Source organism: Psittacula echo (assembly GCF_963264785.1).
Source record: "Psittacula echo genome assembly, chromosome: 26".
Classification (NCBI taxonomy): domain Eukaryota; kingdom Metazoa; phylum Chordata; class Aves; order Psittaciformes; family Psittacidae; genus Psittacula; species Psittacula echo.
In genome coordinates, this window is record NC_137761.1 from 3,176,646 (window position 1) to 3,247,246 (window position 70,601).

The 70,601-nt window shown below is 56.2% G+C and overlaps 1 protein-coding gene across 3 annotated transcripts; it reads right to left on the bottom strand.

Annotated features, from left to right (window-relative positions):
* Positions 1-17,542: 17,542 nt before the first annotated feature.
* On the bottom strand, positions 17,543-43,957 carry MEF2D (myocyte enhancer factor 2D; the record flags this gene model as incomplete). 3 transcript variants are annotated; one of them, XM_080634929.1, is made up of 10 exons in its annotated part: positions 43,688-43,957; positions 39,109-39,312; positions 34,199-34,336; positions 30,584-30,794; positions 28,190-28,246; positions 24,977-25,167; positions 24,250-24,270; positions 21,036-21,162; positions 18,573-18,822; positions 17,543-17,873 (listed from the first exon to the last, which is right to left on the bottom strand). In XM_080634929.1, exons 1-10 carry the CDS (start codon positions 43,739-43,741, stop codon positions 17,543-17,545), a joined length of 1,584 nt encoding a protein of 527 aa, XP_080491055.1. In that variant the 5' UTR covers positions 43,742-43,957. The 3 variants fall into 3 exon arrangements, with proteins under 3 accessions (XP_080491055.1, XP_080491054.1, XP_080491056.1); XM_080634928.1 differs by having other exon boundaries at positions 21,036-21,165; XM_080634930.1 differs by lacking the exon at positions 24,250-24,270 and having other exon boundaries at positions 21,036-21,165.
* Between the last annotated feature and the right edge of the window lie 26,644 nt (positions 43,958-70,601).

The window sequence follows — 70,601 nt, forward strand, 5'->3', positions numbered from 1 at the left end:
GGATAGGGATGCGGATTTTATAGTAAAAAAAATAAAATAAAATTGGGGAAACTTAAAATTTGAGATTAAAAAATCGGGGAAATTTAAAATTAAAAATTCAATAAAATTAGAATTTAAATTCAAAGGTTCCTGCGCAGGAAAAAGCCGCGCGGGATTTTCACCGTCACCAGCCCCGAGCGTCGCATCTGCCCCGAATAACGGCTTCAATTATAATAACCTCCCCCCCCCCCAATTACTTCTTTTTGGGGGCCTTCTCGGCCTGCTGAGGGTTCTCCCATCGGGCTTTAACTGAACGGAGCGGCTCGGCCCTGGTTGGGAATTGCGGGGGGGAATTACAGGAAGGCCACGCAGGGAGAAGTTTGGAAGTGGGGGGAATCTTCCCATTGCCCCTCAGCTCCACACCCGGCCGCGCTCAGCCGCGGAGGGAGGAGGAAGAGGAGCGTAACCTCCGCTGTTGTAACGAGGGGTGAATTTCATCCCATTTCAGCTCCATCCAACGGGATTTGGTCGTTCGGTAGCGAGTCCCCAGCTCTGCGTACCCCCAAATCCTCCTGCCAGAGCGCGGCCGGGGGGGTGCGGGGAACGTGGGTCGCCCGAGCTCGTTCCCCACAGCACCCCCGGTAGCTCGCAGGAGGGAGATTTGGGGTCCCCTCCCAAACCCTATCGGGATGGGGGGTCTCTTGGCGTGGAGGGCAACAATGAGCAACGGACACGCTGGGGGACAACGACCGGGAAAGGCAGCATCCCTCCAAGGACCCGCACCCCAAACCTAGGTCCTCGGCTGCATCCCACCCGGGGTGGGTCTGGATCCCCCCTGGGACCGGGGGAAAGTCACCGTGGATGGGTGAAACGAGAGGGGTAAAGCCTGGGGGGGGTCCCCAAACTTTCTAAGCTCAGATGCCCGGAGGGGGGGGGGGATATCCCACCTGCCGACCCCGCAGCCTCCCTGGGAACACCCCCCAAAGGTTCCGCTCCCGGAGCTTCCCCTTCCCGACCCAGCAGCCCCTATAAAGACGTTTTAAAGGGATGGAGCCCCCCAGACCCCCCTTTTTCGCCGCTCCCCCCCCCCCCCTATTTTTTGTTTTTGTTATGATTTTCTCACCGAGTCCAATAAATCGCGCTGCTCGTCTGGCCTCAGACGTGTTCAGCAACCCAAGCCCCGCCGCTTTTGTTCCGCCAAGTCTCACATTGTTTGTCCGGCTGCGGGGCCGGCCCAGCGCGGCCCGCGGGGGCTCCGCGGGGCTCTGCGGAGGCTCCGAGCCCCGGCCCGGCTGCCGACAGCAGCCGCAGAGCTATGGGGGGGGAAGCGGTTGGCGAAGGGGGACTGGTCCGGCCCGGGGTTGCCCCCGGGTTCTTCAGCCCACCTCGAGGGGAACGCGCCTATAAGGCCAGTGGGTCCTGCCTGCGCTGCCTGCTCTGCTCACCTGCCTGCACTGCTATCCCTCCCTTCCTCCCTGCCCTCTTATCCTGCCTGCGCCCCAGTGCCCTGCCTGCACGGCTCTGTCGCCCTTCCCTATCTTGCCTGCACACCTGCATCGCTCTGCTTCCCTTCCCTACCCTGCCTGCACCTCCAGCGCTCTGCCTGCACGGCTCTACCTCCCTTCCCTAGCGTGCCTGCACCCCAGTGCCCTGCCTGCATCTCTTTGCCTCCTTGCCCTCCTATCCTGCCTGCACCCCAATGCCCTGTCTGCATCTCTCTGCCTTCCATGCCTACCCTGCTCGCCTCTCCCCGTAGCCCGCTGGTCTCCTCGGTGGCCCCGGGACCGGAGCCGCCGGCGGAGGAGAAGGGGCCGTGCCCGGCGTAAGGATATATAGGAGCGTCCGCGGAGCCTCCACGTAGCCTATACGTAAAGTATACGTGTTGGAGTTAACAAAAGTTGGGCTGCAAACGCGGGGCGGGGGGGCCGGGGAAGGAGGGGGGTGGGAGCCGTATTTCCAAGCTTAACCTGCTTATTGCTCGCAATCGATCAGCAAGGATGGCAATTAAGAGCTCATTACCATATATGCAAATCTAGCAACCGCGCTCCGCAGGCGCGCAGGGAGGGGGTGAGCGCCTCGGGGGAAGTGCAGCGGGTTTCGGGTCGGGAACCGTGGGGTTGAAGGGATAGGAGAGGGGGAAATAAAGGGGTTTTGGGGGTGCTGGGGTGGGTTTAAAGGCAAACGGCGTGGCCGCGGGTGCACAAAGAACTCGGGGCGCGTCCGCGTCCCTGCTCCGAATGTGGCTCAAACCCCATCATTTAAAATAAAAAATAACAATAAAATTCCCTCTTTTTGGAAATAAACTCCCCGAGGAGCTCCCCACAATCCCGGGCCGGTGCCCTGCAGGGAAAACCCCCTTGGGGGGGGCTCGGACCGCTCCCAGCCCCGTCCCTGGCACCGAGAGGAGGATTTTAAGGGGAATTAGGGACTTTTTACATTTGACTTATAGAAACCCCCACTTTAAGAGGGTGATTTTCCAGCGCACTCGCTCGACCGCGCATTCCCCCGTTGCAATAAGGAATTAACATGGCATCGTCGGGTTTTGGGGTCTATTTTTTGCTTAATAAGCTCAGGTTAGGAGCGAAGCCCCCCCGATATTTAGTAACCAAAGCTGGGGGTGGCACCACAGGGAGCGGGTGTCCCCCCTCCCCCCAGCAGCGTCTCCCACCAGGGTATTTCATGAAGTTCCAGCCGGGTCTGTGCTTTCGTCTTTCTATTTGGGGAATGACTTTGTTTTCCTCTTTCCCCAAGCCCGAATCACGGTTTATGAAAGGTAAATAACGCTCGCTTCAAGTTGGACTCCAATTTCCTTCCCTACTTGGGATTGACGGTTTTTAATTCCCCATAAATAACGTTTTCTCCCCACGTTAGTATAACGATAATGAAATGAAATCCAGGAATCGATTCCTTTCCCTCAACACGGGTTTTGGGTTGAATAAGAGCTATAAAAACACCCAAAGCGAACAAACCCATTCCGAGGGCTCCGGGGGGGCCCCGCGCGTTACCGGCCGTAGCAGCTCCACAAGCCGGATCAGTAGCGCTCCGAGTCGGGCCAGCGCAACAGCCCTGGACAGAGGTAACCGCAGCGGGCTCTGTCTTTATTCCTTCCCTTTTCCCCTCCGTTTTTCCCCGTTTTTAATGGGGAAAAGCCCCTTTTCAGCGGCCGCATATGCAGCTCGGAAGCTGAACCGCTTGTCCCGGCTCCATCCAGGTCGCTGCTCCCCGCATTCCTCTGCCTCATCCCTCATTAATTCCTCAGCTCCCAGGATTGATTATTTTACACATACATATTTTCCCCCCATCCCCTTCATTTATTTACTGTGAATGGCCCAAAATGGAAACCAGCGCCAGGCTGAGGGATTCTCCCTCATCCCGGGCATCTCCCTTCCATCGCATCCCAGATTTTGATTCGATTCTTATTTATATTTAGGGAATGAAGCCGCCAATTTCTACAAATCTCCTGCGAGTTTCGAAATGGACCGAGCACTGTTTGGAAAAGGGGGAAAAATCGATCCAAATCCCTTTCGGTTCCTCCTCTCTTGGCAAATCCACAGCTCCCGATGAGACGAAGCTTTTTCTCCGTAAGCCCTCACCCCAGCCCCGGCGGCTCTGGCATCACTTCACCACCCGCGGGCGAGGACGGCGGCTTCGCCCCTCACATCATGCTCCAAAAAATGGGATTAATTTCATATTCCCCCTTCTCATCCCAAAGCAGCAATTCCCAAAGTGCCGGGAGCCGGAGGGGATGTGCCTAGCCCCGCCACACCGCGAGTTTTGGGGCGCAAAGCTCCGCTTTATTTTCTCTTCTATTGAACTTTAAAGTGGAGGGAAAAGAGAGGGAGATTCACGCCGGCTTTCGCGGAATTCCCTCTGGAATGCCTGCGGAAGTGCTGGCTCCTCCGTCGGAGGGCACCCAGCCCTTCCGCACAGCCGGAGTTGTTTTGCCGTCCCAGCTCCCATTCCTTTTGCACAGCACCAGGGATCCCACACGGGCGTTATTTAGGGAGAACAGGCGGCTTCCACGGATGCTTTGCTTTAAGCTGATGACGGGAGGCAGACCCCGGGCTGCGGCGAGGCGCGGGGGATGATCCAGGAGGAATTTTCACCCGGGAAAACCGGGATTTTCGGTGCTCGCTGTCCCAGGGGAGGGGATCCGCGGCGCCCCGCGGTCCTTGCGCGCACCAGAGCCGCGTAGCCCTTGCCTTGATGCAAAAAAAGCCCCCATCAAACCCAAAGCAGCCCCTTAATTCTGCCCAGAAGCGCGCCCATCGCTGCGCACAAGCTATAGGAGGTGCTGGGGATGTCCTCATCTCCCAGGGCAGGGGTGCAGCTCCCTTGGGTTTAATGTCAAAGTCTTTGGCCGATTTTGCACAGCTCACCCCCCCCCCCCGAGCCCCGGCCCCTTCCCCGCAGCCCCATGAGGCCACGCACATCGGGGAGCTGCAAAGGGGGGGGGGGTGTGTGTGCCCGTTGTGAAGGGGGTGGTGAATACACCAGCAGCACCCCCAAAACGGCTCAGAAAGCCTTGGGATGCACCCATCCCTTCCCCACATGTACCTCACTTGCGTGTGCCCCATGCATGTAGCCGTTGTGAGCATGCAGGGTGCACTTACCACGCGTGCAGGACACGCAGGCTGCGATGCGCATATGGGGTGCATACATGGGTCGGTGTACACACGTGAACACGTGTGCACACACCAGCTCCATCCACCCAAGCACTCCCACAGTGAGATGCTCCCCGTGCCCCTCTGCATGTGGAGGGGCAAAATAGCCACCACACCATGCTCTGCCCATAAGAATGGATGAGCCTTTTGCTGACTGGTGCTGGGCACCAGGGAGCATCTCCGAGGCTGTGATGCCTTTGCAGGGTGCTGAGAGCCTGCAGGCCCCTGGCATGGACCAGCCCTGGTGGGATTTTGAAGGGAAATCTCTTCCTTTTTGCCTATCAGCTCCATGTGGGAGGCCTCTTAGAAGTGCATCTTGCTGATATGCAGTGATGGTCAGATACAGGGTTTGGGTCGAAATTCTCCTCGTGGAGAATTCCTTCAAAATCTGGGGTGTCTGAACTCTAATCTTACAGATGTGGGGGGAAGGAGAGGGGTTTGGAGCTGATGTTTGCCAAGGAAAGGTCTTTGTCTCACCCACTTGTGCCTTCACTGGGCATTTTTGCAGTGCCACCGCTGCAGCATCCCCCCAGACAAAGACAAGTGCAACAAAAGATGCGTTTCGCTTGCGTGCTGAAGGACAGGAGCAGAGGAGCTCCAGAGCTGGCCCCAGAGCTGTGCCAACCATGGACACCCTCACCCTTTGCTCCCTCCTCAGCCACCAGCACCCAGAGGGAAAGAAACCCCTTCTCCCGGAGCCAGCCCCAGGAAAGCCTCATGTCTTCCTCCTGCTTCTCCCCACCGAGTGTTTCCTACCTCAGGTGGAGACTGGAATAGCTCACCTAAAAGGCCAAACTGCCGCTGGATGCCTTCGGAAGCACCCCTATAACCTGGGAGCATCCGAGGGAAAGGGGGCTGGAGCCTGGAAAGAAGCAAATTCATTTCTATGGGATTGTTTGGGCCTTTTGGGATGTTTTCCCAAGCCGACAGCAATAAAACCCCACAGCAGAACCCCCCCCCGACCCCATCAAACCCAACCCGAATGCAAATATTCCCTCTTCCCATAGAGGAGGGGAGCTCTGTTTTGTCTGGATGGAATTGGGGGAAGTGTCCCCCTGGCACCTACCCCGGCTCCCACAGCTGCCCGATGCACTCAGTCCAGCAGGTGCCTTTTCTTCTCCTTCAAAGGGCTTTGATCTGGACAGCTCTTTTGGAGAATGGGTTTGTGAGTAAGAGATGCCTGGCACGAACGCGGCCTGATTACAGCCCTGCTCGTTAAAAACAGCTTCCCTAGGTATTGAAGGGGATAACAAGGATATTTCAACATTCCCAGCGTGCACCTTTAAGAGGCAGAAAATAAGGGAAATTGCTGGCGTTTAATTCACTATTGCTCCTTTTGAACTCCCACTGGCTTTCCCCTGCAATTGTTCCCTTCGCCGGAGCTCGAAGCCGAGTCTCGATGACAGCAGCATCACAGGGCCGGAGGGATGGGAGGCACAGCGGGACCGGCTTCCCCCCGCCGAAAAAGGGCCGATGAGGCCGGTTTCCACTTGGATGTTGGACGATTTCCCACGTCAGGGCCCATGGCCCCACTCTACAATTCCTCTTGGATTTGGGAGCAGCCTTCCTTTTTTGTCTCTATCTCGGAGGAAGCTTTTTTCCCCCAAAGCGCGAGCAGAAAAGCCCACAGCTGGTGTTGGGGGATGAGCCGCTCACCCATGTTCTGCAAAGAGAGGGGGGAAAAACCCACCCCAACCCTCTAATTTTAGATGTTCTGCCATGCTTACAACATGCATCCCTCCAACGGCCTGGCACGGGGGCTGATTTCCACCCCAGCACAAGGAGAGGAAAGGAGAACTCGGCTCCACTGCAACCTTTTCCATGCTCTCACCAGGGATATCTCCTCCTTTCGGGGGTCTTTTGGCCCTGGGAAGGACCTTTGGTTCATAGTTACAGATCGCAGCTCCTGGGCAGAGGATGAGGCCTATCTGGGGCAGTTTGCCCGCATTTTGGCTTCATCCACTCCTTTCAGAATCTCCGTCCCCAAAAAGCAGCTTTTTGTGGAGTGTTGGGAGCCCTGCAGATGAGCCCCCAAGTTAGAGCTGTTATTTAACAAGAAGTCCATTATTTCCCTGCTTTTTTGCCCTCAAGCCCTGGATCTTTCCCTCTATGGGGCTGTACTTCCAACATCCTGCATGTGGATGGAGCCTCCAGCTCCATCCATCCCACCCTGTGAGCCTTCTTCTTCGAGATTTTAGACCCAGGCCCAACCAATTCCTCCTTTTCCCATTTAACCCCCAAAAAGCAGCTCCAAAACACCACCTAAGCAGGGTGGGAGGGGAAGCGAAGCTGCAGCATCCCCATCCTGAAAGGGGGAAATCGTGCGCAGAGGCAGGACAATGGGGCTCAAAGGGCTCGGCGGGCTGCAGCCCCCCGCTAAAGCCGAGCCTTAGGGGAGGGCGAGGGTCTCGGCTTACCCGGCCTCGCATAAAAGTCTCCTCCATTGGAGCAAATAACCTTTATGTCCAGGGCCTAGCAAAGTTTGCTTTCTCCCTCCAGGGTTAGGCACAGCAGGAGCCAAAGAGAAAGCAAGGGCTTGTAGGAGGTTCCTTGCGCATAATAACCTCAGAGGAGTTTAGGTCTAAAGACTAAAAGGCTCTATTTACTTTCAGTGACAAGGAACAATCTAAGCAGATGTCCTTTGATGGGATTAGTTATTAATCCTTGAATCATGGGTAAATGGGAAAATGATCCATTATTTGCCGCAAAATCCTTTACTCGTCGAGGTTTCAAGGCTGGGCTGCAGGGTTGTTAGCAGAAAGGGCTCGACCTGTCCTGGAGGGGCTTTTGGGGCCGGGTTGGATTTGCAGTGTATTTTTTACAGTTTGTGCCCTGGAGCGTGGAGCCGAAATGAAGGGAAAAGTGGAGAAATCAACCCAAACCCGCACCCCCCCCCCCGCCCCGAGGAAAAGGGGGTTGCTTCCAGTAACGGCTGAGAACAATGCGACGTGTCAGACAGTTCTCAGTGTAGAGGCCCAGATTCCTCAGGTAATAATGGTAATAATAATAATAATAATAGTAATAATAATAATAGTAATAATAATAATAATATCATCATCAACAATAATAACAAAACCCCTATAATAATAAAACCTATAATAATATCACCTATAACACACCTATAATATCACATCTAATAATGATATCACCTATAAGAATATAATCACGTATAAGAATACCAATAAGTACTATTAATAATAGTTATTAATAATAATCACCTATAACATCACTTATAACACCACCTATAATTATATCACCTAGAATAATGATATCACCGATAAGAATATAATCACATGTAAGAATATCAATATCACAATTATCATTAGTATCAATAATAATATAATCATCACCTATAATGTATAATAATAATCAGCCCCATGTATAATAATAATATCACCTAAGATAATGATATCACCTATAAGAATATAATCACACATAAGAATATAATCACATATAAGACATCAATATCAATAATATCAATAACATAATAACTATCTATAATAATATCAGCTATAACAACACCACGTATAATAATTAGAACACTTATAATAACGCTATCACCTACAAGAATATCATCACATACAAGAATATAATCACATATAGGAATATCATCACAAATATGAATATCATGGCATATACGAATAGCAATAATATAATTAATATCATTATAATAAATAATATTAATAGGAATTATAATGCTAATAATAATAAGAAGAATGTAATTTCACCTATAATAATGATATCACCTATAAGAATATAATCAGATATAAGAATATAACCACATGCCATGTGCTTGGGAGAGGGAAGTGTGGGAAGAGCCCGTGAGATGCTCCGGGGTGTCTCAGGGGACCGATTCCTAGCGGATATAAATCCATGCAGATGCTTCTGGTGCTGTAGTGACATGAACCTCTTCCCAATCCTGGGAGGGTGATGCACATCCCAGCCACGGCTCATCCCAGCCCCAGATGAGAGCAAAAGCCAAAGTTATGGGAATTGCCCCATCTCTCAGAGCTCAGCTTCTCTGAGCGAACATGAACCGCCCCGAACTCCAAGTTGGGAAATGGATAATTCCCAATGGATAATTTCCTCTGCTTGCTTTTGGTTTGTGTTCTGATTGTACAGAGCAGTGCTGGCTCGGAGGGGGGATAAACCATGTTCTGATTAAAGCACCACACAGTGCTGACCTGCAGGTCCCTCTCCAGGGTTACGACCACAACTTCGACATCAAGGAATAACAGATAAACTGTGCTTGATTCTGTTACAATTCCTTTATTGATCTTTTACTATTGTTTTACTGACCTTTTACTATTCTTTTGCTGGTTTTTGACTATTCTTTTAGTATTCTTTGACCACACAAAGAGTAGTTTCTGGCTGCAGGGAGTGAGCATCATATGTGGGGAAACTGAGACCTGGATAATGCTTTAACCAAGACCACAAGCATCCAGCCTCCTCCCTTACAGACACTTGGAATGGCGTTTTCCAGCACGTAAAACAGTTGGATAATCTACAGCCAGCTGCTTGCATTCGGGCAAAGGCCTGCAAGGAGCAGCCTTTTGGAGGTAAATGGCTTTGGACTTCAAGCATCTTCATGGGATGGGGAAACTAAATGCTGGGATCACTGGGCACCACTGGGCAGCTCCAAATCCAGCCCTGCAGGCGATGGGATGTGTCCTTGCCTCCCTGCGGATCGTGCTGGCTGCCTATTGCTCTCTATTAGCACTGGTGGGGTCCGCATCGGGGCAGCTCAAGGAATTCCCACCAGGATTGGGATCATCCCTGGCGCCGTCCATCAGCCATCACCGCCGCGGCTCCCTGCGCTCTGCCGCCACCTGGCGGCCAAACGCGACCGTGCAGGGTCCCGGTCCCTGTCCCCCCCCACCTCCCCTCTGCTTGGACCAGTTCCCCCCAGTGTCCCCCCAGCAGCAGCCCCACCAGCTCCCCTGGTCCCAAAGACACCCCACAGAGAGCCAAGGGAGGCAATGGGGACCCCAGACCATCCTCAGGCGCTCCCACTTACCTGGTGTCCTCGCTGGCAGCCCAACAGAAGTCCCACCTCCGGGCAGAGGGAGGCCTTCCGTGTTTGAAACCCAGGCTCATGAGGATCAGGGGATGGTCCGACACCCGCCGGGAGAGGCTTTGGTTGGGAAATGTGGGCCTGACCCATACGGAGCCGTAGCAAGGGCTGTCTCGGAGTGTCCATCGCAGCCAAGCAAGCCAGCAGGGATGGGAGACATCAGAACTTCATCTCCCCATAGCATCCCAGGGGAGCCATCACCTTGCCTTAGGGCTGCTGGTGGGGTACACACCGAGCCCGGGGTGTCCCACGTCCTCAGACTGCCTGGATCCCAGGGACAGGGATGGGAGGCCTGTGGATACCTGAGGAAGAAAGCAGGGTCCCGGTGGCTGCCCCAGATGTTTCCCACTGCCCTGGGTGCTGGGACAGCCCAAGGCCCATCCCCACCTCAGCAGGAGCTTGAACCCAGGAAAGAAAGAGCCAGAAGCAGCAGAAATTATCAGAAACGTGTATTTTCTTTTCTTTTTTAATAGTAAACCTCTTTACAACAAATATAGTGAAAGAGTTTCCAAACAAAACTCATAAGAATTTTTCATGGTAATTATCATCATCATCATCATCTTTTTTTTTTTTAATATATTTTTCTTTTTTTTTTCCCTTTTCTTTTTGTTGTTTTTTTTTTTTTTTTTTCCTTTGTTTTATCTTAGTGTGGAATATACAATAACGCATCACCATACAGCACAAAAAAAAAAGGGATATTGGAAAACCAAACCGGACGCCTCAACCACGGGCTGCAGTCCCTGGGAAGGAGCCATTGATTGTCAAGGGTGCAGGTCGGGAGCAGGGATGGGAAGGGACAGGGGTGGGGGTGATGGCATCCCCAGGACTCGGGAGGTTCTCAGCCCGAGAAAGATGGAATTAGGCAAAGATCCCAGTTCCAAACTCCATAAATCCTCCCTTGCAACGCTGCTGCTTGGCAGCATCCCCCCAAAGCATGGAGCAGGGGACACCCTGGTCCCCTTCTCCATACACACAGCAGGGTGTCTCCCGCTCCGTACTGCATGGAGTGTGCCCATCCCGTGAGCATCCCATGAGCATCCCATGAGCGTCCCAATCTGCCACCCGCGGGCGCAGAGCCCCTCGCCTCGCACGCACACGGACACACACACACACACACACGTGGAGGAGCATCAGGAAAACCAAAGAGGTTCAAAAATATAGAGATATATATTATAGATACACGGTTCACCCTTCGTTTTGTCCTTTTTCCCTTTTCAATTGCTTCTCAAAACAATAAATAAACTCCGCAGGGGAAGTGCACGTCCTGGTTCGTCCCTACCTGTGCAGCATCCTTAGGGGGAAAGAAAGAGGAGAGCTGCCTGTGCTGATGCAGACTGAGCTGTGCAGGGGATCCCATTAACCCCGTCCAGAGGAGCTGAGGAGAGGGGGATTTCTGCTTTATTCCCTTTAATGCATCCTTTAAAGGGTCTGTTCTATCTTACCAAGACAGTTGCAGATGCCCCAGAGTAGGCTAACACCTACCTGCCTTACTTGAGCTATGGGGAGCTTGGGGATGGGAGAAGACTGAGGACCTGACCCAGAGGCCATCATAGGGCCCGTTTGCCAATGGGATTAACAGCACAGCCGCAATGGTCCCCCTTGGTTCAGCATCCCATTCACCTGCAAACTGCTTGGGAAGAGCCGTGGGGAGAAGGGGAATCGTGGCCTGAGCTTGGTGATGGGGCTGCTTCATCCGTTAGCCTTGAAGGCAGATGCTGGGAGCCCTCAGGGACATCCCAGCATCCATCCCATGATGGGGAAAGGATGCTCTGTACTGCTCTGCGCTGTGGTTAAATGCAAGGAGGCAGCAGCTCTTGCCCTTCTCTGCCTCTCCCCATGGCATCGGGATGAGGATGCTATAAAATCCCCATCGCTGCCTGCTTGGAAGATGCGGCGAGGTCTGAGCCACACCACCCTCTTCTGGCTTAAAGAAAGCATATTCCAAAGAGGACTTCACTCACGGAACAGAGCTCCAGAGGAATAAATTGAACATAAATGGGTTTTCCAGCTGCTGGGGAATGGAGGAGAGCTGGAACGACCACATCCATTCCTCTGAGGTCCCCTATTCCTGCTGGGTGCAGGAGAGCCAGAGCATCCCTGTGCACCCCATTTCCAAGGCTCCCACAAAAGCTGTGTCTGGGTGGTGCTGCCCTCCAGGATCCATAGGTGATAACCCAGCAACCTGGGAGTCCTCTATGGAAAAGCATCCGTGGGGCTTAAACCATCACCGGGCTGGGACATGGAAAAGTGGGGAGCAGAGAGGGATGGGGAGGGGGCTACGTGGGAAGAGCCAAGAGGGTTGAACAAGAAATCGCTGTACAAGGCGGCCATGGCCAAAGTCAGTATTATTACAATATACTCTGACAAAAATAGAATCTCATTTCATATCAATACAACAAAAAGAAGCCCCAAACTCAAAAGCCAGTTTTCTGTCCTGTTACCATCGCTGACAGAGTGAAACTCGCTATTTACATGTACAGTAGCCAGGTAAAATACCCCAAGTGAAAGAGCAGAGGGAGAAGAGGAGGAAGGGGAGAGGAGGACAGGAGAAGGGAGAGGCTTCGGGCAGGGAAGGGTGATGGAGGTAGTGAAATGTAACACTTGGTTGAGCTTTTTTGTGTTAAAAATATAAGAAAAGTGGGGAAATAAAAGGGGGAGGAGAAGTGAAGTGGGATGGGAAGAGGAAAAGGCAAGGGAAAACGATGTGGGAATGGGAAAGGGAAACAAGAGCTGAAGCCCACGGTTATGGGCTCACCCATGGTCCCATGGGAGGCGGATGGGGATGAAGTTTTGCCACTCTGAGTGTCCTGAATGCCCCAAACAGCTCCAAATTGTGCCTCATCCAGAGGGGAAGGCGGGATGTGGCACCAGGGGGGGCACAGACAAGGTATGGCTGGGAAGATGCAAACTCCTTCCCCATGCCAAGGGGTTGTTTGACCTCGGCCACTTCCAGCATTTCCCCAGAGCCGGTGACAAACTTCCCAATTCCCAGCAAAAACATGGGGGGGGGGGGGGGAAGTGCAGTAGATGGAATTTTCCATGGAAAATGGAGGGGGGGGGGAAGTAGATTTGTTTTTTCCCTGCTTTGCTGAGGTTTGGGGGGGGAAGGAAGAGGAAAATGAAGGGGGGAAGGAAGAGGAAAATGAAGGAGGGAAGAAAAGGAAACCTTCTTTCTCCTCACCCCGCTTTCCCCCATGGCACCATGCACAGCCCCTTGCGACCAGTTCTGGATTGAACACGTCCAGCAACCCTTAGACCCCCAACCCCAGCAGCAGCCCCATATACACGGCAACAAACCCCTTCCCAAAGGATCTCCATCCACCCTCATCCAAGCCTCCAACACAGCCGGGCTCTTCGCCTGCCCCCAAACCCACCCCATCCAATAGCACCCGACCCGGTGTGCTCACTCCACACTGCAGCGAGACCATCCCCATCCATCCATCCCCATCCTCAACACCTTCCTGATGCACCCCATGCTGATATCTGAGGCTCAAGGCATCACTTAGGGTCCTGCTCCATCCCCATGTCTCCTCATGGAGATGATCTCCTGCCCCATCCTGCTGCTCCAGCTGCCAAACCAGCCCCAGTGACCTCCTTCCATCCTCCTCCTCCTGCACCACACCAGGGTAAAGCCCCGGTTATCCCAGTGCACACCGGCACCAGAGCCCCCATCTGCTCCTTGCGCCCCCCCAGCACACGGCCATACCCCACAACGCTGCTGTCCCCAGCATCACCCCACCAAAGCAACACCATAGACCCAACCAGCCCCATCCCCAGCACCACCAGCACGAACACCCCCCAAATGAGCCAGCCTTGGCTCTTCCAAACCCTGGGAAAGACCAGCCTTCCCGGGATGGGGTGATCACAGCCATCCCCCCCAATGCCAGCATCCCGGCTGCATCCACCAGCACCAAACCCACCCTGGCGCTAGGGTCCCCCCATCACCCCATAGGGAGCAGTGGGGTCCTATGGGGTGACGAGGGGTCCCCACGGGGTACCAAAGGGGTGATGCTGGTGGAGGGGGGGGGGTGCCTATGAACCACCCCAGCTTACCTCTGCCTACGGCACGCGGCGTCGAGCCCCGGTCGCGTGCGTTGGGGAGGGATCCACAAGAGATGTCAAGAAGGTAAAAGATCAGAAACAAAGACTTTGGTTAAGTAACCACACTTTTAGAAAGGAATATATCATTTTGGAAACATTATCAGTGCATACTTCTTAATATGAAAATATACACAATTGTATTTCATTCTCCAAAAAAAGGAACAATTAAAAACAAAAGCAAACTAGCCCAAACACAATATATTAGCTTTTTTTTTTGTCTTTTTGTCTTTTTTTCCCATGTTTTCTCGTCATCCTTCCCAAATTTGACCGCTACACTTTGTTCAGGTTACACTTTTTTTGCTTTTTTTGGCTTTTTTTTTTTTTTTTTTGTAAAGGTTTTTTTGTTGTTGTTGTTGTTTCTTCATGCATTTTACACCTTTTATAGCCTTTGAGAATAAATAAGCTCCATTTTTGCTTCCACATCTCTAAAAACTGCAGCATTTTAACTATTGTCATTGAAATCGTGCAATGGTTTTTGGGGGTTTTTTTTTTTCTTTTTTTTTTTTTTTTCTGCAACACCCCTTGTTAAAAAATGGAAAATATTTTTTTTTTTTTTTCCAAACTAAAAGGAAAAGAAAAGAAATCCAAGAATCCCAACTTAAAAAAAATTACCCACGATTGTAACCGTCAACAGTACAATGAGCACGAGAACAGAAAGGGAGACCCGAAACGGGCTTCGAGAAGCACAAAGGAGGGTGTTGGTGTCTTAAGATTGTCGTTTTTCTTGTTGTCTTTTGAAAATTAGGAGGAGTTTTCTGGGTTTTACAGTCTGGGGGGGGGGGGGGGGGGGGAAGAATGACCCGGACACAAAAATAAGAATATAACCCTAAAATAACCCCCCAAAATCAAGCCCCCCCCCCCACCCTTCAACAAACCGAGCCCTGAAACGGCATCACCGCGGTGGTGAAGCTGATGCTGGCTGCGACCCCGGGTACCCCTGCTCTTCCCACGAGCTGTACTTGCCCGTGGCATCAACCCAAGGGGATGATGGAGTCCTGCTGCCGGGGATGCTGTGGATCTGCTCCGGGTGGATCTAAACCCGCATCTCAATGGAACCCAGAGCGTTTTTAGTCCTGGGGGTTGTGGTCTTTTCCATCCAGGCTCTCAGCTTCAGAAGAGTGAACTCGGGAGTCAGGGCATGAAGTTCATGAGCAAAAATGGGGGGGGGGGTGTGTGTTTGGTGGTGGTTTTTGTGTCCCCCGCCTCGGGGTTGCTCCGCACCGATGCTCCGGCGGCGTGGATGGCGTCGAGTGCCAGGAGGGTTTTCCATGCCTCCTTCCCGCCGGGATCTCCGGAGCAAGCTGCTCCCCAGCGGGGCAGAAACCCTTTCGGTTGGGTCTTATTTCCTCTTTCTCTTGGTGAAGGAAACCAAAATCAAACCTATAAAATGAGACCAATGAGACGTCGATAATCCCACCTAATTTCCAAAGCAAGGCCGTGCAAAGAGCTCAGGTGCGTGTCCGGCATCGCCGGCTCGGGGGGGGGGGTCAGCGTAGGCGAAGGAGGAGGATCACGGTCCGCAGCGTCTCTCCCGCTTCCCGAATGGAAAAGCGGAGGTGGAGGGAGGGAGATCCGCTTCTGCCGCCGATGCCGAGCTGGCATTTTGGAGGTGAGAGCTGAGCATCTCCCTGGGATACAGCTTGGGGAGGGAGGGAGGGATGGGGGGGGTTTAACCACATAGAACCTGCCCGGAGCCGTCCCGAGGCTCAGCGGAGCATGGGAATGGGAGAGGGAATTAAACATTTACCATTCAAAAGGAAGAAAATCATCAACTGGACAAACTTTGTGGCAGCAATTGGCTATTTCCAAGGTTTCCATGGGGAAATTTGAGCTGGTCCATGGCTTGGAGACTCCCCAGGGCAGGGATTTCGGGGCAGGATGCTTGCCCCAGGCTTTGGGGAGATGCTGGTACCTGGGCAAGGTTTGGTGTGAGCTGGCACCGGTCATGGGCTGAGCATAGGCTCCCTTGATCCCAGTGCTGAGTCTCACCCCAAACCAATTCCATCACCAGGGAGAAAAGGAAAAGTCAGGGTAGGTGTCGGCTCTGAAGGGATGTGCTCCATTTTCCCTCTTTGGCTCTTAATTTTCACCCGATGTCGGGAGGATTTCCTCCAACCACTCACTTTCAGGTTATCCCTATTCATAATAAGCAACGTTTTGGGTTTTGTTTTTCCAATTGGAAACTTTGGGAAAACCGGTTGGGAAAAGTGGATAAAACTCCATAAATCTGCTTCTGTTTCGCCATCATCCTGGGATGCACCATGAACCATTCCGATGCACAGAGCTGGCCAATGGATGCTCGGGGAGGGGGACAAATCCTACCATGACTTTTTGCTCCTCTCTCCTTGCACTGCCTTGGGGGGAAGCCCAGCACCGCTCCCGGCTTCCAGAACCCATCCAAAGGAGCTGTTTGGCAAAGGTGGCATCTGGGCAGGTTTTGTGCCGGTGGTGCCGGTGCGGTGACAAGGCGGCAGGATGGGGATGGGGACCAGCATCCTGGAGAAGAGCGCCTGCAGGGAGAAAGCCCGTTTCCAAGCCCTCAATCCCTAAGCTGGTGGCTGCATTTTGGGGTCAGGGAGAGCTGATGCCTGGCCCTGGGCAACATGAGGAAATTCCTTGAGTTTTCCTCCTTTTTCCCTCCACTAAATCACTCCATTGAGACTTTCCTTTCCACCCAGTTCACCCTTGTCTTTTGAGGCCTAGAAGCCTTCAGGCCAAACCCCAAAGGATAACAATGCATCTTTCAATGAGAATCACGTATTCCTATTTTTCCGATTTAAAGCTTTGTCCCATGTGGAATGGGAATGCATTTTTACAACGCATTTACGATTTTGCTTGGTAAAACCTGCAATTTTCTGTAAAAGCAGCATAATAATCATAGAATCCTGGAATGGGATGGGCTGGAAGGGACCTGAAAGCTCATCCAGGTCCAATCCCTGCCATGGGCAGGGATACCTTCCACTACAGGAGCTTGCTCCAAGCCGTGTCCAATGGGATGGAAGTGTTTAAGGAATCCTTCCTCTCCAAACACACTGCACCCAGGCAGAGGCCAGACTTTGGGAAAGGATAACTGGAGTTTGAATATGGTCGTGGCCAGGAATAGTGGAGTTCCCTTGGGTGCTGCCTGCATTGACCTCATGCCAACAGGTTTAAGTCTTCAAAATCTGCCTCTTATTCCTTCTTATTCCTTTGGATTTAGGAAAATCAGTGCCTGACAAAACCCTTCAACTTTCCAGAGAGCTGGATCATGTCCGAGCCGCCCTTCCCTGCACATCGGGCTTGGGAGAGCCCCAGCACTAAGGCTCTGTGCCCCATCTCCCCCCGAGTCCATCCTTGCTGCAGGCGCTCTTCCCCAGGGATACAGTCCCACCTCCCGAGGGGGACCAACATCCCCGGGCTCTTGCATTCAATGGGCACCCACCGTCACTACGGGGATGCGCATCCCCAGCTCGTTTGGGCCACGACTCAGCCATTTGATTTCCATCCCTCCCTTCCCAAAGCACCCCTTGGCTATTCCCAAGCCGAGGAGCGCCGTAGGTACTGCGTGCGTCGCCTGCTGCGCTAGGATGAATGCCTACAGAATCCTAAAGCTATTTTTCAGGCAGTTTATGATCATTTCCCTCCCACCCCAGCCCATCCCATCCCCATAACCTGTTTCCCTCCCACCCCTCCCGCCCTTTCCCTGCGGCGCCGGCAGCGCTCCCAAGGGATGGCGAGGACCCCGTTATGTGACCCAGGTATCCAACCGCATGCGCTTGACGGAGGGGCTCTCGCCCTCGGGCTCGCTGCTGGGTCGCAGGAGGCCCAGGGATGAGCCGAAATCGGAGCGGGCGGGATCCTCCCGCTCGCTGCTGCCTTCGTAGGAGCTGGTGTTGCTGCTGAGGCTGTCGACGGGCGAGCGGCCGGTGGGCTCGTGCCGGGGCTGATGGGGAAAGGTGCTGAGCGGGGTGGCAGTGTTCCTCTCCCGGTTGGGTGAGACGGGCTCCGACTTGATGCTGATGTTGGGGTTGGTGTTGACAGTCAAAGTGGTGGTGTGGGATAAGTGACTCCCTTGTCTGGGCGGCCGGAAGGCAGGGGGATGAGGTTGGGAAAGGAGGAGGAGGAGAGTGGGAAGAGAGGAAAGGGGGAGAAACGGAGGAGGAGATAATGGGAAGTTGCTCATTATTATCTCTGCGGTGGCCTTTTAGGTGCCTGAGCACAGAACTCATAACCCGCATCCGAATGAATCCAGAATCGCCAATCTGGCTGAGGTTATGAATCTGATTCCACTATAAATCTGGACTCACAGTCAGAACTAGGAATTATGATAACCCCAGGAATCACAATCCATGCGCTCACCATGACACAGTCACTGCCGCGCCAGGGTTAGAGCCTGCACAACCCTAATGGGCAGCATCAGTTGAGTGACCACTGGTACCCACTATCAGAATCCTTGAGCCACAGCATGGTTTGGGTTGAAGGCACCTTAAAGCTCGTCCAGCTCCAACCCCTGCCACGGGCAGGGACACCTTTCATTAGAGCAGGATGCTCCAAGCCCCTGTGTCCAACCTGGCCTTGAACACTGCCAGGGATGGGGCAGCCACAGCTTCTCTGGGCACCCTGTGCCAGCGCCTCAGCACCCTCACAGGGAAGAGCTTCTGCCTAAGAGCTCATCTCAGTCTCCCCTCTGGCAGGTTCAAGCCATTCCCCTTGGCCTGTCCCTGCATCCCTTGCCCAAAGCCCCTCTCCAGGCTTCCTGTCCCCCTTTCACTTACATTAAATTCCCTAGTGATACAGGAACCAGATGCTGCTGCGGCTGCTGCTGCGGCTGCTGCTGCTGCGGCTGCTGTTGCTGCTGCTGCTGTTGCTGCTGCTGCTGCTGTTGCTGCTGTTGTTGCTGCTGTTGCTGCTGTTGCTGTTGCTGTTGCTGCTGCTGCTGCCAGGCAGAGATGTTGCCAAGGGACAGCCCACTGGGTGAGCTGAATGCCGGCAAGGAAGACAACTCAGCACTCGGCAGCTGATAATCTGGAAAGGAAGGAGCCCTTCGGTCACTTCAATGTCAAAGCTTCTCCAGCACAGCCCTGAGCACTGCGAGGAGATGGAGACCAGAGACACAAAGCAGCCACGACTTAAGAGAGTGTCAGCTACTGCAGGAAGTCATACAGGGAGGCTGGGCACCGGACATGCCTCTTAGAATCCCAGACTGGGTTGCGTTGGAAGGGACCTTAAAGCTCATCCATCTCCAACCCCTGCCACGGGCAGGGACCCTTTCCACTAGAGCAGGATGCTCCAAGCCCCATCCAACCTGGCCTTGAACACTGCCAGGGATGGGGCAGCCACAGCTTCTCTGGGCACCCTGTGCCAGCGCCTCAGCACCCTCACAGGGAAGGATTTCATCCTTATATCCAGCCTTCTCCCATGTTCAGGACATGGGTTAGGCTCTGGGATAGGGTTCAGCCTAACACCCCCCCTGCCCCACGTCCCCGCGGGCAGCAGAGGGCGCTCTCCGCCCACCGCCGATTCCCACCACCCTCTGGTCCATTCCCCGCCGCTTTGCACGGTTGGGGGGGGATGAAGGATGGGGGTGATGCTCTTCCCACACATGGAGCATCCTGCTCCAGGGGAAGGGGTCCCTGCCCGTGGCAGGGGTTGGAGCTGGACGAGCTTTAAGGTCCCTTCAACCCCAACCATTCCCTGATGTGCTCCCCCAGTGCCTCCTCCCAGCGGGGCCCCGCTTGCTCGCCAGCAGCAGCCGAGCACAAAGAGGTGGCTGCAAAGGTGCTGAACCGCTGCCAATGCCGCGGGCTGAACTGAGCACACCCTGAGAGAGGCCCAGGGCCCGGCTCTTCGCCCTGCGCAGCCCTTTCACCCCCAGCACCAGCTCTTCTGGTTTAGGAGCTCCTGACACCCACTGGTTATGACAGCCGCCACCACAGCCAATGGCAAGAGCTAGAGCTGAAACCATCCCATAGACTCGGCTGGGTTGGAAGGGACCTTAAAGCTCATCCAGTTCCAACCCCATGCCATGGGCAGGGACACCTTCCACTAGAGCAGCTTGCTCCAAGCCCCATCCAACCTTGAACACTGTTAGGGATGGGGCAGCAACAGCTTCTCTGGGCACCCTGCGCCAGCGCCTCAGCACCCTCACAGGGAACATGCTCCAGTACCTCTTTTGTCACGTTTTACATGAGTTTTCTATCTCAAAGCCGAGAACAGTCGGGTTTGATGCAACCAGGCTGCAGAGCAGCCATGGCAAAGGGCAAGCCTGGCCAGTGAGAAGCTCAACACAACCTCACCGGCCAGCTCCCACCCAATGAACAGGATAACCCTGGAAAAAACAAGCCCCAGCGCCCCAGGCTTGGAGTTTGCTCAGGGCATCTGCCCCCTCCAGCAGGGTTTTCACCCAGGCGATGGTAACCTCTGATAACATCCCAGCCACAGGCACGGAAGGCGCCCGCGTGGGATCGCTTCCGTGCCTGTGGTCATCTGCAGGAGGAAAACCACCCCGGAAAGCTGGAATTCAGCTCCTCTCCCCACCCTGAGCGGGAGCAGCACAGGGCACAATTAAAACCTATTTTGGGCCCTTGGGCTGCTGGACCACAGGGCTGGTGCTGACTTCCACGGAGGCAGAGGAGCCTCCTCGTCACGCACAGGCAGGCATCTTGCGGGCTACACCTACTAATTAGGAGAGGGAGTTCCCAACGTGCCTATTCCGGGCTCTTCCAGACAAGCAGCTTTTGACATCTTTGCTGCTCTGAGCCCGAGTGAGCTATGGAGGAAACGCAGCGAGTCCTTAAGGCCCTGGTTGATGGGTTGCAGATGATCCCCCCCCATTCTCATGGCCCACAAGCAGGCTGGGTTGCATTCTTCCCTAACTCTTAGGGGCCCCGATGCTCATTTCCATTAAGCCCCTATTACAACATCACCCCCAGCTCTCAAGATGGGTGGAGCTGTAATTAGCATCCACTTTAAAGCACCTTCACGCTGCCAGCACAGCGCAATGGGCGGCAGTGTGACAGAATCCTGCCCTCACAGCCCATCTGGATGTGATAGGGAGCATTTAGAGGTTAGATAATGATTCTCCCCTTGATTTTAATGCTGTGAAACCCTTGGACTCCACCACGTCTTGTGGCAGCGCGTCCCAGGGGTGATGATGGAGCTGAGGAGGGAGAGCCAGGCGCGTGCTTGCAGCAGCACAGATTCCCCCTTGCCCATCAGAAAGAGCTGCGGGCTCTTACCTGTGTTGTAGGCTGTGGGCATGGCAGAGAAAGGCAGCCCCTGCGTCAGCAAACTCGGAGTAGCCACAGAAACAACCGGTGTGGTTAAAGAGTGAGTTGCTTGCGAGACGCCCAACCGCTGCGTGTTCTGCTGGGGAAGCAAAGGGAGAAGGGGTCAGAACCTTGGTGCGTTGCTGTTATCCCCCCCCAAAACCTCAGTCTGCAGCTGGCCCCCCCACCCCCCCGCCATGCACCAAGCTTTGAAGCATCTGAGGCTGTGGGACGGAGCAGGGCTGAGCTCTGGGCATTCCTCACTGTGCAAACCACACCAGCTACAGGCATGGAGGGGCCTTGAGATGTTCATTTGCAGGTCACTTGGCATTGGCCTTAGGTCACCTGTGTACCCTGGGCTGGGCTTCACCTGCAAGGACCAGCAATGCCCCCGCATGCTTGGAGGGGATGCCTTGGTCTGCATCCGCTCTGGGGTAAAAAAGGGTTCAAACTGAACCAGGGGAAGTTCAGGGTGGAGATAAGGAAGCTCTTCCCTGTGAGGGTGCTGAGGCGCTGGCACAGGGTGCCCAGAGAAGCTGTGGCTGCCCCATCCCTGGCAGTGTTCAAGGCCAGGTTGGACACAGGGGCTTGGAGCATCCTGCTCCAGTGGAAGGGGTCCCTGGGGTTTGGGACTGGATGAGCTTTAAGACCCCTTCAACCCAGCCCATCCTGTGGCACTCTGGTACCCTTAACGAAGCCCAGTGCTCAGCACCCTGCCAGCTCAGTGCCCTCGTGAGGTTCGGGTGACTCGGGTCCGCTATGGAAAACTTCTGCCCTTGGACCTGTGCACGGCAGCCTCCCCCCCGGTGCCTTTCCAGGCAGTGACGTGGGCAGATCTGCAGGGCAGATCCAGCCCTGTTTACAAGGCAGATAATCTGGGCTGTCTCTGCTGAGCTGATTTAAATCGGCCTCAAGAGGCTTGCCTCTAAGCCGAAGCACCCCGGCACACGTCACCTTGTGAAGACTGGGGCAGCGCCCAGCTTAAATCAGTGCCTGGCACAAGGCTGGCTGCGTCCCCAGGGCCTTGTAGGGCTGGGTATGGGTTCATGGCCATGCAGGACCCTCCCGGGATAAGGCTGGAGGCTAAAACCCCTGCCCTTGCCGCCTCCGGAGGTGACAGTGGATTCGCAGCCCCCTGCACCCACACGCTGCCTCCCCAGCGCCCAGCGAAGGCGATTACCAGCGCTCTAATTGCTCAAGCCCTGGGGCTGTAGGAGCAGGTTTTCCTGGCCCCTATCCCGCTGGCAACCACCCTGGCCCATGCCCACAGCCCGCGGGTTAAGGAGGCTGCAGGGAAATGGCTTCCTGGTGGGCAGAATTCAGCCCCATCCCGCTCCTGCCTGCACCAGAGCCTGAGTTAGACCAGCAGGATGCGATCCCACAGCCCTTTTGCCCCCGGTAGCCGGTTTTCCAGGGAGAGCACAGGAAGGAGGATGAGTGCGACCACAACCGAGGGCTAGGATAGGGGATGCTGCTGAGCAGGGGGGTACCAGCCCTGGGAACAGGGCAGCAACCACCCACCCCTATTTGCACCATGAGCATGGGGATGTCAGACCCGGAAGCACCCGGATCCGCATCCTGATTCATGCAGGCAGGATGCTGAGGGTGCGCAAGCTGCCCCCAGCCCCACGCCACACACTGTGCCCCTTGCAAAATGCTCCTGGTTGCAAAGTGCCGCGTTATAAACCCATGCAGGAATGCCCCCCGGGGAGCCTGTGCATCACCGTGGGCTTGGTGATGGGATCCTGCTCACCCTTGGCATCAGGGACATAGGGGGGACACCTCCGAACCCCCTAAAAGAGCAGATTGTGCTCAGAGCCTCAAACTGCAGCCCCAAAGCAGGCAGGGCAAAGGGTTAAGGGCAGCGTGAGGGGCAGCTGACTCATCCCTGTGTGTGTGAAGAGGTGGGAGTTGCCATGTGGAGAGATCTGGTGTGTAGGTTGAGCAATATGGAAGGAGCAAATCCAGGGAGAAGGTTAACGGAGCAAGGGGGGGGGTCCTGCACTGTGAGGGGTGAATCCAGAGAGGCAATGCTGGGTTCTGCTCTTCCCAACCCAGCTGTGCCGAGGTCCCTGTCCCCCCTGCCTGGGTTTCATCCCCCCGCTGCCATCTCCTTGTGCTTCACTCCAGGCAGAGCCCAACCCGGTGAGCTCAGACTAACAATGAACACAGCTCATGGCAACCGGGCTCATTTCTTGCCTGGAGCAAGCTGCTCCTCCAGCTCGGAGACAGGCAATGCCCTCTGGCAGCGGGAATGGTGACATGGGAGCAGATGGGGAGGCGGGAGCTGACTGTTTCCACGCTGCACATGGGGAAACTGAGGCACGAGGCGGCTTGGGAGGGGGTTTGAGGCAGGGAAACCAGCACAATTCAAGGCTGCCAAAGCTTTCGCCTTGGCCAAGTGGCTCCTTGCAGGCTGTGAGAGGTATTGGCTTACTCCTGGCATTCGGGAGAGCTTTTCCCTGGCTGCTTTAGCTGCATCCTAGAGCAGCGCCCGCCCTTTCCGCGCTGCGCTGACCTGTCGCCCATCTGCCTTGCACCAGAATAGCAACAGAACAGAGTGAATCATTGCCACAAACAAGGTGGCATTCGCTTTGCTGGCAAGGGAGGGCAGAAAAAGCCCCAAAAGCCATAAAAATAACGTGGAACGCTGCCCCTGTGCACAAAGGAGGTTTAGGGAGGGCAGTAGCCAGCCTGGCTTTACACAGGGTTTAAATAATATCCTTAATATGGGAAGAGCCTGATTTACTCCCTATCTCTCATGTGGTGGCAATGGGCCAGGTATTCCCGTGCTGGAAGTTGCGGTGGCTCAGTGAAGCCCATGGGGCAGATCCCGGTGCCCAAAGGGCTCCAGGCTCTGCCCTGGGGGAACCAGCCCAGCCTGTTCGGCCTTGGTGCAGAACCAGGCACGTTCCAGCTTGTGCCAGCTCCTCCTTTTCCACAGGGAACCCGGTTTTCCTGAAAGCGCTGTTTTCCTCGGGATCGCCTCCAGCACCAGGGCTGGATGTGACATTTGCACCGGTGCCCGCATCCCGCCGCACTCCCAACGGAGGGCAAAGGGAACAGTGTCCACCCCCGGCGATGGCCCCACACCAGGGCAGGGTGTGGGGACCAAAGGCACAAGGAGCCCATGTCCGTGTCCCCCCGTCCCCAGCCATGATGCTCATCTCAACAGGGAACTCACCAGAGCCAAGTGGTCCTCGGTCTGTGCGCCGGAGAACAGGGAGAAAACCAAGAGGTACCATTAACACCAACCAGCACCATCACGTTCACCAGCACCGCGCCCTCGCCTACCACAGGGCACGTCCTGATCCTCCTGGTGGCCAGCACAGGGCTGTTGGCATCCAGCATGGGGCAAATGAGCTTTGAGGTTCAACAAGGCAAAGAGCCGGGTGCCTGCCTTTGGGCCACAACAACCCCCTGCAATGCTCCAGGCTTGGGGAAGAGCATCTGGAAACTGCTCATGGAGCTAGGGGTGCTGATTGATGGAGCTGAACATGAGCAGCTTGTGCCCAGGCAGCCAAGAGGCCGCCAGCATCCTGGCCTGGGTCAGCACCAGTGTGGCTGCAGGGCTGGGGCAGTGATTGTGCCCCTGCACTGGGCACTGGTGAGGCCACAACGTCTCTGCAAGTCACAAGGGGCACGTCACAAGGCCCTCAGTGCCATGGGTTAGTGGTGGCCTCGGCAGTGCTGGGGAATGGGTTGGACTGGATGAGCTTAAAGGGCTTTCCCACCCCGGCTGATTCCCTGATTCCATAAACAGAAACCCAAGCCCCATCCAGCTCCCACTGTTAGGGCAGGGAATAGGTGCCCGCACTGCATCTACTCCAGCACAAAGTCCCCCCTGCAAGGTGCCTGCTGGCAGGGGACACGCTCCCACCACGGTGGCCATGCTCTGCTTGGGCACTCACCAAATGGTGCATCAAGCCCTTGCCGCTCTGCGAGGTGATCACGCGCAGATCCGGCTTGCGGCTGTTGCTGGCGAGCTGGGTGCTGTGCGACGGCGGCGGCGGGGACTTGGCCGGGATGATCTTGCCCAAGCTGCTGCCGTTGGACACAGGAAGGAGCCCCGGGGAGGCTCTGGCACTCACGTAGCCGTTTCCTGCGGGATAACGGGTGCCAGAGAGGATGGAGGTGAATGCAGGGCACTGGTTAAAGGGATGCAGGGTGAGCATCACCTGCCCCAGGCTAACCAAAACCCTTCTGCACAGCAGGCAGGCTCAACCACGGCCCCTGGGCAGGTACCCGCAGCCTCTGCAGCACTCAGATGCCTGCAGCGGGGTCATCCTCCCCAGCACGAGCAAACCAACCTGCCCCAAGCTGCCTGCAAGGGGCAGCTCCTCGACCTGCAGGAACCCACCGTTGTTACTGCAATAACAACCAGTAAATAAGAGAGGCCTGATTTGCAGCGAGGGCTCTTTATGCTGCTCTGGCAGGGTACGGGGGCCCTAGCAAAGGGGGATAATTACTGTTCCGTTCACTTTTAAGGTCTCTTTATGGTACCAGAGCAGCAAAAGAAGGGGTTCTGGCAGAGCGGACTCAGTTCATTGCTCCCACTGCCCCTTTGAAGATCTGAGGTTCCCTCCTCCTCCTGCTGCCCCACTTAAGGATTTTATGTGCAAAGAGGGATGGGGGGGGGGGGAAGAAAAAGAAAGGAAAGGAAGACAAAAATGTAGAAAGGAAAAGATTTGATGAACATCAGGAAAGGCATAAATTGGATCAGATTACTGTTCTGATGAGGGCTGGGCTGTTCTTATGAATAGGCCCCAAAGATAGCAAAGCGTTTAGCAATCACCAGGATTCAGCCCTCATATTCATGGCACGTTAGACCGGGAAAAATAGGTCGCTGATTGCATTATTAATCCCATCTACCATTGCGCTGCATCTGCATTTCAGCAGGCGGCTGGTGGCAGCGCCGCCGCAGCCTTGGCGCCTGCTCAGCAGGGACCAAGCACCAGCCACCGCCTCTGCCGGAGCGGTCCCAGGATGGCCGCGTCGCTCCTGGCCTCAAGCAGGCCACAGACCCGGGGCTGGTCCCATCGATGCTGCCAGGGATCAGAGATGCTGCCCGGGAGGGATGCTCGCGGTGGCAGCCGCGTCTTGCGACTCCGTGTCCCTGCCCCAGCGAGGTGCCCTCCCAATCCCAAATCACTGTGAGCAGCCGTGGATCAGGTCCTGGCTACCCCAATGCACCATGAACCAGATCCATTTTGCTTGCAAAGCCACCGGCTTTGATATCTGTGACAACAAAGATGCATAAAACGTCCCGGGTGACTTTCTCTACCTGCAGTGCCGGTGGCCACGCAGAAGCCAGTGGAGGCAAAGCCAAAAGACACGCTAAACCCCTCCATATTCCCCTTCCCAAGCTGGCACCGACACGGATGCACACGCGTGTCCCACAGTAACTGCCCCTTTGAGGAGCACCACGTTGCTGTGAGTGTCAGAGCACTTGGGGCTGCCTTTGCACCACCCTGGTGTGAATTAGAGCCTAGCAGCACCAGCTGGGGACACCCAGGGCACAGCATCCTGGTGATGGGGCAGCGTGATTCCCACCCCCGGGGGGGCACTGAGGACGGAGGGGGCATGCCACAGTGCGCAGGATGCAGGGATGCAGCCCGCATCGCAGCGCATCATCGCATCACGGCAGGATGAGGCCAGAGGCACCCGGTGGCTGATGATTCAGAGGCAGCAGGTGATCACACTGCAAGGAGGAGGAGGAGGAGGAGGAGAAAGAGAAGGAAGAGATGTCCCAGGTACCCAAAACCCACAGGAGCGGTGCTGGAGCCAGAGCCATGCGCTCATCCCACAGCCGGCACAGGGAGCCCCAGGGACATGGGAAGTCTGGGGACAGCGGGGGTCCGGGGCTGGCCACGGCCGGGCTGTCCCTGCTCCTTGCGCCTGTTTCCTGGAGCAGCAGCAGGAACGCAGGGAATGCTCCGGTGACGTCAATGCTGACATTCACGGGCCCTGCCAAGCTCCACGCTGCCGCGGCTGCTCCCAGCAGCTGACGTTGGGGTGGCCTGGGGGGGAAAAAGGGCCACGAAGGTGGTTGGGGGCTGCAGCAAAGCCCTGCATTGGGAGATGCCAACCCCATGGATTGCCCTGGCAGGGTTTGCTGCAAGAAACCCCCCCGGCGCTCACACAGCTGCTGCCCTGCACAGGGAAAAGGTCAGGCCGTGGTGCCAGGGAAGGGGATGGGCAGCCACGGTGCTGCGGAACTGCGCCTGGACCAGCCCCATGCACACAACCCATGGGACTTGGGCTCCGGCGTGGTTTGAACTGGGGCAAAGCTGAACTTCACCCTCCTCCTCTCCGCTGGAGCCCCACCGCAGAGAGCCCCCGAGGGGGTGCTGAGCCAGGCCAATGGTGCAGAGCCGCCTTCCCCCTCCACCTCAGCGGGATGGCCGGCATCCATCCTGCTAAGCCTTGGACCACAGCCCACAGCAGCGGTGCTGGGAGCAGCAGCTGCTTCCCAGCAGGATCCAGGGGCTGGTGCTGGCGTTCGGGAGGTACCGACGCAAGCGCTGGCCCCAAAGAGCTCGCCCTGCAGCCGGCGGAGGCAGAGCACGGGGCAGGAGGTATTATTAGAGCACTTTATAGCTGGGGAGCTAAGCCACAAAGTCTGAGCCTTGTTAGCACCGAGGCTCTCGCAGTGGAAAGGACCTTAATGAGCTTCTTTCCTTGCAGTAAAATACCTTTATAGGGCCCAAGAGCAAGGAGCAATCAGGTGCTAAGTGACTCACCCGAGGTCAAGGGGAGGAGCGGGGAGCTAAACCCAGAGCTGCCCAAATCATGGTCCTCGGTGGCCACCTCCATCAGCCCCTTGGCTTGCAGCTCTCCCAAAGAGCCAGGGGAGATGCTGGCCCCAGGCCATGCACCCCGCTCCCGGAGTCCCTACTGAAACCAGCAGCCCCAGCAAAGGTGCTGATGGCTTTGGTACATGAAGGAGGTCCAAGTACCAGAATCTTCCCTTAGCACTTCTCCAGCGACCGATGGTGCTGAATGGCAAAGCAAAATCCTGTCACTCATGGGGAAACTGAGGCAAGGAGCAGCAAACTGAGCCAAGGGTGCAGGGCCCGGTGCCCACAGCCCTTGCCCAAAGGTGATGATGGCTCTTCACTTACCCACAGGGCTCGGGCAGGCTCCGTTCGTGTTGTTCAGGTCTCCCCCGAGCATCGCCCCTGCAAAGCAATAGGAAACATGGGATCACCATCCGCTCAGGAACAGGGGGAGCATCCTTCCTTTTGGGAGGGAGGAAGAGCAGGAAGGAGGAACGCAGGGGAAAATGAGCAGTGTCGCCTTCTCAGGGAGAAAGTCCTGGGCAAAATGAGCAGCATTCCTGGTGATCAGGTTGGGAAACATTACCCAGGCATATCCATTTCCTTTGGGAAGGAGCCAGGCAGCACAGGAGCCTGCTCCAAAGGAGGCAGCTTGGAAAACACTGCGCCTCTTCTCTTCCAAGCCCCGCTTTGGGGGGACACGGGGCTCGTGCTGCTGGAGAAGAGAGCCCCAGCAGCAAGCCATGAAACACAACCTCCCCTGTAATGTTCACACTGAATGGAAACCATCCCCGTGCTGCCAGGACGCGGCTGTAATTCGGCCTCCCGTGGTCCCAGCGCTTGGAAAGCGCCGCTGCTCCCTGCTGTGCTGGGAAGAACCATACCAGAGCCCTTCTCATCCCAAGAAACTGAACGCTTTGCCTCTCCTGCAAGGAGATTTTCCTGCTTTCCAGCCTTGTTGGTGAGTTATTTCTCAAAGCCACCTATTGACGGCCCACGGGCGCCTTGGCCATGCTGCAGGCAGTGATTTTCCAGCACCGGAGCTGCAACCGCAGTCATCCCGGAGCCCGGGGCAAGGGAATGAAGAGCCTCGGATCTCAAACCCCTCCATTAACCACGGCCCAACCCTCCTCACCCCGGATGGGGAAAACTGAGCCACAAACCCTTCTTCCAGTCCCCTGCTCTTGGTTTGAGCTCGCAAAGCCCTGAAAGCAGGAGTGCAGGAGGGCTGAGCCGCTTCCATGCAGGGAATGTGCTTGCTCCCCACATGGGAGCAGGATTGGGGATGCTGTGGGTCCCTAAAGCATTTTACAGCTTCAAATAGGGGAAGGCTCCAAAACAAGGCACCCTCTTTTGTGGGGTCATTCCCTTGGGTGAGTGATGCCAGCCCCATTCCCAGCCCTGCAGACCCCCTCGGGTCCCCGAGCTGGCACTGAGCACTGACCCAGGGCTGTGCCGCGCGTTGGCTTTGGGACCACGGCTCCGCTCGAGCCCATTGCTGTAAAGAAAAGAATGAAGGGAAAAAGAGTCCTAACATGCAAGGCCCTGGCTCCTATAAACGGGATTCGGCCGTGTCCCAGGCAGGGAATGAATGAGATGCAGATGGTTGGACTTGGAACACCTCTGTGCTCGCAACCACGACATGATCCCCCTTCAGCTGAGCGGCAGGATGGAAACACGAGGAGCCTCCAGCGCATTCTGCACTGCAACGAAGCCTCTTTCTTTTCAGCAGAGGGGCCTGCGAGAGGGCAGGGACCCAGAGCTACGGCTTTCCATACCCAAGGAAGGCTTTGCTGCTCAGGCTGCTCTTTTCAGAGCAGGAAGACCCCTCTCCATGAGGTCTGAGGGCTCATCGTGGTACCTGAGCACTTCAAGCCATCACGAGACCATGTGGAGAGAGCAGCAAGTGAACAAGCCAGCTCCAACCACTGCTCCTATTGCATCCCAGCCCTGGCAACTCTTCCTGCTCGCTCTGATCCCACTCAACCTGCTGCTGGAGGCACCCCCCAACCCTTCTCCTACCTCTCCAGCCCCTGTGCAAGCCCCTTTTGAGCTCTCAGCACCCAGAGGTCACAGTCACCGGCTCTGCCATTTGCAGCCTGTTGTGATTTCTCCAAGCCATCTGTGACAACCGAAATAGCAGGCAGGGGCTTTCTGCACGCTATTCTTACTTCTGATCACACTGCAGGGCTGTGGTCACACGTCGTGTGTCCCCCCCCGGCTGCTGCTGCAGGGTGCAATGGGTGACGAGCTGCTCCTCTCCCCATCCTGCCCTCCGCCACCCATGGCCGGTCCCCGCTGGAAATGACAGCTCCCTGCGATCTGCCACCGGATCCGCATGAGGAATCGCTCGGCGACCAACTGCAACCAGCACAGCCCGACTTAAAAAAGCCCTTTTTAGGCAGCAGTCCCATGTCACCGGACTGCCACCGGCGATGGGATGCCGGCAGCCACCCCCAAGCCTGGGAACGGCGCCGGGTGACTCATCCCCTTGTGCTTCCCAACCTCAAGACAGATCCCTGCAGGGATCCAGCTCTCAACAGGACCCCGGGGTAGGCAGAGGCGGGGGGGTCACCTCTCAGTGAGAGGTGATGCTCACACTGAGACCCTTGGCCTGGACCCCCGGCCGCGGGGGTCTCCTGCATCCCGGGATGCTCCACGCTCGCTGCTGCACACCCAGCAAGGCTCCCCCGGTGAGGATGAGGAGGAAGGGGTGCGAAGGGGCACGGCATCGCTCACCTGCACTGGCCGGCCTCTGCGGCAGCCCCGGGGACACGGTGTTCCTCTGCAGCGCTGGCTGCTGTGGCGAGAGGAGCCGCGGGTCTGTCAGTGAGGATGTCACCAGGGACTGTGTCACCAGCGAGCTGCCGGGGTTGCTGAACTGCAGCGTGTTCTGGTTGGTCACCGGCACCGTCACGGGCATGGCGAAGTTGGGAGCCGGCACTGCGGACTGAGAGCAGAGAGCAGCGGTGAAGGGGAGCAGGGGTGAAGGTCCTCGCTTCGCAAGCTCTGAGCAAGAGGGGGCCTGATCCTGCATCACAGCAGCGGGAAAAGGGGGGGCAGCCCCTCAAAGCCCCACTTCACTGCTGACCTGCACCACTGTGCTTGCACCCTGCCCGTGCTGGCAGCTCGCAGGGATGCACCGGAGCATCCCTCCAGGGAAGGGGCAGCCACAGCTTCCCTGGGCGCCCTGTGCCAGCGCCTCAGCACCCTCACAGGGAAGAGCTTCCCAATATCCAACCTAAATCTCCCCTCTGTGATGGGAAGAGCCCTCCCAAAGAGCCAGCAGTGGATCATCACCGCGGGCTGGCACTGCTGCCAGCAGACAAGCAGCTTGGAAAGGCTCATTTTGCCTCGCGTGGCCCCCGGGTGACACTGGGATTCATCCTGGCACCTCTGGGAGCTGCTGGGAAGGAGGAGCTGACCCTGGGAAGCAGGAGCATCGCTCAAGCCCTAGCCTTGGCTGCGGGTTGAGGACCAGCTTCACCTACCGGTGCCCTGCTGAAGCCAGACTCCTGCGATTATCCCAGGGTCTGTCTTATGCCACTGATTTGCTCTTCGTTAACAGGAGCAGGCACCTGCTTAGAGGCTTTAGCAGGAGCTTTGCTAAAGTCCCACTTTAATTTGCTCAGGGATGGAGGGGCAGAGCAGCCCAGGGCTGGATGGGACCAGGATGGGGCTGGAGCTGGGACCGGTGATGGCAGAGGGACTCGAGCATCTCCCCATTGCACAACGATAGGGGCCCGCTGCCCCTTCAGAAACCTGCTTCTAGATGGGTGATTGTCCTCTGGGAACTGAAAGGAGGCCGGGAGGAAGGAGTGGGAAGGTGCTTACCCACGCCTGGCTGCTGGAAACCCTCCCCACCAGCCTCTCAAGGGCATCCCGTCCTTCAGAGAGATCCTGTGGCTGCAGCCAAGCTCCGGGAACGCCGGCTCTGAGCCTGCGCTGCGGCACCGCGGTCACAGGGACCCGGCCCGGCCTTTCCCAGCCCTTAACCCACTGCTGGGGAAAGCTGGAATCGCTCTGCTCCCGCCGGGAGCTGCAAAGCCAGGAGGAGGAAGGTGGCTTGGGCATTGCAGGAACAGCGGGAGCGGCATCGGGGGATACACCACGGAATCACACACAGAGTCACAGCATGGTTTGCGTTGGAGCGGACCTTAAGATCATCCAGCTCCAATCCCCTGTCATGGGCAGGGACACCTTCCAGGCACGGGTTTCCATCACTGCAAACCCACCAATGTACGTGCACAAGGGAAAGGAAGGGAAAAGCTACCCCTTGTGCATCGCATCTTAAACGACGCCTTGCTAACACCAAGAGGCTGAGACCCCAGCTGCAGAGAGCAGGTTTGCTTTCCATCGGTCTCTTATGTCATTGCACAACCCAGGACACCAGCTACATGGCCCCAGGTCCCCCCGACCCCCGGAGAGGGCACAGCTAAGGAAGGCAGCTTGCACATCAATCCAAAACGTGGGGCACAAGATGCACGCAGCAGCCAAACCTCAAGGATTCCTGTTCCCACTCAAAGCAATCCCAAACACCAAACGCAGAAGCCACGCCGAGGCCTCTCTTGAGCAAACCAGGCTGTTGTTAAGCTTCCCCGGGTGCTGAGCCTGGTTAGTTCTTGTCACACACAAAACCAACCCAGCTGGTTAAAAAGGAAGCAGCGTCTTCTTCAACTGCATCACTCGGTCCCTTCGCTGCACAGGGAGGGTTTAGTGGGGAGCCAGATGCTACGCCCTGACTACGACACCTGAATGCCACCAGCCAAATGACTTTAGGGCATGGAGTGTTCCCTTGTGGCCTGCCTGGAGCTCTCCCTTTGCAGCAGGAACACACAGATGCTGAGCAGGCCCTGCTTTCTGAGGTTATTCTACACCCAGCTTAAACCTCTGATGACTTTTTGACCTATTCTGCACCAGTGACAGGGCTTGTGTCAGGTACTGGGGGGGTGCCAGGGCTAAAACCTGCTCCCCAGTAGTGAAACCAGGGAGGCCAAGGCAGAGCCAAGCCTTCAGGAGCTCATCCTGCACTAAACCCAGCCTGGAGGGCACAGCTGTGAGCATCCATCACTGCCTGCATCCCACTTGGCTTCCCCTCCGCAGCTCTCCCAGGGCTCAGGGCAGCCACCCCGCATCACCCCTGAGATGCAGGGGATGGAGATGCAGATGCTGGGGACCTTGGGAGGCTCCTGGAGCTCACCTGCTGAGTCAGCAAAAGGAAGAGCTGTGCACGTCACAAGGGCTAATGCTCAAGAGAAGATGGAGTTTGAACTTGTGGGGGTCGCAAAGCACCAAAAGGCAGGTTATTTTCGGGGGGGAAGGGGGTCTGTGTGTGTGTAATTATGACACTGCTTCATCCAGCCCTTAGGAATGAGCCTCCGCTCTGCTCCGGGCAGCATCAATTCCGGCTGCAGCAACTCAGGGCTAATCCCTCTGAAGAAGCCTCCCCTGCATCAACAGTCTCTGCTCCCTTGAACTAACAACTAATTTGAAGCATGTCCCCCTCCTCCTCCTCCTGTCTCCTGACACAAATCCCTTTCAGCACTGTCCTGATGCCACCCCGGTGCCGGCTCCGGGATCACAGGCTAAAACCTGCCTGGATTCCTGTCACGGTCACCAGCTGCCCCGAGGGCTCGGTGGATTTGGGGGGAATTAATGTGGAATAGCCCAAAGTCTCACAGGGATGTGAGGGGCTGGCACGGCGTGAACCTGGAGTCTTAATCCAGGCAAAAAAAACCTGGTTTTGGGGGAAAAAAGGGTGGAAAAGGAGGCCTTAATCCAATATTTGCAGCAAAGATGGGGAGAACATCCTCCTTCACTGCCAAGCTGGAGCCCCAGAGGCTCAGGAATGCTGGAGCTAACGGGAATGGCTTTCCCAAAGGATGTTCCTGCTCCTCCAGGTGGGAAACAGGAGGGACCCCCAAGGCCCCTCGTGCCTCTCACCCATAGGGTGCATTCGGGGCTCTGGTGGGCTGCACGCATCGGCTCCCAAGGCACAGCACGGCTCCGAAGCAAAGCCATGCACGAGGCAGCCCCTCCATCACTTGGAAGGGGAAGGGGGGGGGCTGCAGACCACCAGCTACTCACTGCGAGCCGGTAACTCTGCATCATTTTATCAAACTCCTCATCAATCTTTTTATACTTCTCTTCGGTCTGCGGGGTCAGAGCAAACACTTCATCCCCTTCCGGGCTCTCGCACTCCCTGTGCTTCTTGTTCAGCGCCTGTTACGTTCGGGGAGGGGGGGACAGGACACAGAAGGGGGGGTGTCGGGGAGGGGAAACGGAACAGAAGGAGGACAAAACAAAAGAAGAACACATAATGAAGGTTTTCCAGCCAAGGGGCACAGTACTTACACCATAGCGCTTGAACAGGATATCCAGATCCTCGCTGCCTTTACGGTATTTATCCTCCATCAAGGGGCTCTGGTCTATCGAGTCATCGCCGTCGGGCTCCGGGCTGTCACAGCCGTTAAAACCTTTCTTTCTTAACGTCTGCAAACACAACCGGGACAGGTTTGAGATCTGGCAGTGGGGAGGGGGAACATGGGAAGATGCCCGAGACGAGCAGGTCCCCCCCAAAACAGCCGCTGGACCACAAAGATGATGACTTGCCCTTGCGCCAATTCACCCCAAGACAACACTGACCTCCATGGAGTTAAAGAGCCAGGATATGCAGCCCTCAGGTTTTGACAGCAGGCTGTCCCTAATTCAGGAACTACAACATGGGGATGGATGGATTCATGGATGGATGGATGGATGGATGGATGGATGGATAGAAACTTCTTTGCTTTCAAAGGATCTGTTTATGCCAGAGCTGAATTTGGACCCGTACCAGCTCAGGCGCATCCATCACCTACAATTACTACAATGACACGGAGGGGAAATAAACTTTAATGATATCTGCTCTCCTGCTAAAACCAGGGAAAAACCTTCTTTCAAATAGGAAAATAAGGACCAAAACAACAAGCAAAGAGCAGCCTGTCCTGGCAAAATCCAGCTGGGTTCTAATGGGTGGCATTTTCCAAGTGCAACTGTACCGCATCGAGAGCATCGCATCAAGAGCATGGCACGGGTGATACAGGAGGGTGACGGTGCCAACACCCGGGGCAGCAAACGCCACAGCAAGCCCAGGCTGCACGAGCAGCAAAGGGACAGCGAGCTACTGATGTGACATCTCCTCCTTCGTTAACAGGAGCCTGGTAATCACACGCACGGTGGAAGCCCCAAAAGTTCCTCTTGCGAGCGCAGTAGCCAATCTGCAGATTGTGTTACACAGGCACGTTTAATCATTCTATTTTCAAAATACCAAAAGCAATTAGATGTTATTACGGAACCATCACTTGCCAATTCAGGGGGTTTTTATTTAGAAGTCAAAGCTACAGAATTTCCTGGAAGTCTTGATCTCTTTTCATGCCAAATTCAGCAGGAGGAAAGAAAAAAGCAGGGAGCCTTGACAATTCTCCTCTTGTCTTCCTAAACAGTAATAAACATAAGGCCAGGTTGGATGGGGCTTGGAGCAACCTGCTCGAGTGGAAGGTGTCCCTGCCCCTGGCAGGGGGTTGTGACGGGAGGAGCTTTAAGCTCCCTTCCAATCCAAACCATTCCATGGCTCTCTGATGGGAACCAAATGGCTCTGCCTTTTCCCACTGGTCCTGCTTGGTGGATGTGTGACATTGGTCAAGCAACAGGCACCAAACCCATCCTCCAGCTGAAGCTTTTCACCCTATTTCCAGTTAAACTTACTCCTTCACCGTCATCAGTCGAACACTCACTGCACAGCTATGAGCAGTGGGGAGAAGTCCTCATCCACATCCAGCTCCACCAGCGAAGGGGCTGGCTCATCTTGATCACGGTGGCATCTGAAGCCCTATTTGGTGTTACTAATGACTCCTGCTACCTAATAATCAGCCCCTGGCCCTGGTCACAGACTTCATAACATTAGTTATAACTTAATTGTCTTTGGGTCGGACCCCCACCACCAAGTTCAGATCAGAGCATCCTGAGCTGCGACAAGCGGCTGCGGTGCCACCATCCCACTGAAAACCCAGCAGCAGCCCCAGGAAACATCAAGCCAGTTGTGCACGGGCAGAAAAACCCCTCCTGGATGCTATAGGCAGCTGCCTGCAGGCATAGAGGGGAGGAAGGGAATGGAGATGGGCTCCGGAGCTGGCACAGCAGAGGATGGGGATGATCTGCAGTGTGGTGGGACAGGAAGCACCGGGGCCCAAGTCGCAGCAGGTCACGAGCCAAAGCAAAATCTGCTGCTCCAGAGGAGGTTTGGGACAACAAAATGCCATTTCCAGCCATGTGAGCTGCTGGGGTTTTCATTTTTTTGGGATAACATAATGTGTGTCCCACATTTTCTGCTCCCTGACAAGATGATGTAAAAGGAAAACCATGCTGCTGGAGCGGGAATCAACCCCAACCGTTCCCGTTTTCAGGATCTCTGCAAGGTCTTTTGGAAAAGAGCCTTCCTTCTCATTCCTCCTCATTCCCTTTTCCAGGGGAAAAGCAGAGGCATGAAACCTCTTTGTCACCAGGCTGCACCCCAAGGAACACCACTCTCTTCCCATATAAACCAGGCCTAAAATCAATCCCTTCACAGCAGGTTTTCAAGGAAAACCAAGGCGAGAACTTCACATGGCAAAGAAACTCCATTCATCACCTTCCCATCTCCCTGCCACCCCCAGGCCCCCCATTCTACTGGGTGCACCCCCATGGCAGGACCCGCTGCAGGTCCCGCTCTTCCAGGCGATGTTCCCACTCCCATGATCCCAGCTCATACGGGAACAGATTTCTAACCCAAAGAGGGGGAGAGAGCAGCAGGAAATGCAGAACATGTGAGAGGAAACGACGCTCAACCAGGATGTGGTTGACTTCCCTTAGAGGAGGGGGACTCAACCAACGCCAGGCTTTGGGGAAGTCTGGATAAGGATGAGGAAGAAAGCACGGCACCGGCAGCTGCCTTTGCAGCATCCTGCGCAAGGCACTCCAAGGAATGACAGCCCCCAGGGATGAGGGAAATCTCAGCCCTCCCCGTGACATCCAGCCAAGGGAAGCAAGGAGATGCCTCTGGAGCATCCCCGTGCCCGGCTTGCTCTGTTCTCCTCCAAGTCCCTTCTGGCAGAGTGGCACGTCAGGCGGGCTGCGAGGAAACGAGAAGCGACAGCGAGGAGCGAAGCCGGCGTGATCCCGGCACGTGGCCCCCAGCGTGCCTGGCCGGGGGCCTCAGCTGTCCCCCGCCTGCTTCAGGAAACCCCCCTCTCTGCATTAAGAGAGATTTGCTCTGACTTAAAAGCTTCCAACGGCCAGCACTTTGCCAGGCACGGAGGGAGCCGCAGGGCTTTGCGAGGCTCAATCCCACCGCTGCCAATGCCCAGCACGGAGGTGTCCCCGCAGGGGATGCCATAGAGTTATAGAATAGAACCAGACGTTTGGGTTGAAGGGACCTTAAAGCCCATCCAGCTCCGTGGGCAAGGACCCCTTCCGCTGCAGCAGCTTGCTCCAAGCCCCATCCAACCTGGCCTTGAACACTGCCAGGGATGGGGCAGCCCCAGCTTGCTGCTGGGGAAGCTTCAAGGATGCAAAGATGCACTTGAAGGAGTCAAATTCAACTGGGAGTCACCAAGACACATGAGATAAACTGGGTCTGTGTGTGGTGGGGCTAAAGCTGGGCTGGTAGGACCTGACCTGGGCAAGGGGACATGGCTGGAGGAAGGGGGACTGAAATCAGCACCAGGAGCAGGAATGGTCTGAGCAACCCTAACCCTGCTCCAAGACGAGATGAGGACAAGGAGGGCTGCTTGAGCAGCCTCAAAACCTGCCTCCACCCCAGCGGGTTTCACTCCAAGGCAGCTCTTCCAACAAGACATGCCGAGCCCGGCGTGTTTGGGCTCTTTTCCTTGCCATCCACCAATATCCTTCCGCTGCCGATGTTTCTCTCCTCGCCTTTGGATGCGGCTCCAGCTTTTCATGTGGTGCAAACACAGTATTTCTTTGGGTGCCAAGGACTGTGTGTAACTTGTCGGCTTGGGAGTGTTTGCAGCTTGGACCATAAGGGAACAGCGAACGCTGCCCAAAATGTTTACGGTATTTTGAGGCCAAGACAAATCTGTTCAACGCCGCGAGCGCCGCGGTCGGAGCATCCCGGAGAGGCTGGATGAGGCGGCGTTGATGAGCAGGCAGGGAGCGGTGCCGGAACAACCCCGGCATGGGCCCAGTGGATGGGCACCACCTGGCTCAAAGAGGCCAAAAAGGGACAATTCAGAACCATTTCTATGGCCCCTCCACAACCAGGCACTGGTGAACAAGGAGCCAAATCCCAGTGAGGGCAGGCAGGAGCTGCTGGATGCTTGGCCACGGCCATGGCCCTGTTGGTGGGAACCAACGAGGTGAAAACCTGAATCCAAACCTCTCAAAAAGAGACATTCCGGTGAGAAAACACAAGAAAAAGCAGGATTTAGGAAGGAAGTTGTTTGGTTTTTCCTTCTTCATGAAATCAAAGCTCAAATGCGCTGCCCGAGATGCACCAAAGGGATTCCAAAGCCTGAGTGGCAGGAGAAGCCGATTCCTCCAGCAGTGCTTTGACATGAAGCTTTGGGCCATGTAAGCTCCAAGTCTCTGATCCACCCAGGGCTCTCTGTGGGGCTGTGCTGCTCTGCTCCATTGGGGTTAATCTATGCCCCCCTGAAACATCAGTGATCAGCCAGCCAAAGGCTGATCAGATTGGACTCACCATCCTTGGGAGACCCCCAACCGCAGCTGGACAAGTCTTGAGCAACCCAATCTACGCAAGAGAGTGGCAGCGCTTTGAGCAGGTTGGACCACAGGCACCCAAAGGTGCCTCCCAACCTGAATGACTTCGTGGCTCAGCCCCTGGTACCCTCCTACAACCCCACCATGTGTCTCTGAAACAACAGACGGGCAGCATCACCACTGCACCCCATTGCAGCAACCCTGGGAGACGCCTCCAAAACCCCATGGACCACGGGGAAGTCCCATAATGCAGTATCCCAAAAAAACCCAATTTTATGGCACTAAATCAACACATAACTCAAGACAGCTTCAAACTCTACCACCCAGACCCAAGTCTTTTCATAGGCTGGACCAAAACTGTGCCAAACCAAGTTGGCACCGAGTCCTGGAGATCTGCTTGCTCCCATCCCCACCCAGCACCGACCTCCTGCATCCATCCAGCTGCGGTGCCAGACCCGGCGCTTGCTCCACCACCACGGCAAAGCCCGGACAAGGACGGGTGACCTCACCTCGATGATGTCCGCGTTGGTCCGGCTCTCGTGGGGCTCGTTGTACTCGGTGTACTTGAGCAGCACCTTGTCCATGTCGGTGCTGGCATACTGGAACAGCTTGTTGGAGTGGTTGAAGATGATGAGGGCGATCTCGCAGTCGCACAGGACGCTCAGCTCGTAGGCTTTCTTCATCAAACCGAACTTGCGCTTGGTGAAGGTCACCTGAAAGCAAGAACCGCGGTCAGGAGCCGTCCCCACGTGCCACGGACCCCAAACCGCCCAGAGATGACCATTGGAGGAAGACGAAAAGGAAGAGGAGGGCAGAGGGAATCTTCTCAGCTTTCCCAACTGGCCAACACACCCCAAGCTCTCCTCTCCCACCTCCCTCTTCCAACCAGCTCCCATTGCTGCCTATTTCGGGCTCCTCCAAAGGCAGACACTTCACAAGCACAGAGATGATTATCAGCCTTGGAAATCATCACATCTTGCCAAATCAACAGCAAATGAATTTCAGCCCCCCCCCCTCCAACAAGCAGAGCTGCCATCTGTCCGGGGGCTGCGCAGTGCTGGGTGCTCATCAAGTTGAACATTCAAGCACTGGAGATCTCATCCTCACTCATTGCAGCAGTGCTGTGAGCACCCAACCCTGGGTGCCATGAGGTGGGGGGCTCAGCCACAGCACCGCAGCCCTGACCTGCTGTCATTAGAGCTGTCAGCTAATGAGGCATCTTCTGCCAGCCTGATGATAGAGCCATGGAATGGTTTGGGTTGAAGGGACCTTAAAGCTCATCCAGTTCCAACCCCTGCCACAGGCAGGGACCCCTTCCACTAGAGCAGGATGCTCCAAGCCCCTGTGTCCAACCTGGCCTTGAACACTGCCAGGGATGGGGCAGCCACAGCTTCTCTGGGCACCCTGTGCCAGCGCCTCAGCACCCTCATAGTAAAGAGCTACTTCCTTATCTCCAACCTGAACTTCCCCTGGGTCAGCTTGAACTCATCACTCCTGGGTCCTATCACTACAGTCCCGGATGAAGGCCCCTCTCCAGCACCTTGTAGCCCCCTTTCAGACACTGGAAGCTGCTCTGAGGTCTCCACACAGCTTCTCTTCTCCAGGCTGAACAGCCCCAATGGTGTCTGCCTGGCTCCAGCCCCTGCTCATCCTCGTGGCCTCCTCTGGACTTGCTCCAACAGCTCCATGTCCTTCTGATGCTGGGGCCAGCAGAACCAAGATCCTTGCGAGCTGGCTGGGAGATGGGGACAGAGCTGGGTGCAGGCTCCAAAACACTCCCCAGATGCCAGACAGATGCTGGGCTGCATTTCCCAGCCAAGGCTCCTAACAGGACCCAGCTGGTGGGGAAGGAGCTGGTTTGGGCTCTCCACAGTGGCCACTGAAGGTCCCTCAGCCCTCACAAGGAACAAATGCACCCCACTTGGCCAATGCCCTCTTAGGAAATGGAAGAAAGGAAAATGAAGGCAGGAGTCAGTGTTTTGCTTTAGGCATCGCTCTCAGGTTGAAGCAGCAGCCTGCGGAAGGGCTGGAGATGAAGCCGAGATGCCCTTGGGTGCCGCAAGCTGCTCCCTTGCTGTGCATGGGAGGGCTCGACCCCACTTTGGGCCTCCACCACAGCATCGATTTTGCAGCTGAACAACTTTAACTCGCAGTGTTGAGGGAGGAGAATCCATTGCCTTCGCTCAACTCAAGCCTGGACAAGCTGTAACACCATGAAGAGCTTCACCTGGAGCATCCCCATCCTCACCGGTGGTGCCCGGCAGCATCCCGGCTGCACCCAGCTCCAAGCATCCCTCAAGCAGCAGCAGCCGCATCCCTCTGTGCAGCGGGAGGGCAGAGCAGGGGCACACAACGACCTGTCCTGCCCCACCATCATCCAGAGATGATTAAGCAGTAACGAGATTGGGCTCTAATCTCCTCATCCCTTGGGAAGCGCAGGGCTGGCCCCGCGTGCCACGTGCGCCCGCTCTCAGCGTGGTTGGGCTGCGAGCATCAGTGCTCACATTGCCGGTGTCCCCCTTCTCGGTGGCATCCAGGACCACCCAAAATCCCTGCTGGCAGGAGCTGGGATGCTCCCAGGACTGAGAGGAAAAAACAACGGTGTCACCACCAGGACAGCTGAAGGTGGTGGTTCCTGCAGTGCCCGGCGCTGGGGACGCACCTTGCTGGGCACCAGGAGCCCCCTTGGCCACCAAGATCGTGGAGTCATGGAATCAACTGAGTTGGAAAAGCCCTTTCAGCTCATCCAGTCCAACCATTGCCCAGCACTGCCAAGGCCACCACTAACCCATGGCACTGAGGGCCTCGTCTCCACTTGCAGGGATGGTGGCTCCAGCCCTGCCCTGGGCAGCCTGTTCCAATGGGGAAGGAATTGCTCCTCAGCTCCATCTAAACCTCCCCTGGTGCAGCTTGAGGCCGTTTCCTCTTGTCCCATCCCTTGTTCCTTGGGAGAGGCAACTGGATGAGGCCACAGCGTGTGAGCAAGGGGGCAAGTATTGGCCATGAAGACTGCAAACATGGTTTGGTTATTGTCATAGAATCATAGAATGGTTTGGGTTGGAAAGGACCTGAAAATCACCCAGTTCCAACCCCCTGCCATGGGCAGGGGCACCTCACATTGGACCATGTCACCCAAGGCTGTGTCCAACCTGGCCTTGAACGCTGCAGGGATGGAGCATTTACCACCTCTTTGTCATCCTTGAGCAATGAAGGAGAGCATGGGGTTACCTGCCCAAAATCAACCAACAACCTGAGCTGAGCCAAGCAGAACCCCAAGCACCGAAGCATCCCTCTATGGACAAGGGGTTATTCCCTCTGCAGGCAGGGACAGGGGGGAGCAACATCCTTTTGCCTTGGTACCACAGAGAAAAGCAAAGCCTTGCCATTTAGTCGGCCCCAATGCACAAAAGGATCAGCCAACGCTGCCTTGCACATCTCCTGTGACCTGGGACAGAAACCCCAAACCTTCCCCTACTGCCGTGCATGAGTCTCATCTAGAAGAATTAACCTTCTAAGTCTAAGAGGGTAATCAAATCTCATGCTCCACGCCATAAGCTGATCACCAAAGGGGTCAGGAAGGAATTAGTGCCCCACACTAGCAGGGGATTTTTGCCTTTCCCCTGATGTAGACCATATTGGTCGCTGCCAGAGTCAGCAGGCTGGCCCTGACAGCCTGATGGTCTGATCTGTTATGGCAAATCCTCTCCACTAAGTCCTTTAATGACATTAGTGACTCTTACTTGCTCTCCTCCCCTGGTTTTGGCTTCTGCTGTCATTCTGGTCTCCTCTGTGTGGGCTCATGGTCCGTGCACCCACAGGAGGCAAGGCGCAGGGTGAGAGCAGTGTTGGACTCACTGATGCTGAAGGTTGGGATGCATGGGAAGAGCTTCACTTTGCAGTGAAGACTTTGGAAAGCTCCTGTTCACCCTTTACTCCCGAGTGTCCTTCAGTCCTGCCCCATCCCTGGCCAGGCTTTTCTGAGGCTGCTATAACAGGGCTCGGTTGTGCCACCACCCCCCAGCACCACCAAATGCTTTCTGCTCATCTGAACTTCTACTGGGGCTCCAACAGCTGCAAACCCCTCTCCCCCTTGTGCAACGCGGGCCACTGCTGCCCCATAAAACACACTCCAGCTTTGTTACTAACCCCATTCCCTTCTAATGATGGGACTAAGCGGTGCCACGAGCAACTGGGAGATTATCAACAAGCATTTTATGCCCATCGCATCCCCAGCTCTAATGAAGAAAACCTGCAATTTCCTCTTGTTTCGCTGCAGAGCAATAAAGCAGCTCACCCAGTGCTGGCATTTGCCCCTTTTGAAGCATTAGAACATAGAAACCAACCTTGTTTTCTGGAATACAAGCAGGAGACAAAGTGGGGCAGCCCAAACTGGGGCAGCGGTGGCTGCACTGAAGACAGAGGCTCGGATGTGCTGAGCCTGACTCAAGGACCGCAGGAAGCCACGGAGCAAAGGGATCCGCCTGGAAGTCTTGTGGTTATGGCAAAATCCAGCGGTGAAGTCACCGCAGAGCCAACCTGGTGTGGCCAAATGCTGCCACCCAGCTGGCGCGGCCCAAGAACGTGAGCATGAGGGAGCAACCTGGTTCTTTTCATCTCTGAGATACACATGGGCATCTCTACGCACGCGTGTCCACGGCTTGGCTTCAAGGGAGCCCAAGGGAGAAGAACCCCTGGATCCATCCGAGTTTTCAATTGAGAAAAACAAGGAAGAAAAGGGAATCATTTGGGCTGTTCGCATCCCAAAACCACGGAGACGCGTTGTGGCTGCTTTCCATTGGAAAAACCTCACGGAAAAAGTCAACTGAAATAGAATTTCTGCAAGACACACGAAAGAGAAAAGGGAACTAAGCGGAGAAGAGACTTCCTTCTGGAAAAGAGCTTAGATGGAAACGGCGTGAGGAGCTCCAGGATGAGCAGCAATGCCCGGGAAAGGCAGAAGCGGTGCTGGGATCTGCCTGGATGTGGCCCCGAGGCCTCAAAAGGGTCATTTTGAAGCAGAACCCTTCCAAACCCCAACAGGAGAAGAGCGGGTGAGGAGGGAGAGGAGAGGGGAAGGAAGGCACTGACCTGCCGGTTGCGCTCGTCCGTGATCCGCTGGATCTGGATCTTTTTCCTCCCCATCTTCTCTGGAAATCCTGACCGCAGCCGGGACGACTTCGCTCCAGGGCAGGGGAAGAGGAACCCCCTGTTAAAACGCTGTCATGAACGGGTGTGGGATGGTTCTGGGTCAACAGGAGAAACAACCCCCAAACAAGGCTGTGTCGGGGGGCTGCGTGCTCAGTTCATGGTACCCTCCAACACGGCCGGGTCCTGCGGGGCTGAGCTCTCAGCGGCTGCTCAGGGACCTGTGTGAGGACAGAGACAAGGGTGAGACCTCCCTGGCCCCAAACCCCATCCAGGATTAACCAGCACCCTCCCCGTCCCCAGCATCGCTCCAACCCTCCAGCCAAAGGGAGTCTCTGCTCCATCCCCCTGCCCAGCTTGGGGCCACGAGGGGTTTCATAGACTCAGAGAATCCCAAACTGGTTTGGCTTGAAGGGGTCTTAAAGCTCATCCAGCTCCATGGGCAGGGCCCTCTCCCACTGGAGCAGGATGCTCCAAGCCCCTGTGTCCAACCTGGCCTTGAACACTGCCAGGGATGGGGCAGCCACAGCTTCTCTGGGCACCCTGGGCCAGCGCCTCAGCACCCTCACAGGGAAGAGCTTCTGCCTAAGAGCTCATCTCAGTCTCCCCTCTGGCAGGTTAAAGTCATTCCCCTTGGCCTGTCCCCATTGAAGCCAGCTCCTGGCGAGCTTCTCACCCAACACCCCCAAGCCCTTCTCCTCAGGTCTGCCCCATCCCGCCTCCCCCAGCCTGTGTTTGTGCTTGGAACTGCCCTGGCGCAGCTGCAGCCAGGCTGCATTTATCCAACCTGGTCCCAATTCACCCCAAGGATGAAGCCCCAAACCGCCTGCGCTGCAGGACACGTGTGGGCTGGACACAGCGATGCTCATCGAGGAGGAGGAGACGACAGCACCAAGCCCGTGAATCATTATCCCTCTGTGACACTCCAGGCTTTTTTTTCCCCTTAATAAAGTCAGCAGCAGCCGAGCGGCTGGTGATTAACTTGGGCAATTTAAATCCGTCTCCAATTCCTGCATTAATCTTCAATTGGGAATTTGAAGAAGTCTTTATTTGATTACTTTTAATATATATATATATAAAATCAAGCACAGAAACCTACTTCTTATGGGCATGATTCTTACTCCATGATTCCGCACTGCATAATGGGCTCAGCATTCCCCAGCACTCGCATCCCTGGATGCAAGCGGGATAAAAGGGAAACCCACCAGTTCATTCTTCCATAGGGATGTTTTCCGCCTGGTTCTCCCTCTGAGCGGCTGGATAAGGGCAGCGATAACACTGCATTTAAGGCGAGGGTGTCCCATGCCAAGACACAGGCAGAGGGAAAAGCCAGGCCCAAAATAGCTTCCTATCTGCCTCCACTTGGCAGCCCCCAGTGCTCGGTCGCTACCAAAAGCATGGGGAAAAAAGGCTTTTCCTCCTCTTCCCATCATCCCAAATTCACTCGCAGCATCAGCATCCCAGCTTCTCCTGTTCCTCTCCCACCCCAGAGCATGGAGCCCCTCCGGACCTCACTGAAGCCCCCCAAGGACCTTGACCACATCCTTCACCTCCTCATCAGACCATGCTGCGACAACAAACAAGCCCTGATGGGCTCACTCCCACACTTGTGTTTTGGGGGTTCACGGAGTTATCTGAGTCACTTCATCTTGTTTTCTGCTTTCTCTTGGGGGGGGGGGGGAAATTATTCATCGTGCATCATGTTCCGTGGTTTCAGTGCGGGTTCAGGCAGCCAAGAGGCAAACAGGGAGACTTCTCCCCTCCTGACATCCATAATTTGCCTTCTAGGGAAGATGAACAATGGGGAGCCCAGGAAGGAGACCAGAGAGAAAAAGGGCAGCAAAATCCTACAGCATCATTGGTCCCAGAGCATCACTGGTCCCAGAGTACCGCCGATTCCAGAGCATCACTGGTCCTAGAGCATCACTGCTGAGCCTGGCACCAGTGAGCAGGGGATGAAGGCACTGGGCTGCCACAAGAACATCCCTCAAAGGTCGATGATACAGGAAGAGCCCAAAGGAAAACAAGGATTTTTGTTCCATCCATCCAGGGTGTCCACTTGGCATTTCCACCGCCATGAGCCCACGTGGGAGAGAGGATGAGGTGAGGCTTTCACATGCACGGAAAAGCCTTAGCAGAGGAGGAACTTTCTGCCCCGTTTGCTTTGCAGCTTTTCCCTTTGGAATTGCCATTTCTTTACACTGCAGAACCTTCACCTTCACCACCTTCAAAACCACCAGCAGCAGTGGGAAGCAGCAACAGCTCCGCATCCGGACCCAAGGCAAGATGCTAATTCTTTCCTTGTGCTGCAGCTCTTGGACAGAGAAACCCTCTGAAAAGACGGCGGATTTACTGTCCAAACCAGAGAGGAACTCTCCAGAAGCAACAATAAACACTGGAGAACAACGGGCAGTAAATTTAAACCGAGGGAAAGGAAACATATTTTAACACAATTTGGTTGTGGGACTTCTTCACAGGATGCTCTCGCGGCCAAAAGAGTTAGGAAAAGAGATGGGATAAGGAGAAAACCCCAGTGCTGCACATCCCTGCCCCAAGCTTCACACAACCTGGTGCTTCTTATGTGGGAGCGGTGGCACTGAAAGCACCTTCCCCTCCCTGTGCCACAAATAAACTCAGGTGCTTCCATACAAATCACCTTTTTTCAGCCACCAGACCACGCTCCTCACGCTGCTGTTGAATCCCAGCTCCTGGGTCCTCATCCTGCTGCCTGCATGGGGACCATTGTCCCAGCCTCAGGGTTCGTTCATGCTGCTGGATAAAGTGCCCCGCGGCAAAAAAGGGGACTTAGCAACACTTGGCTTGACCCCATGGGGAGAAAAGGAGTTGGTCCCCTGATGCTCTTCATCCCTCTCCCCTGCACAGGAAGGAAAACACCCGCAGCGAGTGCAGTCCACGGATGGGATGAGAAGGAGGGATGGAAGAAAGCACAGCTGGGATTTCAAACTCCCTCTTTTCCTCTTCATGTTCCTGCTGTTGGAGTTTTGGGGTGGGTTTCTGCGGTTTGAGGGTGTTTTGCTCCCCACACCATGTTTTTCAAGGCAGCCATGCTCACGTTTCCTGCCCAGGTGGCTGTTTCAGAAAGTCCCACCACGGCCTTGAGTTTCCGATCAGCATCTGTGAGCCCAAGAAACCTGGAGAACCTCCTGCCCGCCTGCCCAGCTCCCATGCACTGCCACTGCATGCTCGGATCCAGCCCAGAAGCAGCCCCTCTACACCAAGCACCCGGGCAAGAGCCTCCAGAGCTCCCTTTCCTCCACCAGCAAATGGCTCCATTACCACACCAAACCATCGGGATGACCCAGGACCCTCCTCTGTGATCAGGTGGAATTTAAGCACCTAAAGGTACCCCTTGTCAAGCACCCAGAGCACAGCACCCTCCCTCAACCTGCTGCCCACGCTCTGGGGGTGCAGCACAGCACAGGGGCCATGGGGAGTTTCTCATCATCCAACCCCCCTATGTCCTTCTCCTCCGGGCTCCATCCATTCTCCACCCAGGCTGCGCTTGTGCTTGGGATGCCCATTCCCACACGCAGGACCTGGGTGACACTAAAAGACACTAGAGAATCTCTGCAGCCCTGTAAGGCACATTGACTTGGCCAAAATGTGACCCAACGCTGTCCTGAACCAGCCTTGGGATGGCTCAAACATCACGAGACCAGGCCAGGGCCAACCCAGGCACCCACAGCCTCCCTGCCATGATGCCACTATACCCAGTGGTACCCGTCTCCATGGTGACCATCTCCACGCAACCACCGAGCATCTCAGCTGCTCCACCACTGCAGCACAGGGACTTTTGACAAGGGCCTGTAGGGACAAGGGGAATGGCTTGAACCTGCCAGAGGGGAGATGGAGATGAGCTCTTAGGCAGAAGCTCTTCCCTGTGAGGGTGCTGAGGCACTGGCCCAGGGTGCCCAGAGAAGCTGTGGCTGCCCCATCCCTGGCAGTGTTCAAGGCCAGGCTGGACACAGGGGCTTGGAGCACCCTGCTCCAGTGGAAGGGGTCCCTGCCCGTGGCAGGGGTTGGAGCTGGAGGAGCTTTAAGGTCCCTTCATCCCAACCCAGTCTGTGAAATTCAGCATCACCCCAGAGAAGCACGGAGAAGCACCAGGATGGAGGCAGCCCATTAGCACCCGCATCCCTCCCTCTGCCCTCCACCCTCTCCGCCTCGCGCTCGCACGCCTATGACTACGGCAGCAATTAACACACTCGCTAATTAACTCTGAGCAGGTGCTGGTTAACTCTGTGCTGAGTAATTCAGACCTGGCTCCAAGTAAATTGCTTTCAATTGGAGCGACGGGTGAGGGAGCAGAGCTGGCGTTTTGCAACTGGGGGAAGGAAGGGAAAGCAAAGAGGAATCTCAGCTGGGAGATTTTTTGCCCAAAACAAGGGATTTGGGGGTGCTGCATCCACAGCTCCAGGAGCTGGGGGGGCACAAGAGCTGTTCTCTCTTCCAAGTCTTTGTTTCAGGATTCATTTAGCCACTACACGCAGTTCCCCGCTCTTTTCCCTATGATGCTTTCCCCTTGGCACTGGAAGCAGCAGGGTTCTATGCATCATCCCTTTCCCATCGCTTCTAAATAGCCCTGTATTTCTCCCTGTGTGCCTAAAGCCACTTGGACTCCTCACAGCCACTTTCTACGGCCATTTGCTATTTTTACTGTACTTTTATTGCATCCCTTTTTTAGTGGCCTCCTCCCTAAAGTCAGCCCCGCCACGGCCGCTCCTCTCGGAGGTGAGGATATTCAGCTGTCCTTCCTTAAACCTCCACCTTGGAAAGCCGTGTGTGCTCCCAGCACGATGGCAGCTTAAATAAACCAAGCCTCGGCTGCGCAGCTGCGAGGGGAAGATCAAAAAGCTCAAGCCAAAAGCTTTAGGAAGAGAAATCCAGGCAAATCAACGCATCCTTTCCAAAAGTGGGGTTTCCTTTCGAGCCCTCCACAGCCTTGCTTGTCCCAGCACCTGCTCCTGCTGCTTCCCAATCCGGTGCTGAAATACGTAGGAGAGCCAAGGTGAGGCCAAAATGTGGATGGGTTCATCCCAGCACTGGTTCAAGGCGTGTTTTCCCCATCTCCGTCCCCCAAAGCAGGCCAGCACCACAGGGATGTCCTTGGCCACAGGGAAACCTGCAAAAGCAGCTCAAAGGACAGTTGGAGGCTGGGGAAAAAAGGGAAGGAAAAGGGAAAAGAAGAAAATCTCCTGTGAAGATGCTGAAAGGACCAACGTGGCTCATCTGACAGAGGACATGAATGGAGGATGTCTGATAACGGCACAGAAAGTCCAGAATCAAAGGGATAAAAGCAGATGACGGCTACAGCAGCCCATTCTGCCCAGGCACCAGATGCAATTCCTGCAGGACAAACCCATCCTTTACCCAGGATTTGCAGGAATTCTCCCAAAGATGGGGTTATCCTTATTTGGCTCCATCAAATCTTACTTGCCTCCATCAAACCAAGGGGCTGACTCAGCATAATGGGACCAAACATCCTTCCCCTGGCACCCAACAGGACCAATTCACCCAACCCAGCCCAGTGGGGCCAACATCTGGGGGGGGCTCAGCGCTTATCCACCTACAGAAACACCCTCAGGACCATGCTCCATGGACACCTTCCCCATCTTGGAGCAGCTCTAGGTGAGGAGGACCATTGCAAGAGAGTTTCAGCACACAGCCCATGGGCACAGGGGGGTTACAAGGGGCAGGATCTGTCCCATCTCTCTGCCCATGACAGGAGAGAGCCCACGCTGGGGCAATGCTGCTGTGCTGCAAAGCAGCCTGTGAGCTGAGCCTGCCATGGGAAGTGGTTTACAGCCTCTGTGCTGCTGCCGAGCCCTTCACCACCCCGTGCTGGGGGTACCAGGCAAGCCAAGGGAGGGACCGATGATGCTCTGGAGGTGATGCTGCTGCTTCAGCAGTGGGGAGAGCAGCCCCACGCTCTGCTGCGCTGCTCCCCATCGCACACTTGCAGCCCTGCCCATGGAAAGGGGTTGAGTGGAGGCGCGATGGGGCTCAAGCAGCAGCACCCATGCGATGCTCGGGCTCTTCCTCCCGCTGCAGGAGAGCTTTAAGAATCACTGCAAACAAAGCAGCAAAGCACAACCGAGGGCTCCAAACCTCAGCTTGAGGCTGCCCAGGTCCTGCCCCAGCACAAACCAACACGGCCGCTTCCCTGCCTGCGGGCAGGGCTGGACTACCATCCCTTAAGGATATGGATTTAGCTCCAGTCACCTCTTGAACCCGACTGTTTAAGTTCAGTTCTTGCCTTCCTGTTTCCTTTCTCGCTGCCGGCTAGGGCTGCCTTTTGTGACTTAATGGTTGTTTTTCTAACATATCCTCTCTGCTGACATCAAGGACTTTGAGTTTCCTTCTCGGTGGTTTCTGGAGCTGCAGGACCGGCTTCCTCCTCCTCTGCAGCAGGGGGGAAGAGCCACCCTCCCTAAAATCCAGAGTCTGCATCCATGTTAATGATGCTCTTATCACAGAATCACAGAAGCCCAGCCTGGTTTGGGTTGAAGAGACCTTAAAGCTCATCCAGTTCCAACCCCTGTCCATGGGCAGGGACACCTTCCACTGGAGCAGCTTGCTCTAAGCCCCATCCAACCTGGCCTTGAACACTGCCAGCGATGGGGCAGCCACAGCTTCTCCATTCAATCCATTCCAGTTCCTGAGCACCCTCCCAGGGAAGAGCTTCTGCCTAAGATCCCATCTCCATCTCCCCTCTGGCAGGTTAAAGCCATTCCCCTTGGCCTGTCACTGTCCCCATTAGCCTGCAAAGCCACTGGCACGGTTCTTGCCATCACCACTGACCCAAGCCGGCTTTGCTGCAGGACAGGGGTAGCCCCAGCACCCCGCAGGGATGCAGCAAAGGGGATGTGCACCCATACAGGGATGTCCTTGGCACCGCAGCGGGCAGCGAGCACAGCCATGAAGGACTCCAACTCGCCAGCTTAGCATTGTTTAGCACCTCTTTATCTCCAAACCAAGATCAAAACCACACCAACAAGCTCAAGTCTCCTCCAAAGCTTCTATTCTGGCTTCAGGATGATGCTATCTGGGTTCCTGTGCCGAGCCTCCAGATGCAGGCAGGGGGAGGGGAAGAGGAAGGCGGCCGAAACAGGGCTCCGGAGCACAGCTCCCGCTCAGAAACGCAGCTGAAGCCTCCCCGGGGCCGAATCCTGCTCACCCACAGCAAGCACAAACCCAGCGCCAAAGCCCCGATGCCCCCTGCACGCCTGGTGCCTATGGGAAGGTCCCCGCTTCCCCAGCATCACCAGCAAACGCAGCGGCTCAGGTCATGCTGCCTGCACAGGATCCATCCCGGCGGCTGCAGGTACAACCCTCGGGAGGCTCAGGAGAGCAGGAGCGAAGCTGGATGGGATCGGGTCCCTGAGGAACAGGAACAAGGCACAGCTATTCCTGACCCAGATTCAGGAAGCTCTCTGGAGGGAAGCAGATGCCAACCAGCTCTGCTGAGCTGTAACAAAACCACGCGTCGTGCCGAGAGCGGCAGGGTCTGGGGAGGGATCAAGGCACATCCCATAGTGATGCCGGAGAGCTGGCGTTTGCCTGTGCAAGGGCAGGGAGACAGGAAGGATATGGAGGCAATTATTAAACCGAGGGGTACCCAGAGAAGCTGTGGCCGCGCCATCCCTGGCAGTGCTCAAGGCCAGGGTGGATGGGGCTTGGAGCAAGCTGCTCCAGTGGAAGGTGTCCCCGGAAGAAGGGAGCCTGGGCGAGGCCACCAGGGAACCATCATCACCCTGTGCCAAGGCAAGGATGCAGCTTCCTATGGGAAAAGCCCAGGGGACAGCATCCCCTTTCTCTGGGCCCAACCTCTTGTGTGGAGCATCCCTGTGCCACCTCCATCCATTCCCAGGGAGGAGCAGCGGGACCACACGGAGCCATTCCCCTTCCCTCCTGTCCTTATCCATCAGCAGCTCCGGAGCCGGAGGCCCGGGGTAATTTTCCCCTCTGTGCTAAGTAGGGTTTTCTAAATGCAGGGAAGTGAGAGCCCATTATCCAGCTCCATCTCCCACCCCACGGCTCCCTGCAGGGCATGAAATAACCAGCTGCCAGCTCCCCATAGCCCCGCGCGCCGTGGCAATGAGATCGCAGCTTCCCCTGTCACTATTGTCAGAGCAGGATTTAGATACCTGGTAATGAGGAGGTTTAATGTGACAGATGAGAGGTTGACTCATTAAAAAGGAACGGAGCGAGAAGGAGGGAGCTGAATCCGGGCTCGGATCCTGCGCTCAGAAATCAGGAGGTTGCCAACATTGTCCCCGGAGCACGGAATGGGTGAGGGTTGGAAGGGATCCTAAAGCAGGTCTCGACCCCACATCAGACCCACTTGCGCCAGCGCTGAGGCCACAGGGAGGAAAAGGAGGGATGGAGGAGCAGGAGGTGGGGCCACCAGTTCCTCCCCCCAAAACACAACGCACCAAGAGGGGGTAACTGCTGCCTTCAGCTCCTGCACTGGAGGTGGGATCCCAGCACTGGGACCCAGGAACGCGGTCCCCAGTGGTGTGAGGAGGAGGAAACCTTCCCTGCAGGGCATTTTAGGGGCTCTCCTTGCAAGGGGATGGGATTCCCCCCCGTAGCACAGAGCACGGCTCTCCCCGTGGTGGGTTTTACCCAGGGGAAACTCCACGAGACCCAATTGCTGCTCTGGACCCCCCATGAGAGTGATGGAAACCCACGGCAGCCCCATGGGACACAGTAGAGAGCGGAGCTGTCCCAAGCCAACATTCCCCCCCCCTTCCCATCCCGTGTCCATGGGGACTGGGGATGCACCCTCCACAGCCACGGATGCCACAGCATCCTGCTGTCACCTTCCCTTCACCCGAGGTACCAAGCTCCATCCCCAGCCCTCGAGCACGTTCCCAAAGGCTCAGCCCTTCCCCAAGGGCCACCAAGACCTTTCAAACCGGCCTCCCCAAAGCACTTCTTGTTCTTCCTCCACCCCCAGGCTCTGGTGAGTAAGAGCAGCAATGCCCAAAGTCATGGGGCTGCAGTCTTATTTGCATCTCCTCTCTGCTAAACCACATCCATGCCCACAGCAGCTGTCACATCCAGCAGGTCTACAGATGCGAAGGCAACGCCGAAGCAGAGGTTGCTCCTGCATTGCCCCATCCCACCCTCTGGCCAGGGTTTCACCCCTAAGCTCCCAGGCATCCTCAGGGTCTGCAGGGTCCAGCACATGCACCGAGGAGCTGGTGAAGGCCAGAGCTTCCCGGCATTGGGAAAGGGGATGGGAGCCACCAGCTCCTCTTGACCATGAGAAGGATATGAACTTAAGCAAACTCAAGCTTAGGAGTGTAACTGATGCAAATGAACTTAATTTGCCACTGCTGTGACAATGCTGAGTACTGGGAGGGTGACACCAAAGAGTGGAGAGATGGATGGGAAAGATCTGGCCAGCACCACCAGGACCAGGCTCCTTCCTCCGTCCCTATGCTCAGACTCAACCATCACAGCTCTGACCAGCCCCTGGCACTTCCAACATGGAAATAAACCCACACACATCAGTGTCCTGGCCAGCTCCTTTTCCCAGGGGTGGACCTGCCCATCCATCAGCCCACATTCCCACCGTTGCCATCCCAAAACCTGCTTCGGTCCATAGCCACGGGCTCATCAAACAGTTGGATGCTTACAAGTCCCCAGAGAGCATCAACCGTCCGGGCCTATAACAGCACCATGACTTGCAAGCAGAAAGCAAGGCCCCTGGCTCAGCAGCAGGGTGCGTGCCCATGGTGGGACAGGGACAGCTCCTCACCCCGTGTCCCTGCATCACAAGGCGGGCGGGTGAGGATCCAGCCCCAGCTGAAAGGCAGGGAGACAGCTGGTGCTCAGCTGTTGCTGCTCACTCACAGGAACCATTCTAGACCCAGGGACACCGATCCTGCTCTGCCCGTGCCACCAACATCAAGCCAAGCCAATGGCCATCACCGGCAGCTCCGGTCAGACCTGCTGCTGATGGTTCCCATTAGCAGGGAGCAACTGACTCCTCCAGACCCCTCTGCTGCGCTCTGGGAGCCCCCCCTGCATCCTGCTCTGGGATAACACAAGAGGGATGTGGAGCTGCTGGAGTGGGGCTGGAGCAGCTCCGCTCTGGAGCCAGGCTGAGAGAGCTGGGCTGGGTCAGCCTGGAGAAGAGAAGGCTCCTGAAGGGGAGACCTGAGAGCAGCTCCAGTGCCTGAAGGGGCCCCAGGAAACCCAGAGAGGGGCTTGGGACAAGGGATGGAGGGGCAGGACAAGGGGAATGGCTTTAACCTGCCAGAGGGGGGATGGAGATGGGATCTTAGGCGGAAGCTCTTCCCTGGGAGGGTGGTGGGACACTGGGATGGGCTGAATGGAGAAGGTTTGGATGCCCCATCCCTGGCAGTGCTCAAGGCCAGGTTGGAGCAAGCTGCTCCAGTGGAAGGTGTTCCTGTCCATGGCAGGGGTTGGAGCCGGACGAGCTTTAAGGTCCCTTCCTCCCAGCCCATTCCATAATTGTATGATTAAGATGGAAAAAGCTTTTCCTGGGATGAGCCAAGCCCAGCCCCAGTCCCAGCCCCACCACATCCACCCCTCCTCTGGCCAGGCTGGACTCTGGAGCAAGGAGACAGTTAACAGAAGGCATTGAAACCCCCAACACCAACCTCAAGAGGAACCACAATAAATCACCTCCCCAGCACGAGGATGGAGCGACCACGGTGCCTGCTCCCTCCTTTCCTGTTTGCTGTCACAGATCCAGGCTGGAACAACCACTTCCAACCGGCCACGGCACCCACATCGGGCCCCAGCATCATCCCTACCATGGGGGATTTGAGCTTCCCCATAGGGGCTGGATTTATCCCCAGTCTGCATCTGCCTGCTGTGCTTTCCTTCCCCATCTATATCCTAACAGGAGGGAATCTCAGCTCACCCACTCCCCATCGGTGAGCCGCGTCCTCCCGCCCTGCCTCAGTTTCCCCCGTTCCATTTTCCAACAATTCCCAACCTGGGAATTTCACCACCCTCCCCCCTTCCCCCCCCCTTCCCCCCCCCCCCCCCCCAGCCCTGAACCAAAAGCAAACGGGGTCCTGATTTCCGGGCACTTTTGTGCTTTACCACGAACACAAAGGAGAAGGGGGAAAAAACACAACATAGAGGCACTCACATGGAAGAGCTGTGTCAGGAGCAAAAAAGGGGGGATCTGGGGCAAACACCCCCCCCCCAGCAGAGCAGCGGTGACCGTGGTGGAGGCTGACCATAGATAAGGGCTCTATATTCGGCGCTGTAAGGCGATCGGGCTGGGGGTGTGCCGGGGCTGTTGCTTTGGCTCCAAACTCAGCCCCAAGCCTGCAGCGTCACCCGTGTTTCAATAAGGAAGGAACGAAGAGAGGAGGAGGAGGAGGAGGAGGAGGAAGGGAAATCGATAAATAAAAAGGGGGGAGAAAAGCGCCTGGAACAAGAGCACCAAAATCCTCCCCCCTCCGAATCCAGGGAAAAGCAGGCACGGCGAGGGGAAAGGGGGGAAGGGATGAAAGGAAACCCGGTTTGGGGCTGGCGAGGTTGGGAGCTTTAAAAAAAGAAGTTGCTAATTTTAACTCTCCAGTGGAAAGAGTGAGAGGTGCTTCCAGCAGCCAGGCTGGCTGCGTCCTTCTCCTGCCGGGAGGGAGCGTGAGGATGGAGCCGCCGATCCCACATGGAATCACCCCAAAACCCCCGGGTTTGGGTGCCTGCAGGGTTGGAGGAGGTGGGGAAGTGAGCACCCAGAAGGGCTCGCTTGCAAACAGCCTGAAAGCAGCACCCCCGGGCTCACTTCCTCCACCATCCCAAACCTAGGGGCAAGGCGGGATGGGGATGGAGCGCAGGGGTACAGCGGGAGGATGAGCCCGGCTGCTGGGTCCCTGTGGTCAGATGACATTTCTGCACATGCATGCCTGACCGAGCTGGCTTTTCCCCAAGGGAAAAGGGCTTTGAAGGCATTTCCCCACCACCACCCCACCAGCGGATGAGCTTAGACAACCAGAGCAGAGCTGGGACCACGAGAGGCCACGCGGCTCCATAGGGAGCTAAAAGGTGACGTCCAGCAGCACGGGGGGCAGGAAACCAGAATCCCACCTCTCCCAAAGCCAGAAAGAGGCAAGAAGTGGGAGTTTTGGTGAGCCCATCGGTTGGTTTTCACAGGCTCTCTCCAGAGATAGGGAGGATCCTGCTGGATGCAAACAGCTCGGTACCAAGAAGGCGGCACACTCATGCCTGGAGCTGCAAACACAGGTCTCCCCTAGCATTAAACCTCAAGAGAACACAATGCAAGGCCTTAGAGGGCAGAGGAGCCGAGCCGCTGACCCAAAGGCTCTTCCCAAAACAGGTGGAAAACAACCTTGGGCTGCAAAACCCCATGGAGAGACAAGGAGGTCGGCACAAACCCTGCAGCTCGTCCCTGCGGTCCTAAGGGCCACGTGCTTTCCCGAGCATGGCTGCGGCGAGATGATGTGCCCATCTCCAGGACATGAAAGGGTCGATTCAGTTAAGATCACAGGCTCTAGGAGATGGGATTGGGCTGCGAGAGGTTTTCCTGGTGCACCTCAAATGGGGCTGGCCTCAGGAAGACAAGATGCCTATTGATCGCGGGCAGTGATGCTGCACGTCGCAGGACGCAAGGACACGGCTGCCTTGGGATGAAAGCTCCCGGTGCCGGTCCTCGCACGCTTCCGAGCCCGGGTCGATATTGCTCTTCTAATTGCTCAGCTCCTGTCGCTTGCAGAGTGCAGGGGATGAGCTTCAGAGCAGCCTCCAGAGAGGCGTTTGGTCTCCCCGAGCCGCACAACATTGCTGCTCCTTGGAGCGAGCAGGGATGCAGCTGAGAAATCACTTGCACCGCTCCTCCTCCCCTGCTCGGAACGCTGCGCTGGCAGCAGCAGCAGCAAGGGGCTCTGTGGGAGGATGCTGCCAACCCAAAAACCTGGGATTTGTGGGAGCTGAGGAAATAAGGAGCCGTTGTAGCTGGTCAGAATGGAGCCGGTGGAGCAGAGCATCTGCCTCCTGCAGCGAGCAGGGGGTTTGGGGCCTAACGCAGGTCGTCACGGAGTGGTTTGGGTTGGAAGGGATCTTAAAGCTCATCCAGTGATGAGCCCCCTCCCATGGGCCATTCCCCCTCATCCATTTACAGAGATCCTGCCAGCATCCTGGTGCCCCAGGCCCATGGCACTCAGGAGCTGGACAGATCCTGCCCTCCACTCCCAGCCGAGCCATCCCAGTCCCGCTTCCCTTCAGCACTCCACAGCCCATCCCTGGCACAAACTGAGACAGAGCAGGGCCCTGCCCCTGCTCCTACCCTGACACAAGCCTGAGGAGCTGCTCTTGGTTTCTATCATCATCAGTGATGGCAGGATGAAGCCCTTGGTGCTGACCTTGTGGAAGAAGCAGTGACTGCTCTCCCCATCACCCAGCACCGAGCCTTCAGATAAATCACCTGCCCCTTCTCCAGCATGAAAAAGCCATCTCAAGCCAGCAAAACTGGTCCCTAAGCAGCGGTGACAGAGCCCCCCCCCCCCTAGGAGCTGGGCTCACTTCATCTTTCCTTGTATTGATGCCAGTAACAGGTACAGAAGATGCATCCCATTGGACCACATAAATCGGGTCCGCGGCGTTGTCTCTACCACAACCTCACTGCAGCCAAGGGGATGCCAACGTTTACGGGAACAGCAATGAACAGGCAAAGAAGGTGGAGAAGGGAGAAAACCAGGATACGGGGCCCTCTCCCAACAAGGAACACGAGAAGAGTGGGTCTGGCCTCCCCTCCTCGCCCCCAGCCCAGAGCAGGGGAGATGCACGGCCCCTGGCAAGTGAACTCAAGGGGGAAGGAACTCGAGGAGGTTGGGATTTCCCCTCCTACCTGCTACACAGCCTCCTGCATCTTCTGCTCCTGCCAGAGGATGAGCTGCAGGCACCACTCCTCAATCACACTGCAAAGGAAAAGCAAGCAGACATCAGTGAGAGGGGCTGGAAGCAAGGACACGGCTCCCCATGCTTCAGAGGGGACACTGAAGGGGTGCCAGGCTCCCCTTGGCTGAGGGGACTGGAGCTGGGGATCCTGTCCTGATCCTGAGCATCACTGCAAGGAGCTGCAAGGATCCAGGAGGCCCAATGCTGTGAAAGGCAGAGAGCATCCCAGTGCCCGGAGGTGGGAATGGGGCACGGGAACCTTTGGGAGCACCAAAGCAAAGGGGGGAAAAGGAGTTTTCTTCCCCTTTTTCCCCGCTGAACAAAAGGGAAACTGAGGCAGCAGGGCCAGGACCTGGCTCTGGGAATGCGCCGCAGCCTCACCCCCGGTGCTGCAACAGAGCAAGGAATTGTGCTCGGCTCCCTCATGCTCTGCTCCAAGCAGGGACCCAGCCTCCCTCCCCTCCCACGGCCAGCTCACTTCCTGATGTGACCAAATCCAGCCTGAACAAAGCCCCGGAGGGGAGTGCGTGGCTCCGGCCGGGAATGCACATGGAGGGGACACCCCAAACCAGGCACTTTCTGGCTTGCCAAGAGCATCAAACCCTGTGCCATGTATCCGGGGTCCTGCCGATGGCTGCGTGAGATCGGCACCCAGGCCACAGATGCCAGTGTTTAAGCAAAGGGGGGTCCAGGAGCATCTTCTCCTGGGAGGAGGAGATGGACCAGGGTGATAGAATCAGAGAATCCCAGCCTGGCTTGGGTTGAAGGGACCTTAAAGCTCATCCAGCTCCATCCCCCTGCCATGGGCAGGGGCAGGTTCCACTGGAGCAGCTTGCTCCAAGCAACCAACCTGAAAGGTCTGAAAGGGAGAAATGCTGGCTGGGAAGAGGGAAAAGGATCACGGTTTCACAAGGCTCTTTCATGAGCTGAGGTGGGGAAAAGCATGGAGGGGAGAGATGGAGGCAGCAAAGGGGAGTGAATTCCCCTTTCTAAGGGAAGAAACGGAGGGCAGGAAAAGGGGGGAAGAGCAGACAAGCTTCCTGTCCAGCTCTGGGGCAGAAACGCTGAGCAGGCAAGAAAATGGTTCCTGTTTGACAACCAAAGCTTTGGTTTCGCCGAGCCACAACGGAAAAGGTCTCGGAGTGAGATCTGCCCCAGGAACAGTGGGAAACCCTCCTCCAGCATGGGGGCACCTCGGGGGAGCCCCAGGGCTTTAACGGATGGACTCGGGCTGGTGCAACCTGCTGGGGAAAGGATGCTCCAACCTGCCCGGAAGGATCCGAAGGGATGGCTCCAGGTGACAATCCTGGATGCTCGGGTACCCGCTCAGCTGATGCTCGGCAGAGAGAGCCTTTGCTAATACCCCCAAATACATAGAATCGCAGACTGATCCTCCCTTAAAGAGCCTCCTCTTCTCCAGGCTGGACAAGCCCAGCCCTCTCAGCCTGCCATATATGTATTTATATATCTATATACACACACATATATATATAAATCCCTAAATATATATATACCCACATATATACACATCCTGCAAATACATACAACCCCATATATATATATATACACACACACCCCCGACTACATCATATATATATGTAATATTCCCAAATAAATAAACCCCTTGAGCCATTAGAGGAAGGGTCTGAGGCAAACCCCATCCTCGCTGTACACAGAAGGCTGGAAGCCACTAAAGCCCTCAAGTGAGCTCCCAGCTGGGTGCTGCTGTCCCATGGGATACCCCGCAGGGCCATGGGGATGGATGGAGCTCCTCCGGGCTGAAGGGGACAAGAGGGAGGCGCAGATTGCGGAGGGGAAGCAGCCGACCGCAATCTCTCCTTCCCCTTTCTTTGTGTTTCCTTTAGCAACGGGCTCGGGGCCGCAAACATTTGGATGCCAAACCCAAACTTCCCCCCATCTCCAGGCTCCTGACCTGCTCCATGGCTTCTCTGCCAGGAATTCTGGACCCCCACCCCAAAGAGGCTGACCCCAGGCTCCGGGGCTGGGCCATGTTGAGCTCAGAGGGTCCCAGCAACAGCATGGACCAGCTCCAGCATGAGCCAAAAACCAAGCCCCAAAAGGACATTCTCTTTTTGTCCAGCCCATGAAACCAAAGCATCTCAGCCATAACTCAGCCCTCAGCTTGCACCAGCCACTGGGAATACCCCCAGGGCTTAATTAGGCCTGATTAGTCTTTTCCATCTGGGTTTCCTCTGGCTTGCCACCAAGAGATGGGAAGGGACAAACTGGGAGAGATCCCACTGCAGGCAGGAGCCCTGGGCAGGACAGCGCTGGTGGTTAAAGGGAGCAAGAAACCACAGCTCCCAACTGCCCATCATGCCGGATCCTGCACCGAGTCCCACCACAGCGATGGGAGCCAGGAGGGAGAAATCCACCTCCAGCAGCTCCAGAGGCTCAGCTGGAGATGCTGGGATGAGCAATGGCACGGGAGCGATGGCACAAGCCAGTTGTGCCAAGGACACATCCTCACCATGCAGAAGGTGCAGCCATCACCACCGATGCTCCTCCAAAGCCTGCACAGGGACAGGGCAAAGGCATCCCCAGCTCAAGGCAGGCTGGGAACCACGGGGCGGGGGGGGCTCCTCCTCACCTTGCAGAGGTTTTGCCCACACACAGGGTCCCAGCATGGGCTTCCTGCCCAAATCCATCCCTTGGGTGCTCTCTGTCCCCAGGGACGGTCACAGTCGCCATGGAGGGGTTGCGACGTTGGCCAATGGCCCTGCCAGGACCTGGGGGACACCAAGGGGGTGCTGAGTGCAACCGTTGGAGCCGCTGAGTTTCGCTCTCGCCGCCTGAGTTCCCCCTTGGGTGGAGATGCAGAACTGAAACCTCCAGATGTATGGACATGGGGGGGAGAGAAGGGAGGGCTGGGGACCAGCATGGGGCGCGGCAGGGGGATGGAGGGGGGACCAGGAGTTGCCATAGGGGGATGGAGGGGGGATGAGGAGTTGCCATAGGGGGATGGAGGGGGGATGGAGGAGTTGCTATAGGGGGATGGAGGGGGGACCAGGAGTTGCCATAGGGGGATGGAGGGGGGATGAGGAGTTGCCATAGGGGGATGGAGGGGGGACCAGGAGTTGCCATAGATTCATAGAATGGTTTGGGTTGGAAAAGACCTTAAGATCACCCAGCTCCAACCCCTGCCATGGGCAGGGACCCTTTCCACTGGAGCAGGGTGCTCCAAACCCTGTCCAGCCTGGCCTTGAACACTGCCAGGGATGGGGCAGCCACAGCTTCTCTGGGCACCCTGTGCCAGTGTCCCACCACCTTCACAGGGAAGAGCTTCTGCCTTATCTCCAACCTGAACATCCCCTGGTTCAGTTTGAACCCATCACCCCTTGTCCTATCACTGCACTCCCTGATGAAGAGTCCCCTCTCCGGCATGCAGATACCATACATTGCCCCACACAGGGGTCCCAGCTCCCCTATTCAGGAAGAGCATCCCCACGGGCCCTAGGGGGTTGTCCCAGGCTGATGCAGCACTTGCCCCCTTCCCGAGCCCAGGAACCCAGGAAGAGAAAACCACCCCTCATGATGGGCAAAGCCCTTTTGCTTTGCTCTGAGTCGTGCTCTGCTGTCGCCTGAGTCAGCAGCCTGCACCCAGCCTCTCCCCATGGAAACCAAACAAACACCTTCCCCCAGGTCCAAACCCTTCAGCCCATCCATCTCCCTGCTCTGACAAACAGTGGCAGGTCCCCAGTCCCCTCCTGCCTGCCATGGAGGTGACACATTGGGGCGGCTGCTGCCTCTGCCCCCCAAACCAGCACGACTGCAGATGCAGAGGGAGGAGGTGGGAAGTCACTAGGAAGGACCACTGCGCATCCTCCACCCCATGGTGGGAATGGGGACACGCTGGAAAATCCCAGCCCAGCTCCGTGGCTGGAAGCTGAGAGCTTCTCTAAGGCTGTTTATAAAGGGTGACTTGCAAACAAGCAAGAAGAAGGCCCTCCTTGTGCATGGGAGAGGTGCCTTGTGGTCAGACAAGGTTTGCATCACATTCCAGGTTGTGCCACAGACCCTCCTGTGTGTCCTGAGCTAAACCAGCCCCTGCTGATGCTTCAGGCACCCAGCACCTCTCAATAGCCCATCTGGTGACTCCAGCGCTGCCTGTTCCAACGCCTGAGCACCCTTTGGGGAAGGAATTGCTCCTCATCTCCATCTAAACCACATCCCAACAAAGCCAGCGTCCACCAGGACAATCACCCCTGGTCTTAAACAAGGGTTTAAGCCCCCAGACCCCCTTGGTAGCCCCATGCAGGGAAGGGAACTGCTCCCCAAACCCCACATCCACTTCTCTGATGCTGGAGACAAGAAAACCTCCAGATGAAGCTATTTCTCCCCAGCGAGGTGCAGAGCATCACTCGCACATTCGGTGCCGTCGTCAGCAACTCCCACACTGCCCCCCACGTACACCACTGCGAGGGGAAGGCACGGGGGGGGGGGGGTTTGGAGGCACCTACAGAGAGAAGGAGAAGACCTGGGTGTGATTGGGTGAACAGGGAAGGGAGCAGCACGAATCCATGGGATACCCCCCCATGGGGCAATGATACCTCCATGGGCAGCGCAAGCAGCACTTCCCGGGATGGGAAGGGATGGATTTATCCCGATCACCCTGGGAAAAAACCCAAACGCAGCCCTCACTCGCACCAGGCAACACAAAACATGGGGTTTATCAAGTGCTGGAATCCCAGCCTGGTTTGGGATGAAGAGACCCTAAAGCTCACCCAGCTCCATGGGCAGGAACCCCTTCCACTCGAGCAGGGTGCTCCAAGCCCCATCCAACGCTGCCAGGGGATGGTTCATCCCACCCTGCCCTCTTCGACCCAGTTTAAAGTGGAAATCACAGCGTTCCGACGCAGAAGGATGGAGCAGAAGCAGTTCTCGGGCCTGGGAGCCAATCCCAACAAGCAGAAAGAGTTTTCCTTTTTAATCCCATGATTTTCTTTAGCTAATCTCTCCCATGGAAAGGGAAGGCGGGCTCAGGATGCTGCCGGGGCGATACAGCACGTGTAGCGCCCCAGCCAGGACTCCATGCCCTGTTCCCCATTCCTATCCTTTTTGGTCGTATTTATCCTGCCTCCTTCTTGGAATCACTGTGCAGGGGTAGAACACCAACAGCAGAGCTTTGGGAAACTTTTGCTCCTTTTCCCTTTTAAAACTCCCTTTTTCCCTTTGAGTTTTCCCTGCTTTGAACAGGAGGGTTCTGAGCGCCCTTCCCAGCCCCAGCAGATCCCTCTGCTCCCATTTGCTTTGCCCTTTCCTGGCAGAAAAGTGGGGTCCTCACCTGGCTGGAGATCAGGGAACAATTTGGGTTGGAAAAGCCCTTTAGGATCACTGAGATGATGCTTTCCCTGCAGCAAAAGGAGCCCTGCTCATGGGATGCTCATCCAAATGGAAGTTTTAGAAGTGGGAAGGAGCACAAACACCCAGGAATGGGGGTTGTTTCCTATCCAAGACAAGACCTTGGATGGATGCAGCAGAAGGGGAAACCAAGACGCAGGAGCAGCACACGGGAGCCAGGAGCCGGCTGCACCTCTCTGCCAATCCCCATGGACACATCCATCCCCCAAGCAAGCGGAGAGCCAGGGCAGGGAGGAGGCCGTCGGATGCCATGCCCAGAGCCCATAAATTACAGCAGGGAAAACGAGTCGCATTTGCCCTATTTCTTATCTGCTTGGAAACGGCATCGCTTTCCCAGCTGCAAAGGCAGCTCTGTTCCCAGGAATTTCAGCAAAGCCATGACCTCTTTCCAGGATCATACAGTATATGGTGGCGGGGAGCCAGGGCTAATTATAGGCACAGGAAAAGGGGAAAGAGGCGGTTGGAAAAGCTCTACCTTTCCCAGCGGCGGGAAGCAGGGCAGCATGGCCCCAAGGTGGGAGCACCCCAAAAGGCAAGGTGAGAAAAGCACAGCCCCGTGCTCCTGGACATCACCATTCCCCTTTTCCGGAAGGATAAAAGTCAGGGCAAATCACAGCTCCCCAATTCCTTCAGGCTCCGGGAAGCCTCACAACAGGAGCAGGACCCGCAGCTGCTCCAGCAACGGCACAAGGAGCAGAAATAAGCACAGCAAGAACCAAAGTGGCTCAGTCCTACCCCGGGTTCCCTGTGGAGATCCCATCTCCTGGAGCCAAGTGATGCTCCAAGCCCTTCACTGTGCCCCGGCAGCAGCCAAAAGGATGCTCTCCACAATCCGAAGGCAAATAAACGCGCATTAAACTTTCAACAGCAGCAAATGCTCTGGAGAAGGAGTATTTAGAGCCTGGGTCGTGTTCATTCCCTTCTCCCGACCCCACCATTCCTGGCATGGAGGATGGATGAGGACACGTTTACCTACGCATCAGCAAGGAGGAGGTTGGACAGGAAAGCACTAGAACCCAGCAAGCTTTTAGCCGCCAAGGTTCTCCTCCAAGCCACGTTTCTACCCAAACCCCAGGGATAATGAACACATCCCATCTTTGCAAAGGGGGGGAAAAAGCTTCTTGCTTGAGTCTCCGCTACGGCTGCTGCTCACTTATCCCCCTGGACCGCGCTTCCTTGTTTGCTGCGCATGTGGGAAGCGTGGCTTTGGGTTTGCTGTCGGCACTCACTCTGCACACCACCTCCCGAGGTCCTGCAGACCGCAGCCTGCGAGGCAAAGCGCGCTCAGCCCCGCTCCATCACCCGGCCAGGCACAATTCCCACTCGCCGGCTCCAAAGCACCTTCCAAACCCGAGGCTTGCAGGTACCCTGACCACCCCCCGCCCCGGGGGCTGCAGAGCTGCTGCCATCACTCAGCAGGACAAGGGAAGGATGCAGAAGCTGGGTGATGCAAAGGGAGAGCCGGCAGCATGGAGCAGCAGGGCATCAGCTTCCCAGCGGGAAAGCGGCCGCTTGCTAAGGGAAGGAATCCACCCGCACACGCCGGGTGCATCCAATGCCCTTTTTAAGGCTCCTGTGGCAGCGGGAAGGGGGATATCCAGCACCGAGCTCACTGGATAACCCCAGCTAAAGCCTTGGCTGCAGAGTGCCCCGCAGCAGGGACACTCGGGAACGCTCCTAAGGCAGATCCAGCCTCAGGACAAACCAGACCCAGCTCCGGTTCACATCACACAGGCCCCCAGCACCAGCACATGCAGTGGTGGAGGGGAAGATAACCTGAAATGGCCCTGCAGACCCCACCAAAGTCACCCCCACCTCTTTGTGTCACCCGCACCTCTCTGAGCAGAGCCCATCTCCCCCAGTGCTGCCGGCACATCCCGGCAGAGCACGTGGCACCGGTGCAACCACACAGGGCTCTAAGCCCTACCGGGATAACAAGCTCACAATGAGATCCTAATGAAGGATTAGGGAAATACACTTTAAAGAGATTAATCTGGGTGCAGCACTGAAACTTCTTTTTCCATGGGCCCATCCACACGGAGCTGCCCTAGCTGCCGGCTCTGGCCACTCGGGATGGTTTTTTCCATGCAAAGAGGGGCTGGGACTGTGGAAAAGATGGAGGAAGACACCAAAAACCAGCTTGCGGCGCCTGCAAGCCCTGCCCGAGGCGCTTTAAAAGCGAGCCAGAGGCTCCCTTCATCTCTCCCCTCCCACACCAGTCCCTTCCCAGCTGCATCCCAGCTGCGCGCAGCGATGCCCTGGTCCCGTTCCTAATGAGCGGTGATGTTATCCGCCGGAGCCTTCCAAGGAGCCCCAGGGAAGCAGGTACTCAACTCTCATTCAGGGAAAGTTATTAATAGTCATCTCTTGGCTCTGTGCAAACAGAGCAAGAAGTCAGCCCTGGCCTCAAAGGGCTGGCCAGCCCCACGTACTCTCAAAGGTCAAGAGTCTGCTTCACCCCCAAACCAAGCGGTGCTGGTTTAAAACAGAAAGCAACACATCTGGGGGTGCTTTTTGGGGGGGATTTGGCCCCTCATTGTTTTCCCTGCAACCACAACCACCAGCAACTTTCTCCTCCAGAGAAACGGCAACGCGACTTCTCCCCCCATCCCGGGATTCCAGGAGCTGGGAATCCACTAACCCAGCCCCAAGAGCAGGAACGCCCCGGGTAAAAGAGGCTGGCGGGGAGCAGGCAGGGGTGGGCTCATCCCATAGGCAACGGGCTCATCCCATAGGAGCGGGGCGACCGCTCCAAGCAACCCCCTTTCATTTCATCTGAGTCGTCAAAAGCCACGCGCCGAGAGGGAGGTGGGCTGGGGATCTGACAAACAGCCCCGTCGAGAGGCTACGAACCAAATCAGATGAAGATGTCTGGAGCGGATCCAGATGTTTATCAGTGACGCAGGCGGAGGTATAAATAATTATCCGGTAGGAATTTTGTTCACAGGCAGCGAGCCCTTATCTAATCTCATCGCAGCCCCGGTCCCCTCCGTCCCCTCCGCGCTTAACAAGTCTTGGGCAAACCAGATGCCAAAGAAGAACCACCTCACCGGGGCACCAGTTTAACCCCATTAATCCCTGGCTATTCAGACTGGAGCTGCCAGGACTCAGAGCTCATCCAGACATAGCTCTGGGAAGGGAGGATTTCTGCCCCCTGCAGAAGCCTGGCTGAGGAATGGATGAGGTGAGAGTGCAGGGAGCTGAACGCTGCCCTGTGCTTGGCACTGGCTGCAGGTAATGCGGCATCAGCAGGGACAAGAGCCGGTCGTGGCATCGACCGGATCCCTCCACGCCTGTAAAAACCCAGCTGCTTAAAATACACCAGCAAACAAAACCCTCCCTGGACCAGCAACCTCAGAGCCTGGACGCTGCAATCACCTACGAATACATGGCCCAAGATGCCAAATGGCAGAGGGAGGACGGCAACAGCACCGCGGCCACCAGCGACCATCACAGCATCACCGAAGGGTTCGCACGCAACTGCGAAACAGGCCAAGAAAAGACTTTAACAGCTCAAAACCCCCCAACCTGAGCCACTTTCTCAGCATCCTCAAACCCACCCCATGTGGGAGGTGCTGGCGGCCTTCACCCCCCCGCCAGCATCCCAAGAGCTCAAGCACCCCACCAGAGCGGGCTGGAGAGGAGAAGGGTTGGAAACTCACTGTAGGAAATGGGCTGCTCGGCTCCGACTCCTTGTCCCTACTGGTGGGAAAGTCTATAAATCTCTAATAAAGAGGAAAAAAAAACCCCAACAATAAATCCCCTCCCATTTTATTCCTTGTCTCTCCCCCTGCTTCCAAAGGGTTGCGAAACCGAGAGGGCAGCCGGGGCTTGGATCTGCGGCATTTCTGAGTTCCTACGGAGTCTGGGCTCCCTGCCACCAGCAACAGCGGCTCTGGGGGTGTGGAAAAAGAGAGGGGGAAAAAAGGAGAAGAAGAGAGAGAGAAAAAAAAAAACAGGGGAAAAAAAAAGTCCTGTTTATTTTGGGGGATGAGGCACAAAGCGCAGCTCCGGCATTCCCGCAGGATCCGCGGGCGCTCGAACGGGAGCGCCTTTGGGATCCAAAGCCTGGACTTGGGGTGGGAATACGGAGCTGGCAGAGGATGCTCATTCCCTGGGGGTACACAGAGGGGAGGCGCAATCTCCTCCATGAGCAGCACAATGCATCCCAGGGGACATGGACCCATCCCAGGGAGCACCCATGGGTGCTAACAGCGGCTCGGCCCTGCCCCGGTCGCTGTAAGGGGAATTACCAAAGACAGGCTGGAAGAAAAGCCTGCTCCAGCCATGACCCAGATTCCCCTCCAGCCTGATCCCTCACTGAAGTCATAATCCTTGGAGGGCTTCTGGTCCTTCTCTTCACTCCCCCCCCCTTTCAAATCCATCCCTGCGCGTTGCCATGGCGACGAGGGTGATGCTATAATTTCGGCATTACAGACTTCAGCATGAAGGTGGCTGAAACACGGACGAGCTGCACTGGGGATGTATTTAGGGAAAAGGAATTAAAAGAGAGAGAAAAAACGACCAAGGCAACACCTTGGCTTCATCAGCAGATGCTGGGCTGAGCCAGAGCTGATGAGATGCAGGGGATGGATCCTCCCTACTACAGAGATCTGGTAGATCCCCCTCTCCTGCCCTCTGGGAGAGCATCCTGGGGCAACAACACAAGAGGGACATGGGGCTGTTGGAGTGAGGCCAGAGGAGGAGCTCTTGCGGTACCCAAGGCAGCCCTGAGCTTGAACACCCTATTTTGGGGGTGTGTTGAGCCCACCATGGCTCAGCACCCGACCAGTGCCAACATCAACCAACTTTGCAAAGCAGCAGCTCCAAAAGAGCTGCTCAGCCCTTATTTTACCTTCATTTTCTATCACCTTTCCTTTCCACCTTCCTTTGCCCACCTTAGGTCCTGGTGGCATCCCACCACCAACAGGATGTGGGAGCCCCTGAGCTCCTGTCCAGCTCTCAATGGGAGAAAACCCCTCTGTTGCTCCATGGCTTTGCAAGGCCATGATGCAGCTCTGGGTGCTCTCAGGGTCTATGCGGTGTCAGTGAGTTTGCAGGCTGGAAGGTGACCTGGGACCGCACAGGAGAGATGAAGCAGAACCCAAGCCGAAGCACTGAGGGCTTCACCCCTCCAAACCCCAACAGCCTCAAGCTCTCCTGCAGCACAGGAACAGGACCAGCACCAGCAGAAGCTAAACCAGCTTTAGCCACACTTCCACCCCCCCTGTGCCCCTTCCCACCGCACAACCCGCACCCAGAGCACAGGGTTTCCAATGGACACACAAATAAAACCGGGTCATACACAAACAGCTCTGCCCAAACACAGCCCAACGGCCCGTGACCCCCAGCACGGCGGACGTGAGCTGCCAACGGGCTCATGGGGTCCCAAAGGAAGCCAGAAAGCCCCATGGGGGCCGCCTCGCCCCATACCAAGCTCACCTACGCACCCTTCGCGCGGGTGAGGTGAGCAAAAGGCGCTTCGGTCCAGTGCACGGCATCGGGCACAGCATCCACAGCCTGCACCCCTTGGGTTGGCTGTGAGGTGTGAGGAAGACCCCAATAGCAAAAGCCAGGGGGCTGGCATGAGGGCAGGGTGTGGAAATCACTGTGCCAGAGCCACGGTGCCCGGACACAGCTCCAAAAGGCAGCTTAAAGCAGGGATGCTTGGAGGGGGCCGGGATGCTGGGGCAAAAAGGTCTCCCGAGCCTATAAATGCATGGGAAAAAAATCACAGCACATCATTGTAAAACCAGGCAATCCAGCCATGGGATGGCAAAGTGGGGCTCGCAGCACTCCTCAGGGCACATCCACTTGTATAACCTCAAGGAGACAAGAAAATTCAGAGCATTTGGTTTCAGTCCCCAAAAGGAGCCAAACCCCCAAAAGGGCACCTTTTGCATCCAACCTGTCAGCCTTGACCAATCAGGGTGGCTTTTCGCAGGGCCCTGAGCTCCATGTTTAGCCTCCAAGGTATTTATCTGTGAGATGCTAAAATCCAAGCTGCATTTGCATGACAAAAAGAGCCCGGGTTGCTGGGTACCTGTGCACCACGGCAGGGACAGGCCATGCAAAGCAGCCTTCCTCCCGCGCCAAGCAGAAGGCGCTGAAGGTCACCCGAGCGGATGCTGAGCTCACGGTGGCCGGTCCTATCCGCTGGAAAGGACACGGCAAGAACATCATCCCTTTCGGGAAACCTCTTCCCAACCTTCCCCCTTACATCCCATCCAGCTGGAGCGGCCCTTTGGGGCACAGAGGCAGGCGTGAAATCCTGCTTGCTAAAGCACACGCGCCTGACCTTAAACCTCAAGGATCAGAGGGCAATCAGCAGGGCTTTGACCAACTCACTTGAGCTGCAACCAGAATCCATCGCTCCATTTCCTCCCCTGGCTGTCAGCACCGGGCAGAGGACACGCAGCTTCGTCCCCCCCTTGGAAGCAGGGTCTGCAGGGGTGATGGGGAGCCCCTTGGCAGCGCAGTGATGTGCAATGAGCCTTTCCCCACCATGCTCCTCCCAAGGTGGTCCCAATACAGCTCCTACAGCACCCACTCACGCACCCAGCACCACGCTGGGCTCAACCCAGCACCGACGTCACTGTTTTGGGACAAAGTCCCTTCTGTGACCCGGCGCCACCCAACTGCCTGTCACCTCCTTATCTCTATCACAAACCCAACTCCCCGTCACCTCCCTATCTCTATCACAACCCCCTTCCCCCCCGCAGCTCAGTTAAAGCCCAACCATCCCCAAAACCAACAGGGACCACACCAAACCCCACCGCCCCCCCCCAGTATAGACAGATGCTCATCTCTTCCAGCACCGGGGAGAGAGGATTGAGGGAGGGAGCAAGAAGCAGCCACCAGCTGCCACGGGAAGAGGCTTGGCTGCCTTCACCACCAGCATCCTGCTCCAACCATTTGTTCTTGCTTCTATTTTGGACAGCGATGGGGCTCGGCGCTCCGCGGCTCCCAACCTTCCCACCACGACAGATTTGTGTTAAGAGGCAGCGCCGGCTCCGCTCCCCATCTTGGCAGCAGCATCCGAGCGGGGCCGGGGCTATTTTTGATCCAGCGAGCAGGGAGGTGCGAGTTTTCCCGGCGGCTCGCGGCCGGCGCGGGGGAAGGACGGCCGTGCCGAGTCATGGAAGGTTGGGGATGGAGCAAGGATGGATCCCTGGGCTTTCAACACAAGGAATGGGGAGTCGAGTCCTTGTAAACAGTGGAGCATCAAGCGCTAAGGGGAAAGCATCGCTCCAGAAGAGCATGGAGAGCCCTAAGCCCGCAGGCACCGGTCCATGCACTCGGAGAAGAGCCCGGCACGCAGAGAGCATCATAGAATGGTTTGGGTTGGAAAGGACCTTAAAGCTCACCCAGTTCCACGGGCAGGGACCCCTCCCACTGGAGCAGGATGCTCCAAGCCCCATCCAACCTGGCCTTGAACACTGCCAGGGATGGGGCAGCCCCAGCTTCTCTGGGCACCCTGTGCCAGCGCCTCAGCACCCTCACAGGGAAGAGCTTCTTCCTTATATCCAACCTGATGTATCTA